Source organism: Hippichthys cyanospilos, chromosome 7, assembly GCF_059441005.1.
Source record: "Hippichthys cyanospilos isolate Australia breed blue-spotted pipefish chromosome 7, RoL_Hcya_1.0, whole genome shotgun sequence".
NCBI lineage: Eukaryota > Metazoa > Chordata > Actinopteri > Syngnathiformes > Syngnathidae > Hippichthys > Hippichthys cyanospilos.
The window spans coordinates 6441078-6513166 of NC_142375.1; the positions used below are offsets into that span (position 1 = coordinate 6441078).

General features: G+C 38.8%; 4 protein-coding genes across 7 annotated transcripts in view; 3 read left to right on the top strand and 1 right to left on the bottom strand.

Moving 5' to 3' along the window:
• Positions 1 to 8779: 8779 nt before the first annotated feature.
• Positions 8780 to 40882, top strand: frmpd1a (FERM and PDZ domain containing 1a). The gene is made up of 17 exons (XM_088419523.1): positions 8780 to 8961; positions 17830 to 17945; positions 18807 to 18911; positions 20335 to 20457; positions 21733 to 21896; positions 22896 to 22998; positions 23141 to 23186; positions 25226 to 25330; positions 26978 to 27073; positions 27721 to 27846; positions 27978 to 28097; positions 29541 to 29677; positions 29853 to 30072; positions 30334 to 30516; positions 31622 to 31766; positions 31875 to 33140; positions 35739 to 40882. The coding sequence occupies exons 4-17, from the start codon at positions 20339 to 20341 to the stop codon at positions 38999 to 39001; spliced, it is 6093 nt and encodes a 2030-aa protein (XP_088275649.1). The 5' UTR covers positions 8780 to 8961; positions 17830 to 17945; positions 18807 to 18911; positions 20335 to 20338; the 3' UTR covers positions 39002 to 40882.
• A 958-nt stretch (positions 40883 to 41840) lies between these two features.
• On the top strand, positions 41841 to 44761 carry LOC148420825 (RIB43A-like with coiled-coils protein 2). 3 transcript variants are annotated; one of them, XM_088419979.1, is made up of 2 exons: positions 41841 to 41963; positions 43581 to 44761. In XM_088419979.1, exon 2 carries the CDS (start codon positions 43644 to 43646, stop codon positions 44649 to 44651), a length of 1008 nt encoding a protein of 335 aa, XP_088276105.1. In that variant the 5' UTR covers positions 41841 to 41963; positions 43581 to 43643; the 3' UTR covers positions 44652 to 44761. The 3 variants fall into 3 exon arrangements, with proteins under 3 accessions (XP_088276105.1, XP_088276106.1, XP_088276108.1); XM_088419980.1 differs by lacking the exon at positions 41841 to 41963 and adding an exon at positions 41974 to 42254; XM_088419982.1 differs by lacking the exon at positions 41841 to 41963 and adding an exon at positions 41974 to 42221.
• A 3682-nt stretch (positions 44762 to 48443) lies between these two features.
• On the top strand, positions 48444 to 69275 carry ccdc40 (coiled-coil domain 40 molecular ruler complex subunit). The gene is made up of 20 exons (XM_088420514.1): positions 48444 to 48730; positions 49246 to 49383; positions 49467 to 49792; positions 54190 to 54348; positions 54438 to 54557; positions 54943 to 55068; positions 55593 to 55736; positions 55813 to 55953; positions 56473 to 56573; positions 56925 to 56983; positions 57488 to 57551; positions 59376 to 59592; positions 59662 to 59788; positions 62175 to 62415; positions 62496 to 62559; positions 62622 to 62742; positions 62834 to 62998; positions 63707 to 63825; positions 65504 to 65619; positions 66936 to 69275. Exons 1-20 carry the CDS (start codon positions 48517 to 48519, stop codon positions 67141 to 67143), a joined length of 2970 nt encoding a protein of 989 aa, XP_088276640.1. The 5' UTR covers positions 48444 to 48516; the 3' UTR covers positions 67144 to 69275.
• Positions 69276 to 71216: 1941 nt separating this feature from the next.
• Positions 71217 to 72089, bottom strand: part of LOC148420827 (coiled-coil domain-containing protein 40-like) — a 14060-nt gene continuing 13187 nt past the window's right edge. For both annotated transcript variants that reach the window (XM_088419805.1, XM_088419804.1), the window contains one exon: positions 71217 to 71461. In XM_088419805.1, coding sequence (XP_088275931.1) covers positions 71228 to 71461 — 234 coding nt within the window. In that variant the 3' untranslated portion in view covers positions 71217 to 71227. The remainder of the gene's footprint in view (positions 71462 to 72089) is intronic.

The following is a 72089-nucleotide window of genomic DNA, read 5'->3' on the forward strand; positions in this document are numbered from 1 at the left end:
TGACCCGGAGAGTGCACTCCACCTTTTTCTGACTGAAGACCACGGTCTGGCATTTGGAGTTGCTTCATCCCAAACGCTTCAAAATCTCCTGTGAACTGCTCCAGCCTGAAGAAGCCAACAGCACCACATCATCCACAAATAGCAGAGCTGCAATGCTGATTACCTCCAAACCGGACCCCCATCAATGGACAAACTCTACACCTTCGGGATGATCCTCAAGGGTGCATGGGATCTTGTCCAACCGGTCTACATGTGATTTGTGGAGTTTGGGAAGGCGTTTGACTGTCCCTCTGGGAGTTCTCTGTAGTGTTCTTTAGGGGTACGGGGTATCGAACCCCCTGATTTGGGCTGTTCGGTCCCCAAATTTTATTTTGGATTTGCCAACAATGTACATTATAAATGTTGTGTTTTGCCAGTACAACATTAGTAGTTAATAGTTTGGTCACACATAAGATGGAACATACAAGCAATGGCCATTCATTTTTAATATATTAAAGTAACTTCCAAAGGAGCAGTACAAGTGAGCAATGTGGGCATTATGAAAGCATGCACCAAAGTTGCCTTTAATCTGGGCCCGTCTCCATGAACATGAAGGTATGATTTGAAGGCTGCATAGATCTTTAGATCGTTGTTGCTGCTGTCATATCACTTATGTGACGGTCTGGTTTGTTTTCTCTTGTATTGTTACTTGGTATTATAGTCTTTACAGGACTTGGTAGATAAGTATTTTTAGAAACGTTCCTCAACTGGTACACTATTCGCCAACGCAGTCAGTTGCACGATATTTGTATGAGCCAACCTCATCTTTCAGGCCCCAGAAGGTTAACTTCTGCTTCTGCAATGTCAACATTCTAGTTTCCTTCCACCATCCTGATTTTAATGCGATGAGGGGAGTGCGCTTCACTTGGCTGGTAGTCTGCATTTTCATCCCACAATAATGCACACATTAAATTCCCCGTTACCTCTTGTTCCACCTGTGCAAAGTCGGGGCAAATACCACAAGAAAGAAAACTCCACCAACCTGCACAATTAGTGCTATGGACTAGACAAGCTTAGCACAAAAATAAAGCCCTAAACATCTTGTTTTTGTCATGTATTCACGACTGCAGGGAATTGTGTCAATTGTGGCTTCATTAAGACATCTGGAAAGGTCAAACAAATGAATATACTTTAACATGTTATCCTCAGCATCTGAAATATTTTGACAAAAGCTATCACATCTAGGAAATCTAGTCTATAGTCACTTATGTCTACATGGATTCTTCGGCAGCTCTTCCACCTCAAGACTGCCCCACCAACTCTTCTTTGTCTCACCACTCGGTCCCTGTGCAGCTTTTTTTTATTCATTTTTTCTGCAATTTCTCCAGAGCCACGTGTATCTACTTTATGGACTGCCCCTCTCTACCAACCCTTTCCACTGTGACTTTTTTTTCTTGCGCTGACTCGAAACCTAAAGTGCAAGCGCTAATATGCTAAGACGGTGTGCCCTCCTGAAGTGAAAGAGGGGGAAGGGCGGGACTGCCTATTTAAAATATTGTCTCCACAGCATAGATGAATCAAATTATAAGCTCATTAGTATTAAGTTTTGCAGAAGCATGTTCATTGACTAATGCATTTTGGAGGAAGGTTACATCGAAAACAGACTGTATAGAGCAGGGGTGTCCAAACTCGGTCCTCGAGGGACGGTCCTGCATGTTTCCAGGTTTCTTTCCCTGACACACCCGATTAAAATGATCAAGATCATTATCAGGCTTCTGGTGAACTTGCTGATGAGTTGATCATTTGAATCAGGTGTGTTGGGGAAAGAAACCTGGTCCTCAAGGACTGTGTTAGGACACCCCTCAGATAGAGGATCTCGAGTTGGGCAACCCAGCACCATGCATTTAACTTTTTTGCAACAACTACCATTTTGTACTTTCATTAGTCTGTGAACATAATGTAAATCATTCTGAAATATGTTTTCTGCGTCTCTGGATGTGCTGCTATGATCAATTTTGATGATGAAATACAGAGGGAATTTTTTGGTTTGGTGATTTAGTGAAACATACCTGGTTCTTTTTATCAAAGCAGGTAGGTACCATGTACAATTTTCTGCTTTTTGAAGTAGTTAAGGAAGAAGAAAGAATGAGAGTGAAACAAAAGAGTGCGATATTTCGTCAAGGTCGCACACATCTATAGTTCAACCATACTAAAACTTATGGGAGACAGAGAACGTTTCAGATAGACTTCAAATTAAACCTTGGTGTGACACGAAGTATTCATCTGTGCTTAATATAAGCATAGTTTGATCTCTGATACTCTGCTTAAATTATCAAAGGTTATTTGATCATTTTTAGGCTCTCTGCTGAGATTAGTCACTAACATGAACGATAATGACCAAGACGTGCAGAACCATTGATCCGGTGCTGCCAGAAATTTGACACAAACAACGTGACCGGCATTTTCAAATCTTAGTCTCCTTTTAATGTGGTTGATGTGTCCAGCCAACTTCTCTCGAGAGACGCCAGCTTGACACCATGGCCTGATTTGGGAGCTGCAAGCAAACTATTCCAGGGCCGACTTCCAAGTCTAGCTGCTCCCACTCCTCCTAATCCATGAGCCTCATTGAAATGGAGTTTGGGGTTTTGGAGAATGGCAATACATGTGTTCTCAGATGGTCATGTATGTTCAGTGTGCAGCATGTAACCTGAGCACACAGTCCTTACCGATGTATGCATTGTTTGAAGGACAAACTAATAGACTGAGCTCTGTGTACCTTATTCCTTTTCTGAACCGTGTTTTTCTTGCTGAGCAAAGAGATTTAAAAAAAATATAATAATAATAATAACAATAATAATAAATAAACTGTTCTGCTTTGTACTCTTCATAAAAAAATGTGCAGTATATATATATATATATATATATATATATATATATATATATATATATATATATATATATATATATATATATATATATATATATATATATATATATATATAGGTGTGATATATATACTAGTCCTAATTTTGTCTAACTGCACCGCCTTACCACTCATAGGCTCGCTGTGAAAAAAATATCTTAAATAATAAGAGAGAAATAATGAGTTTGTATATTTTCAAAATAACTTCAAATGTTATCACTTGTATCCATTAAAATTGAAATGAAAGCAAGTTTGTTTGACAAAAATGAGCATAAATATGTTTTGATTAAAGAAATAACTGTGCACTTACGTTCGTCTATTTGAAGTCGTGTTTAGAGAGATCATTTATAACCCCCCCCCCCAAAAAAATAAATAAATAAATAAACGCACAGAGGGGATGCTAGACGGCATGACTTAAATTGAATCGGTGAAGGTTTGTCCAATCATCTCCCAGAAGTTGGAACATCAAAATTGAGGGTACGTATTGGTTTAGACATGGAAACGTGTCATGCTGGGCATGATAAGGTCCATAAGGGTTATTTATCGCTATTCCGTTGTCATATGCATTTCCCCTGAAACTGTGGGGAAATGCAAAGCCTCACGTCTGCAGCCGATTAGTGAATGAGATTAGAGCCTGCCAGAAGAAACCGGGCCATGGTGGAGGTGTGGGTACTGGAAGTGATGGAATGAATAAAAGACAAGTTCAAACCAATTCAGACCTGCTCTGCTTATCTACCGTCGACCGCACTGCGTTTGGTTCCCTGATCAGGATAGAAAGAACTATTCCAAGTGTGCGTTTGTTCGAATTCCCACCTGCCATACAAATTATTTGCAAAATATCTCCTGCCGTTTTATTCAACTCATTCGTGTACATTTAGAAAGAACTGCTGGTTGAGTACATAACAGAAAGCTCTGACATGTTTGGTGACGCCTTGTGACAACAAAGTTATTAACTGCACTCCTTTTATTCTTATTTATAAAAAAAAAAAAAAAAAAAAGTTCACGGAACCAAGTTTTATTTTCCTGGTTACAACATAGGTAACTATTGGACAGGTTTTTGGTCATCTAAAACCACTCACAAGCTTGTTGCCCGTAGGGCCCTTATGTTTTATGTCGCTGAACACCTACCAGTCACAGAAAGGGTATTAAAAATCTTTTGGTTTGCATTTTGGGGGTTGTTAGCTGAGATTCCACACACACACTTCCCAGTCTGCCTGGATTAACATCATACCCAGGACTGTGTTTTGTTGTTTTTGTTTTTTCACTTTAAATTCTTACCTCTCGTAGTCCATTAGTATTAATTACACGTATATAACTTTTCTGTTGTTTTTTTCACCATGTGATGGTAAAAACTCTACTATGCACATCCCATCCATAATACTGTACATACTGTTCAGCTTTCTCTTGTTCTGATACTTTCCTGAGTGGGAATACCATCTAGTGGCGAGAAGAGGAAAGTATTGGCTGTCTTCAATTTCAACCACTGTCATTCACAGTGCAACAGAGCATGCATAAGTGCTCATGTTGCTTCTATGGTAACGCAAATAACTAGAAGCCAGTCATTTGAAGTTCACCCATTCTACACTAATGAAGCTAATAAGACTAATGACATTGGATCCTCTGCTCTCCTTTCATGTCGGCCATGAAACAAACAGCTCCACTCTTTAGGACGGCATTGGAAGATGAATTTTAGCTTCTCGGAGTAGATTACTTTGCTTTGAAAATTGAAAGGATTTTTATCATGAGAGGAAGCTACTCCGGATGCATGCCAAACAAAGGAGGAAAGGGGTTGTTTGGAGTCAAAAACCGGTCATATGTTGACCCCAAAATAGCCAGCAAAAATTGAACCGGCCTGGCTATTACGTATATTGTAGGAAGTAATATAGAAAGAGGAAACATATTTTTTGTTTGTTTTACCATACTTAGACATGGAAAGAACCAAGAAAACCAAACCTACAGTCAATTTTACAATCAAACGTTTTGGATCTGTCTGTGAAAGTTGGAACATTCAGTTTTTAATATCATTGCCTCGATTAATGTGAATGTAGATCAAAAGCTAAATAAAACAATAGCGCAATTTAATTCCAAAATGCTCAGTCCATTATCGTGTATGTTGGGCAATTTATTGGCAGCCTTTGTTTAATTTGATACCTATCCGTTTTCTAAACAGCTTGGTTTTTTAGGGTCACTTGTGAGCTGAAACCAATCATAGTTTATTTTTTGACACGAGGCTGGGTTCACCTACCCTGGACTGGTCGCCAGCCAATTTAGCACATTCAGACAAACAATTGTCGTTTACACATGCAATATGTACAATTTAGAAGGTTAGAGATTTAGGTAGCAACCTGCAACTGGAATGTGGAAGACACTAATCGTGTCTGACGGAAAATGTGTGCGGATGGTTGATTGAAAACGCTCAATAATTGGTTTCCAGAATATACAGGTATTTGATCATGCAAATCAGGACAGTTTATATTACTAAATCCCCTCAGCAATCAATAATAGCCATCAATAATGATTAAAATTCATTAATATAAAACAAATTAAAACACGTTGTTACACTGGATTAAACAAAGACTGTGTTTTTATCATTTGTTTTAAGCCTCTTAATAACCCAAAAACCGTGAAAACATTGTCACCTAGCGGCCGAACTGAGACAGTGCAAAAATGAAGATACATGGAGAAAATTATGGCCGAAATAAAACAAGCTCCAAACAGGGGCGCTATTTGCATTATTTTCTATGGGGTGGCCAGGATGACACAACTCCTCAATGTGCCAGGGATGAAATTCACACTCTGGGTTGCATGAATTAAACCAATTATTTTATTTTATAATTATTTTATACAATACAATACACATTTAAATATGCATTTATTAACTGTCAGATTCCAAGGTGCTTTTGAATACTGCATGAATGAAAAAATACCCACCCCAACTCAAAAAAAAAAAAAATCACAAATATGCACATTTTTCCCAAGGCATGGGGGTGATCAGTGTGTGGCAAGGTGACAATTATTAGAAAATGGTCATAAATCAACTACATTTTAAACTTTGTTACACATGACAATGTAGGCAACATGCAACCTGCACACAGGTAGGTCATAGTCCATTTGAACCCCAAGTCTATTGGATTAACATTGGACACTATGCTCACCAATATGACACAGTTCTGCCATTTGTTTAGTTTTACAATCTTGGCATGCATTTGCAAGCTTCTTGTTTAATTGTTTGAGACATTCATTTTTACAAATAGATACAACATGAATACCATTACTTCATGTTAAAGTAATGAGGCGTATTTAGCAAACGATACTGAATAAGTGTGCTTTATTTATTTATTTATTTATTTATTTATTTATGCATAAACATATGCATATATCGATGTTGACACATGTACTAAGTTTCCCATGCTAAATAAAATGTTTTAGGTCAGAGCAAGACGTGCATTTATATAGAGAGCCCTTGTATGCTTGTTTTTGGTGATACCCTCTTCCAACAGACCTAGTTCAAATGATCAGCTCATCAGTGTTATCTGCACTGTCGATGGCAAAAAGGTTTTGTGATTTCCAAAGTTTTCTTCGTTTCTGCTGGTGGAGGCATATCTCGGGCTTCAGCACAGTGTCATCTGCAGTACAGTAAGCTCCTGTATGTGTTCCAGAGAAACACAATATCTGAGCAGCCATATTACTAGCAGTAGAAATTAATGTTGTGTTTATATCAAATTTTGATGTTTCAAGTTTTGTTTATTTTGTTTTTTCTTTCTTATGCAAACTAATTTTCGTGACACGAAGAGGAAAAAAAATGTACAGAAGCGACTGTATCTTGTGGTTTCACTGTATTTGATACATTATAACAAAAGATTTCTCCCTGGGTTTTGTTGTTTTTTTCCACCAACACGAATTATGTCATGATTTATTTTGTTTACGGTTGAAAAGACAAAGATAATTTTTTGTTTGTTGTTGCTGTTTTTTTTTGTTTTTTTTACAAGCATTGCCTATTATTTTGCAATAGGTATCACTATACACCTTTGCTGTATAGCACTGTTAAGACACAATACCCAGCACTTTCGAACGACTCTTTTTATGCTCGACACATTTTCACCACAGACAGCCAGTCCTCCCAGACTGGAAGTATCTCCAGCCATAGTTGCTCAACCATCTCATTTCCACATGTTCTCATTCTCTTTAAAGTCAGTGACCAAGAGGCTGATCATGAAGATATTTTAATTGGGCCTATCAAGAAAAAGCAACTTTTGGGAGCTTTTAAACATTTTACCATGTTGATTTCTCACCTTAAACACCTCCAACGTGTTCTTTTACTTCATTGATGCATTTCTTGTTTATTCTCCGGACTCGCACCGGCCCCACTCGACCAGATAAAAATGACCTGAGAAAAACTTATGACGACGTCAAAAATTCGTACCTCCCTTACACCGCCAAGTCCACCGAGTCGGCCAAGTAAACAGCAATGCTCACTTATTAGTTACAACGCTTTATTGTAGAAAAAGTGGCGAAAATGTGTTTGGGAGCATAACATCAGTCACCCACACTCTTGTTATGAAAACTGGGTGCCGATTTGATCGTAACAACAGTTCCTCCGATTAAATCGGTCCACTCTAAAACCACTACAAATAACATATGTGCCCACGGGTGAATTATTTATTACCAGTGTTGATTTTCCGGCCGTGTGCTCTCAAACACATGTTTGCCACTTGCACATTTACAACATTACAACTTTGCAACTAATAAATGAAATGTTGCTTTTTACTTGGCCAACTCAGTGCAAAATATCTCCTCCCCAACCCAGAAATGAAAACCAAACTAAAAAAAATGTGAACGGCTCCTCCAATAAGGTATTTGTGTATTTACTCTTACGCAGGCAGTATGTTGCAGTGTTTTTTTTTTTTTTTTTAATTGACATTTATTCTTTGAACAATTCACATGAAACCTTCGCTGTCAATACAACATAGAACAACAACACCACAAAGCATAAAACAATAACACAAATATGTACAAACAAGCAGACATACCAGATTTTCATTACATCCACATAATGAAGGAATATAATAGACAGACTTCTCTTAAACAAATTAGACCAAATGTCCAGAGTACTTTTCCCTTTCCTATTATTTACAAACTTAAGAGACTCAAAATAAACATTAACTATATGGGGCAGTGTAGAGGGGTACATGAGGGATTTCTATCATCATGTTGCCTCTCCCAAATTATGTTTATCTGCTCGGGCGGGGTAGTCCTGACAGTGCAGAATAAGCAAAAAAATATTCGAAACGCATCAATGAGGGGAAATGACATTTTGGGGGTGTTTAGGGTGAGAAGTTATTATTGTAACATGGTTAAAAGCTTCAAAAAATAGCATTTCCACGAAATGGAACCTTTAAATTAAAAGTTATTAGAACGTTTTAAATTTAATTGTAAACAAAATGTACATTTAAGTGGCCTTTATTCATTATGCAAGACTGAATCTCCATGAATCGTCACCTGACTGTGATGGAGGGGAAAATACGTCAAGGTTGTTTAGGTATGTGGTCTCAGATAGTTACAAAGTAATTTGAACTTTTCTGCATGCATAATTATTGTATTCATAGAGGTATTCCAAAGAATTAATTGATCCTTTATTGCTTTTTAATACAGTTCTTACTTCTTCAATACTGTGGAGGCAGGTTGCGTTTCGTTCCTGTCCCGCTGTCGAGAGAGAGAGAGAGAGAGAGAGAGAGAGAGAGAGAGAGAGAGAGAGAGAGAGAGAGAGAGAGAGAGAGAGAGAGGAGGGGGGGGGGGGGGGGGGGGGGGGAGAGCGAGGGAGGGAGTTTATTGTAGCATGGACGCGCCTCACCTTTCAGAATCGCGCGCGGTCCCCTTTATGTGGATTACCGTGCGTCATTTGCGTTAACCTGGAGGTCTTCGTTTTCCGACTGTAGCGTTTTAATTTCAACATTTATTTGTCTTTATTTTGCGGACGCTCTGATTCCACGTCCGGGACAGCGTGAACCCCGCCACCACCTCCACCCCCGAGGAGGGGATTAGAAACACAAGCCCGCTCGGTAAGGTCTTTAACTCTCATTAACAACACTGAATAACAACTAGACAAACAGTGAAAAAATGCAGTAGATTAGGTTGGGTGAAAAGAAAAATGCATCAAATAATTAGGTGCTACTCAAAATCCGTCCCGTCTCGAGGTACAGTGCACAAGATTAACGAGCCATGACTATTGTGTATACTGAGCAGTATAATACAGTGCAGATTTAACAGTAATGCATTCATATTGGAATGGTGTTTACTAAAAGTTAAATTGCCAAGGCGAGGGGAGCGTATGCGGTTGAAGGTTCAGTACACACCAGCACAGCACTGATGATCCAATAACGATGTCAGTTGGCTATATTCAAGCTTCGTTGGCTTTCCAACAATTTGTGTATCCTGCATATAACTCAACAAAGTTCACCGTTACATAATGAACAGCTAATCTATTCCATGCCTACCACCAGAAGATTTTTGCTTAGTGATTAATTATGCTGCTACTCAGGGATAATGCAGGCAAAGAGAGCTCCTTGCAACACTCCTCAACTACTATATCTTTAGATCCAATAACTGATATGATGAAAGCAATGCAAAGACATGCGGATGATGGCAGGTTTATTTGGGGATTTCGAAGCTTAGACACAATCTGACAGATGGGTGGTGCTAAAAGAATTGGAGGGTTACAAGAAAGGTGAACTTAATGCTGAGTGTCTCACTGCTGACAGAAAGAAGCTTGAGAAAAAAAACCCTCTACATTCTCTAAAAGTAAGCTGCATCTTTATTCAGCAACTTCAGAGGAATTGATGACTACACAAATAAATCACAGCGACCAATCAATAGCTTTATTCAGTGACCCACTGTTCCCTGAGTGCACACACACTCGCATGCATTTTATTCGACTATGTTGCTATGAATATTTTGCTGCATCATTCTTTCCTAATACAGACAATCTTTATTATCGCTATTGCATGCATACACTGTGTGTTCACTTGTTTTTCTGCTGCAAAAAATGGCATACTGTACGTGTTTCTGTGTTGTCTTATATTTCATGGCCAGATTTGGAATGAAAATAAGTACTGAGACGTACACATGAGATGAAATGAAAGCTGCCAAGTTCTGAAGGCCTTCCCAGCCTAATTAATTTATGATGTTATTTTTAGGCTCGGATACATTTTTGATGCAATTGCATTTTTGAAGTTCAATACCCAATGAAGGCGGTGGGTGGGTCTGTCGCTGTTTGCATGGAATTGCACATATTCAATATAATAAAAAACATTTCAATACTGATGATCAAAATTAACTCAGCAAAGGATGGAAATTGGTCCATTCTCGTTGTGCTTTTGTTTGTATAAATTTGAACTATTTTCTGTACGTGTAGCATAGTGGAACTTGTGGTGCATGCAAAAGGTTTTGGTAGGGATGCAGGTTTGCTCCAGTCTGACATTTCAGTTGACCATCCTCTATGTTGGTGTTCTGTGCCTTGCTCCCAAAGTCCCACAAAATACGCAAATTAGGGTAAGTCTCAGAAATATCCCTCGGAGTGAATAGGCTATGTGTTGAGTGGTTGGCATTATTTACTCTTATGCTATGTTCTATGAGTTACTGTCAAGAGCATACAGTCCCCCACTCTCTCTGACTTATATGGCCAAATAGCAAAACTTCCACTACTAAAATAACACTTCTGCTCCTAAGTTCCAATTGGCTAGAATTGCAAATTGAGAGGTGTGACTTCAGCCCGCCATATCTCGAGTGATGCATTTCAAATAAAGAACACTGGGCAATTGCCAACAATTTTTGTTGGCAGACGCCTCTTGTCCACCCTTTGATTATCAAATTTCATGGAACGAGGAAATTTGACCCCCAGTGTTCTTATTAGGAAACAGTGTTTTGAAGTGCCACTTACTGTTTGTTATTTTATTGAACCGCAACCAACATGATGAAGGAAAAAGCCCCAACCACTGTAGCTATATTTCTCTATTGACATTGACATCTTGGCTTTACAGTCATACAATAGAAACAAAGCCATGAACGCTGTAATTCAAACATTTCCTCTCTAGTTTCCCTCCATTTTGTCTTCTATGCAGCATTACAGTTAATCATGTGATTTAACCTGGCATTTTTATCGGTGTAAACCTCTAAGCTGTTTCCCCCACATCTTAAAACACTAGTGCTGGCTATTGTGTCTTAAAAGTGTATTGCGATATATTGCCACAGAGCAAAGGCATATTGCGATACGTATTGCGATATGTTGGGCAACGTTTGCAAAATAAATTAATAAATTGATGGGATGTATATATATATATATATATATATATATATATATATATATATATATATATATATATATATATATATATATATATATACACAACACATCTTAATATGGCTTTCAGATGACAGTCTCTCTTTGAAGAACTTAAAACATCTCTGGTAATGTGGGGAACAAAACTTAAAACACCATTACCGATAAATGCTTTTTTACACATGACAGTAGTCTTTGACTTACTTAAAAAAAACAAACGTACAAAAAAATTACTGCCTCGCTCAAAAAACCTTTTTGGTGTCCGTGCATCATTAGAGTGATAGTTTTTAATGTTTTGATGGTATGATGCTATATAACCAGTGTTAGGCAGTTTCTTCAAAACTGTAATGCATTATTTATTACTAATTACTGTCAGTTCAAAGTAATGAGTTACATTACAATATTACTGTATTTGAAATGTTATACATTGCACTGCTATTACATTACTTTTAAATTACTCTCAACTTGAAATATGGATTTGCCATTTTAAATGTAGCTCATCACGCTCATTACACAACAGTGGAAGGTTAGCTTAAGCCTAAAACCAGTACAAAGAATTTCATCTGTATTATATTGTAAACCTTTAGACAAGATACAAAAAAAAAAAAATATATATATATATATATATATATATATATATATATATATATATATATATATATATATATATATATATATATATATATATATATTGTACGATGAAAATTAGCTTTAGCTTACCTTGTCATTATTGTTAGTTGCAATAATCCGGATCCCGCTGACAAAGTTTCGAATTGCAGGTGAATCCACGGTGGAAAACAGCAGCATATCTCCCAATGAATCTTCTATCCCCTTGATGTCAAAGTGTCATCCCTTTGCGCAATAAACAGTAAAATGTATTAAAATAATAGAATGAACTTACGTGCATGTAGCATCGGTCATCATCATCTTCATCTTGCAACCACTAATATAATTTAGGTAGTGGAAAAGTACACTTTTTACTTTGAGTGTTTGTTTAACTTTAACATGTCTGTTTTGTTCCTCTTCTCGATCTTCCTTTCCATTTTGTTTCACTTTTTGGAGGCATTTTTCACTAATAAGATCCTGCAGACAAAGTCTCTTGGTAATGAGATCTCAGATAAAAACGAGACAACGTGACCTGAGAGATCAAAACAAACATGGCAGATGAAGTGTCAAAAATGTTTGTGGACAATGGACAATGATTAATATTTTGATGTTAATTTGATACTCTGCGTCCCTTTCAAAGATTATGCATCTAAGATGCAGGGATGCAGGCAAGCACTATTATATAATTCCCAAATGTGGCACGTTGGAAGAGTGGCTAGCAGATCTGCCTCACAGTGGAGAGATCGTGGGTTAGCATCCGGCTCTGGTCTTCCTGCATGGAGTTTGTATGCTCTCCCCGTGCCTGCGTAGCTTTTCTCCGGATAGTGGGGTGTCCGTCCACGTTACTAAAACATGCCTGTTCAGTATATCGAACACATTAAAATGTCCATAGGCATGTTTGTGAGAATTAATGGTTGTTTTTGTTTGTGCTCTTTGTGATCGACTGGCAACCACTTCAGGGTGTACTCTACCTTTTGCCCAAAGAAAGAAGAATCAGCTAGTCATCCTCGAAGTTTTAAACAAAACCAACACACTTTGAATATGTTTTGAGTTTGTTTCTTTGTTTTTCTATGACTCATTTTTTTTCTTTGGAATCTTAGATATTATGACTCGCTTCCTCCATTTTGCCTCCGTCCAAGTATGTGCGCTGATATGCCTGCAAATTGTTGGCAAAGTGAAGTGGCCGCATTATCCAAATGCATTATTGATGCATGCAGCCCGTGACTAAGACACACCCACATTCAAAGGCTCAGACACAAATACACTAAAACTTACAGTGGCCCTCCAAAAAGAAAACTCACAAAGAGTACAGGTCAAGCATTATTATATTTTCAAGTCCTTAAAAATGAAATCTTTGAAAAGACATTCTTTTACTCTCTAAATTCGGTGTGTTTTTCAAGTTATTTAACCACGAATGCCTCACATTCACATTCCACTAGCCCAATTCGCAACAATGCGTCCTAGTTCACCAACTATTGGCACAGACCTTGTTGATCTGAAGGGTCTTGCCCAAGGACTGAACTGGATTTTACCACTCAACCTAACCAAGAATGCATTCCTCGTCACATTGTTTTAACATCAGCGGTCTTAACAACCGTTGCAGGGTATAAGATGCCGGCAGGCGAAATATACACAGTATGAATACCAGATTATCCTCTTTTATTGAACTCAAAATTAGTCTTATTACTAACTAGTATTAATACATGTAATTCCTGCAATTCGTTTTGGTAAAAATGAGAAATGCTGATGCTTGTACAAATCTTTAACAACTTCTGAAGTAAATTTGGACGACATTGGATGAGCTAAAAGCACAATTTAATTTTCAACTAATTTTAGACCAAATGTCAACGATTTAGGATAGGCTAAACACACACTTGTTAGCAATTTTGAAAAAAAGTTTGATCACGTTCAATAAGGTAAAGTTTTAAAGGACTAGTTTTGGATTAAATTTGGACCACATTGGACAGTAGAAGACTTTCAATGAGTATTTTTCTTGACGAAATTTGGACTATGTTGGGCATGCAAAGACAGGACACAGTTTTTAAACAACTATTTTTGGACCAAATATGTACCCCCATTGGATGGTATCTAACACAACCCAGTTTTAAACAACAGTTTCTAGGCTAAAACAGAAAGACCACATTTTCCCCAAAACAAAACATCCGGAAGATGTTTGGTGCTGGGTGTGTAGCAATTAACTATTTTTTTTTTCCCAGCACTTTGTGAGGTGGGATCCAAGCGTGTGTCAAAAGAAACATTGAAATAAATGAATAGTTATACCGACAAAAACCAGAAGCTGCAACTCAAACTGCCTTCTGGTTTTTAGCCAAAAGTAACAGCTTACTTTGGGCCACTCTTCCTTCAAGAACAGTGCTAACAAGTCCACTATTTATCTGGGTCCTTTGAACTCATATCCCAGCCTCTTGTTTGGAGTTGTGAAACTCGTCCATTGTTACCTTTGACTTATCTGTTGCGGCTATGATTAATGCCCACTGCATGGTCTGTTGCTTTTGGTCGTTTATTGTGGGACAATAGTATTATTATTATTATTATAGAGTTGAGGGTCTTCCTCTGAAAATCAACAATTTAGTTTATCTTTAACTTAACCCTTACTTCTACTTCTCGAAAACATTGTCCCTGAATTGTTTGGGACGCTCCGTGGTCTTGTGCGCAGTTTGTCATTCCTCTTGCTTTGGTGTTCCAATTTCTTGGGCCCTTCAGATAAAAGGTGTATACACATCCTGGAAGGTCATGTCTCACTTAATTTGCACAAATGCGGACTTCATTTCACTAAGCATCAGAACTTTATAGGGCCTTTACAACAAAGAGAGCCAATACTTAGACACATTTTGGGTCAATCTTTTATTCATACAAGGATTTCTCGTCTCACTTTAAAACAAGACTATTTTGTGCATATCCATAATGTAAATTCCAGATTAAAAAATAATTTATATTGGCACTTGTAACAAGAGAAAAAAAGCCAAAAGGTTGTATAGTTTCAATGCAGTGTAAGTATTTTTTAGTAAAGCAAAAAAGACAAAAGCGATATTGATGAGTGAACGCTACAGTAAAGAAAAGTCTCGAGTCAGTATTTGACAGTGAGGCTGATGGGTCTTTTCCCGGGGCTTTTTGAGGTCCTCATTAAATATGGATGGTGTTTGGAGCTGGGGCAAGTGGGACTCAACAAACAGCACAAAGAGCGCAGTCTGTCAGGACCACAATGTTTTTTCTCTCTCTCGCCTATCTCCGTAGTTGTCTTCAGTTTTTTCTCCAAATTCACGATAGATTCTGGCATGTGTCTCTTTTCCTGTTAGATGTGTAGACCATCCCATGCTTTATATGTTTACTCCTGCTAAACTATTTGTCATTTTATTTGTGTCCTGTTCACAGCTTTGCTTTTTGCTGCTTCTTCCTATTGTGTGCCATTGCTCTTTTAAGCTCTCTCTCTCTCTCTCTCTCTCTCTCTCTCTCTCTCTCTCTCTCTCTCACTCACTCTCTTATGCACTTGCCCACTTATTTTCACTCCCTCTGTGTAAGCATAAAACATTTGAATGGGGATGTTTGCAAGGAAGTGTTTCTGTTTTGTAGTAGCAGTCTGGTAAGTGCTGTAATCACACAGGGTAACGCTTCTTCTATAAGTGAGGTTGACAACAGCTAATCCAGTTTAAATGGAAAAAAAAGAAACTAGTTTTGAGCCTATTGTCCAGAGTCCTGGCAGATTCGCCTGCCCCATGTTATGCCACTTTTGCGTAGGTCGCGTCCTGACATCCCGTTTTCTTTTTAATCCAGTGAGTAAGACAATTCTTTTGGGCTTTGTGTATTTCAGTCACACAGTTGTAATAGTGATTCATTTGATAATCCAAATCAAAATGTATTTACATTTTTCATTCCTTCCAATTTACTCTGGCGTTCACATCTTCTGGCACAATCAAACTAAGAATCATGAATATGAAGCAAGTAAGATAATATAGTAATATAAAGTATGACGAAGAGTAAATATACATTAAAACACATACAATGAGCATTTACAAGCGATACATCTCACCCCATCACAGATGGCTGAGCAAGTGTCACCAGTTACGTAAGAAGAGAGCGATCAGCTCAGACCCAAGATCTATGTTGGCTGCATTCACTGATGCATTTTTTGCTAACCTCTCTGATGGGGGTAGTCAAGGTGGCCTCTTCACCGTTTGATGGGTGGAAATTGACTGCTTTCTCCTACTTCCTGGCAGTCCAAGAAAATAAGCAAATTGTCAGGAGTACACTTGCAGGTGGCACTAGCTACAATATACGACGGAATTGACAATGATATTTTTTTGACAACATTATTGTTGGTAATACTGATAGACCCGTACCAATAATAATATGTGTCTGCTAAACATTGGCCTCCTATGGCCTCCTATGGAGGCATTAAAATCTCACAAGTCTGTTGCTGAGAAAAGACTAAGGAGCTATTCCAAAAATAAAGGGTTCGACAGGTGCTATGCTCAGACACTAAAGATACACTGGCTGACTGTCCATCTAAAAAGGTAGTGTCTTCTAATTTAGTGAATCAGTAACATAGTTTACCAGTGGCCATTTGTGCCTTTCACACTTACGCCTTTATTGATGTAGGAATCAAATTAATACCTCTCATAATACCATCATTTATGACACCAGAGCTAGAGAAATCATATACAGAAGCACATGCAAGCATTACAGGGCATTGCATCATCTTAATCACCTCCACTATTTTCCGGAGCATTTGAACATCAATAAACCCAGATCAGCAATAAAAACATATCACTATACATGATACTGTCAAAACTTAAAAATAAATAAAAATTAATTGTCCACATTTTTTTTTCTTACGTCCACCAAGCGCAGGCAAGCTTTAACAAGATTGTACGCTAAATTACACATCAGTCGTTTATAGGAAGAACTTAATTTTATTTATTTAATTTAAATTGAATATGAATGAAATAAATTTAGAAAGACATAATAAAAATAAAAAATACAAAATTAAAATGCCAAAAGTGGTCTCCCAAAACACTGAGTTCAACACATAAATCCATTCTTTTTTCTTTCCTCAAGAGGACTTCAATGACTTGGTTGTACAGTTTATCTGTGCCTTTCACTTCGACACAAGTTAGCTGCATTCTGATTGGATAAAAACTCTTAACCTAAAACTACAACACTGGAAGGAGCGTAACCAAATGGATATAATATAATGACACAAAGAGAACATATATATATATATATATATATATATATATATATATATTTATATATCTATATATATATGTATATATATATATATATATTTATATATATATTTATATATATATATATATATATATTATATATATATATATATATATATATATATATATATATATATATATATATATATATATATATATATATATATATATATTAAGGGAGAGAGAGCGAGAGAGACAGTATAGATATAGATATATAAAATAAATCAAAACTGAAATCATGGATCATGAAATGAAATAAGGGCTTATTACTATTATGATAATGATGTCAGATTATTTTAGGCCAGCAGAGAAGGCCTTGCTGGCTCTGAGGGCTTTTTTTTTTGTATTAAAAGAAGGGACTGAGATTGTCGTTTGATTTGAAGAACAACATTCACCTGCCATAGTTACTTTCTGCTTGCCTAAAGTGTGCTTGGGAAAGCAGGGAAAGCCGTTGTTTTTGAGAAGAGGATCATAGTTACTTGAAATAAAGTCATTTCAGGTCAGTTTACTTTATTTTAATGAGTTATTGTAGAAGTGACAGAAATGTGCGTTTGGGAGCACACAGCTTGACAATCAATGTCAGTAGTACATCATTCACCCGTGGGAATGAAAACTGGGTTCGCATGGGGACCGATTTGATAGAAGGAATGGGTGTTAGCGAGGGGGGTGTATTGAGATTGTTTTGTATTTTAAAGTCAGTAAAACACCTGCTTTTGGCCCCTCTTTTCACTCTGCTGGGATAGGCTCCAGAACCCACAATACTCGTGAGAATAAGCGGTCAAGATGACGGATGGATGTGTCATGGCCGGCCAGCGTTGAAGGACGTCAATGAGGGAGCGAGGCAGCAACAAGTTGAGAGGTGCGGCTTCAGTAAACGAGATGTTTCACTTTGTGCTTAGAAATATATATTTAATAAGAAATCAAATTGCCAATGTGCCAAATGCATTTATTTGCATATATTTCTTTGTAAAAGGTTTCAAATACGATGATATGAGCCCTTTAAAATTGGCTGTTGACTGGAGGTACATTCAAAAGATCACTTACACAGTGACATTTCATACATCTGTAAAAGTACTCATTTAGTGCTCTAAACAGCAATGACTTGTTTGTGAGAATGTGTCGGGGGATACAAGGAAACATTATATAATTTATTAGTTAAACCAAAATCAGAGCTGTTGCTTGGTAACTTAAGTTGCATGGGCAACTACAAATTTTACTACATGGGCGCAAAATTAAGTTGGATAATGTTGATCTTATTGAAATGATGATTACTGTCGAAGTGTCAACAGATAAAACAAACACCAGTCACTAAATTGACTAGCGATTAAATGTGTAATAAATGGTCATTTTCAAGGAACTAAGTTTCAGACAAATTTTGCTGTCACAATTTTCAATTGTGAAAATCTGGTCATTAAGATGTTTACGTACTTTGCAATATATTTAATTCCTCAGTCAATGTTACAGACACAATATAAATACGACTGGACTATCCAATGTCTGATTTGAAATATTGCTTTCTGAAAAAGATAAAAGGTCATTTTAAAATATTGACTTATTTTGAGTGTCGCTACAGCCAGTTAAACAATGATTATGATAGGTGATCCACGTAAACAAAAATGAATGAGTTGGAGTACTGACTAGATTTGTTGACATCTACTTCCTGAATGTTTGTTTACCTATGCACCATAACTGGTATTTATGTCCTTGTGTTTGTCATTAGGTAATGAAGACAGGTCCTCCTCTGCAGAATGATGGATGCAGAAATAGCAGGATGGGACTTTAAGTGGCGCCCACATGGAGCCCTGACAGAAAGGGCTGAGAGCAGGTGTGTTCTGGTCTGTGCAACTGAAACTGAATTTGGAAGTGTATATAAAAAAGCAAACGAGAAGATTAAGTGATTAGCAATAAATACAGTGGACAGACAGTGAGAGGGAAGTGTGCAGTAAACTACAGACACTGTCTGTGATACCATTTAACTTAGTCCGTTGCCCCAACCGGACCTCGAAGGTTAAGTTAATGCTCATTCTAATCTGGCTAAGCGCAGGTGACGCACAAAGTCCCTGTCATTGCTTTGCAGAACATACATTACTTTGTAGTCTCACTTGCCGGTCCTATGACTTTCATGCATCATTAAGTATGCACAATCGAATTTTAATTTACATGGTTTTAAATAAGAAGGTATTGCCTCTTCCAAACATGTGTTAATAATCTGCTGCTGTCAGAAAATAAACCAGTGTATTCAAATAAAATGGAGAGTAACTGAAAAAGCCTTTCAATGAATCAAAAAAAAGAATGTCTTGGCTCCAGCCCTCATGAGGATAAGTGCTGCAGAGAAGGGATAGATAAATGGATAATTCGATGATTTGTTGATTGGCTCATTTCACAGAGCGGTTCAATTTGTAACATCCAACGGTACTGAATATATATATATATATATATATATATATATATATATATATATATATATATATATATATATATATATATATATATATATATATATATATATATATATATATATATATGTGTGTAGACATTTTTTTTGTCACGGCTAAACCGCATTGGACTATAAGCCGCACACCATAACATTTAGCTAAATGAATGAGATCACAAACAAAACATTTTGCGTTTCTGCAACCTGAGACGGAAGTGATTGAGGAAAGGGCAAGAAATGTCAGAGAATATCATAGCTAAGCAAAAGGGAAAACAAGACTCAAAGGAGGATATTTTAGACAGGTGGCTGGATAATATTTGTTTGTGACACAAGATCCTACTGGAGACATTGTCAGCTGTGGCACTTAGCATTTTCATCCTTAACCTGTTATCCTAATATTTTCATTTACCGTCCTTCTTAGTTCTTTGCTTTGGTCTCTTTAAATCAGCAACTCATCCTCTCCTTTCCTGCCTCATCCACTTGTTCCCTCTAATGGATGGTGCTAATGCCCATCATCAGCAAAGCAAATCTGTTAGAGATTGCTTCCTGCAGCTGTGGGATACACCACAGTCTACAGTAGAAGTCATCCATCATTTCAGTCATTTCAAAACATGTTTTCATAAACTGCAGTGCATGACAATAGCATGTTATGAAGCCACCCAGCATGAAAAACTATACATGTGCATTTGCATTTAAAAGTCACTTTTTGTTTATTTGCTGTTTATAGTATGTGATTATCGTTTTATTCCGGATGTCTCAACCAAATACATCAGTCTAACGCATCGCTCTTCTATCACATTTGATCTGTTCTTAGGTAAATGGAATTGCAGGACAGGAGTCGCTCCCCTTCCCGCAGGACAAGCAGGGTCGAACAGGTGGTGGGAAGATGGTTGAGACGTTCCAGAGAGTTGGGCAGCAGGTCTCATTCATTGAGCAGGTAAAACTGGACATCAAATTTGGCTTGGGAAGCGTATTCCCAACCGCTAGTTCAGTATTGTAAATATTAGAGAGGTTACGTGTTTGCAGTATACATGATCAACATAAATAAACACGTTAGAATCCTTGATAGAAAACAGTAAGAAAACCCAGATTTACAGCAAGTTATTCTGCGTGATGCAGGCAGAGGCTACAGTACGGCTGGACCAGCTCCACAATTACAAGTAGGAATGCACAAGTACCCTATTTTAAAGTTTAATACTTGCCATGGCAATTGATACTGCTATCGCCCCACTTGTGGCTGTTTTGTGATGGGAAACTATATGGAGTAAGAAAAGTGTCAAAAAGACACATGTGTGATTAACAATTTGTAAATAGGAATAATTTGTGTGTTTTGGAATATTTCCCTTTGGGAACAAATCAAAATTGTGTGGGTTCGAAGTTTTTTTCTTGTAACTACAGTAGGTCCCAAAACTTGAATTTCTTTTCTTGTGACAACGACGACGAATCTAAAATCTGTGTGTCTTTTTAATACAAATACAAAACACAAATTCACAGCTGTGCACAAATTGTGAGTATGACTCACAATATGCAAAGTGGGATGATGTCACATTACTTCCCCCGGCATATATTTCAAGAAGAGAACAAAGATGGGGGAGGCTAGCTTGCATGGACGTCCCTTCCACAGCTAATTATGGATTAATTTTGAATATAACATGTAACAGCTGTGGATCACTCCTCGGATTTAGCATTATTAATGTTAATCATTTGAATGTCCAAGTTTGAATTTACTTGATGAAAATGCTCTCACAGGCATGCAAGCTTAGCTTGGAAGCTAAGGATCTGTCAGTTCAAATCTATATTATTTGAGGAATGCTTTTCATGAAATAAATGATGAAAAATGCTGTGATGATTCTTTACCTGAAAGCTGAAATGAACTCACATAAGCACTTCAAATGGTCGTTGGTTTTGTTTGTTTGTTTATTTTCATCTACTTACAACACTGGATCATTGACCTTGACCAAAAACTGCCTTTATTAGGCACGCTTTTCTATTTTGAAGTCCTAAACAGGCAAGAATTTTCCGGATTTTAGAGAAATGTTGGCGTATGTTAGAATTTAAGCACTGGTTGTTACGGATGCTTTCGGACGTTTTGCCCGTTTATATTATTGGCCGAAAGCAGCCGCTGTGCCCGACAAAGCGTTACAAGTTTCAGCAATAGGCAAAAAAAGGGCAAACAGGAGCAAACTAACGATTCTCCTCTGACCACTTGCAGGGACAGAAGTGCAATAGATGGGAGACCAGCAGAATCCATTAGCACAGATCAGAAGAACTACCCCTTCCGCTTGAATGTTTTAATCCAGCAGGACCCAAAAGTCAAATCTCATGGCCTCACCCTTTCTTCCCAGACACCTATCTTGGTAGAAGAGGTCACCCAAGGTATGACAAGAAATGTGAGGTGGCTTTCTTTTGCTCTTTGTTCACAGATACTAATATGTTCATGGGTTTACATCCATCCATTTTGGCCATGTCAAGATCCTGTTGGGCTTTTATTCGTGTGAAACATTATTTTCCGTGGTGGAAGGATCACAATATAGATTTTTAATGATTTCTGAAAATACATGTAGTTTATGAGTTTGTATTACAATGATTTCAAAGCTAGGTATTCGGGTAGCACCCGAAATCATTAGAAAAAATGTTGAAAATAATTTAATCTTATTAATTTCGACCCAAAAATTGTTAGCTATGAATTAACAAGATCACTTTGTTCATTTATAATATGTAAGTGGCATATAGAAAGAAACAAAACTTTAAAATGACATTCCTTTAGAAAGCAAGAAGGTACAATTAACTTATTTTCATCCATTAAAGAACAGCAAGCATGTCAGCTCTGTGTTCAGAAGGCGAGATTTCACACTTGTGGTTTCTGTGTTGTTCCGGAACTGCCCATCTCATTTTCTTTCCTCTGAGGGTGATCATTTGCCTAGTTTACTTCCAGACCTTGACAAAAATGCTGCGCATCAAAACACTTGCAACAATGTGTAACTGATAATCTTCTCTGCGTTTGTGGTCACTTTGAATTGGCTTCAATGACAGTGATTAAATCTGCAATTCTTCTTAGATCGTTACTGCACTTTCCTATTGTTCTCAGTATTAGCTAAATGTTTGATTTGGTTAGCTTTTTTTCTTTGGGGCTCCTGACAGACTGAGTGGTCTGAAATCAAGGGCAGAAGTTAGGAATGCCTTGACTAAAAAGAAAACAAACAAATCTTCTCAGGGCTAATACCCTCAGAGTTGATGTTCTCGCCTAAATTTCTCCGGTGAGATTAAATATATTTTTGGGGGGTGTAGCTAATACGTCATAATTTGCTTGTTACACTATCCGGGTACAATATAACCCCGCAAACACGACAGTATATGTTCACTACGTGCGTCCAGGTGGTCCAGCAGATGGCCGGCTTTTTCCTGGTGACCAGCTTGTGAAGATCAATAATGTTGCTGTGGATGACTTGACCCCCGAGCAAGCTGATGAAATAATCAGGTCTACAATTTCTTCTGCAACTTCATTCAAGCCCTACATGCAAACATGCATGCACTAGTAGCAATCTAAACACCAAATTCAGAGCCAAAGCAAATGTCATTATTATTATTTTTTACCAACTCCTCTCAATTTTCTTTCATAGAGAGTGTCAAGATTCATTATCTGTGACGATACTCAGAACAATGCTGGTAAGAATTTCATCAATGATTTTCATATGTCATTGTGAATAACAGGTAAAGTGTTACTGAAGATATTTAACAAGCTAATGTTTCGAGCAAGTTTGTCAATTTTCACAAATACTGAGAGTTTAGGGTCAGGGCAATGTAGTTGTTGCATTACTGAAACCCCATTAAGTTGTATTATTTTGTGATTGTTGATTGATTTTTTTTTTTGTTCTTTATTTGACTCACTTATGATTATGGGTGATAACTTTTTCTATATGCTAAAATAGGGATTAAACTGCATTGATGCTATTTTTCTGTGAGTAGTCTTTTGCCAAATCATCATGGAATTGAAGCTGTATGAGTATAGATTTTTTCAATACCAGAGGTTCTGAAATGTATTATTACTAGGCATTAATTAGAATGATTCAGTAAAAGTGATGAAACATATGAGCTAGGTCCTTTAAAGTAGCAGTTGTGGTACACATGCTGTTTTTGTGGGAAAAGGCACTTTCCTTGCAATTCAAAACGTAACAATTCATTGAAATGACAGTGACCCCATTTGTCATTCTATCTTGCAAAGCAGATTCAGGTAGATCACGACGATTCTTTGCACATAGACTGAAGCAGAAATGGTTGCCAATCAAATCAATTTGAGTCGAAAATTGATTCTGAATCAAATTGAAGACCCAGAAATTTACATTGAACCGAATTATGAGAAAGTCAACGATCCCCACCCCTAATATTTGTATAGTATAAAGCTGTGACAGAAAAATCCAGAACTGGTGTTGAAAAAAAAAAATACTGTATATGTATTTCTTCCGGGATCCTCCACAGCATTATTATTGCAAAGAAGGTAAAAAAAAAAATCACACAAATCCAGCTCGAATGAGTGTATTGCTGGATGCTCGTGGCATTTTTAACATTGAATGAAGCAAACACGCCGACAGACTGTCTGAATGTCTTCATGAATGTGTTGGTTAATTGTCCCACAGTGACAAGAAATACTCTTTGTAGTTTGAGTTTGGAAAATATCCTGTGTGATACAAGTCCTTGAACTTTTCTGGCAATCCTTGTATACTATAGGTGTCTGTTCCTTTATATACGGCTGTGGATGCAATCTATAATGTTCTGATGTATGTTTAGCAACAAACCAATAAATCGACTTGTCATCAAGGCTTGGGGTTGATGATCAGCTCTCCCTTCACCAAGGTCCGCGCACTATATCCCTCGTAATTGTGGGACATGGCCATTTCGTCTATGTGTATGTGGATTATACGTATGAGTGTGTGTGTGGCTGTGCAAATGTCCATGCTCTGCATTTCAATCTGTATCCCAGTAGCAAATTTATGTTTTCATTGATGAAAAAGGGATCACTTAATGTATATGGCTGAGCCCAACAATTCTCCTCTATGCGCCTGCTGATAGAAGCAAATCTAATCTCATTTGAGTGACAGTTCTCAGCTTCCATGTATATTACAGGTATATGTGCCAAAAATATTAATTTAATTACATTGAAATAAATGTTTTGGATATGAAATAATAATACACCTATATTAATTATTATAATATTTTTCCAATGACTCTTCCCACATTCTCAAAACACTTTTTGGGTCCCTCCCAACCTAAAGGTGTTGGGTTTGGTCCCCGAACAAGACAGCCCTTGAACAAGACACTGAACCCCCAGTTGGTAATAATGCTACGTCAAAAATACGTGAGTCATCTAAGATAGAAAAGACATCGTGCATGATAGTCAATGGTCATTTATCTACATATGCCCTGAGATTGATTGACAACCAATACTGGGTGTACCCCGCCATTAATGAGCTAGGATAGGATCAGAGGCATAATCACATTGCTTAGAGTCTCAGCAGTGTTTTAAGTAGTTCCAATAACGTTCACAACTGCTGAATGTTCACACTAAAGAAAATGGCTTACCGTCATTTTTTTTTTTTGGTTACTTAAAGTGCACAGCTTGCGTAATGCTGACTTTTGTGACATTAACTGCTGATCAAATTATGAAAATATCCTGCAAACGTTTCAGTACCTCCTCGTATATCTCTCAGGGCCCTAAGTCATCATTTATCACGGCAGAGAAGAGGGCCAAGCTCAAGTCCAATCCTGTAAAAGTTCACTTTGCTGAGGAGGTGGAGGTCAATGGGCACTCTCAGGTTAGTGTGAAAACAATATCCACTTACTGTGCTTTGACAAGTGCTTCCTTATCTGTGAATGTGTGATTTTAGATAGTGTAGCATTTTCACAGAACCGCATGGCGTAGGCAGATAACTGGTCATGAGAAATGTTGATCTTAGGAGCGAAGAAAGATATATGGGCACATTCAGAGCATACTGAAACACCTGGATGGCAAATATCACAGTTGGTGGTCATATGGACTGACCCCCATTGGATCCTCCTCTTAGCACGAGCACTGCATGTCATGTCGACATACTTATGTCATAGTGCAAGATGTAGTAAATGGTTCAAAAACTCTTGCAAATTGTTATTGTTTATGTGTGAATATGTGCAGTGACGCACATTTGGTTCTATGCTGTACCAGTATGGTCTCAAGATAGATTTTGTTTTTATTTATTTGTTTATTTATTTATTTTTTAATGACACACGCCTGGCTCTGGCTGGTCTCATTCTATTATATGAGGTGAAATTAGCTTGACGGGAAAAACCACCAAAGATGGAGTGACCATCACTAATCCCAGAGTAAATGCAGATCGATATTTGCCTCATGTCTCGATAATTAATGGCTGTGATTATTGTGGCAATATTCGAAGATAGATGTGAGGAAGAGAGATTAATGAATATCTTAAGAGACAGACTACAGTAGGTTCTCTGACCAATTTAAATACAGCAATATATGACCATAAAAAATATAAACATAGACGTGAGAAGAACAAGATGAACTCAAACTAATGTGGGAGGAAAAGAAAGCGTAATCAAAGGTTTTTTTTTTAATTTTAGAATCTGAAGTTGTTGATATTGGATGCAAAAGTCTACATTTAATTACAGACTTCCTTTGAATCAGTTCATAAAAAATAAGGCTAAGAAAATTCACCCTTGTCTATGCATCTTGTATCTCAAAATATGGCATTCGATACGGTGTATCGAAGACTTTGAATACCCACTCGTCGAAAATTCTCCCTTTGTTTACTGCATGCACTCATCAAGTGCATTAGAGAACTAAATCAATCATTTCATGAGCTACCTATTGCTGTACAGTATATCTGCATATGCAAGTGGGGCTTTTGTTACCATGACGACCAAGATGGAGCCCTGACATCATTACTGGAGTGGCACACAGCGTCATAGAGTACTCTGGTGAGGGCTTTGTGGTTGTTTCAACGTGAAAAAGTACATTTTATCATCATTTTTCATCTGGGTCACTTGGGTGTGAAACAAAGAAATGAAGAACCCGTGTAATTTTTAAAAATGACTTCTCAGAAGTCCCCTTTACAGCCTGACTTTTAATGTGCTCTCCACCATTTCAGTCATATTATCAGAGTTCTGTATTTTATTTTATTTTTAATCTCTGTTTGGATTTAAAGCTTGTGATTGTCTGCCATGTTTTATTTTCTTCTTTGTTTCATTTCTGGTTTCTGTTCCGTCAAAGAACACATGTTTTAAAGTGCTACATAAATGATTTAAATTGTTTTGAATTTAGTATTAAAAATTTTGTTTTCCATTATACCGCATGCCAATTTTATGTAATCTCCAATAAATGCATCTTTAGTTTAGTTCCCTTTGTTCCTATTCTCATAGCGCATGTCAAATTCTTACTCTGACCAGGATCCTTGTCTGACTTGCAGGGCAACTCGCTGCTATTCCTGCCCAATGTTCTCAAGGTATATCTGGAGAATGGACAGACCAAGGCCTTTAAATTTGAACCGAGCACTACTGTCAAGGTACAGAATAGATTACATCCACCGTAGTGTTGCTACATACGTAGGCATACATGCAGTTCAATGGATATTGGGTGCAGCAAACCTCAACTAGAACAATGTTTGTCATCAGGAGGATACATTACCTTATATAACTAAACAAAAACAAGTATTCTGCATTAAATTCAGGTTTTTTTGTGTGTGGATGTAACCCACTACTAATAAACAAATAAATATTATTTAATTTAGAATAGCATATTAGCTTGGTAAAGAAAAGGGAACGTTGACTAGACAACCAGCCATTGCCATTCCATTGTATTCTACTTATTTTATTTTAACAATAATATATTGCTGGCATTCGGTGTAAATCTCCAAAATCATCACTTTTCTGGAAACCCCAAAAATGACAAGTGTCTTTGACCATTAGCATTACATGATGAAAGAGAGCAAGCCATTTTCTCAATGTATTTTGGTCAGTAAGCTGTACATATAACACCCAGACATGTGGACTAACCTATAGCATAGATTTTTGAAGAAAAAAAAAAGAAGAAAAGAAATGGATCAAAATGTGACCTAGGAGGTTTCGGTCCAATGCCATCGATATAACTTTAATATCTAAAGTCAAATACCTACAGTTAATAATTCTAACATAATTTCCTTTTTTGTATCAGGACATTGTGATGACACTAAAGGAAAAACTTTCTCTGAGAAATATTGAGCATTTCTCCCTGGTCCTCGAGCAGCTATACAGTGTCACGAAACTGCTTCTGCTACATGATGAGGAGAAGATACAACAGGTATTCCCTACAACAATACACTTTTTACCCGTTTGCCGTGTTGGATGTATTGAAATTAGTCGACGTACAATCGCCGCATTTTAGACCTCGGTGCTGTGAATTTATACATGTGTTCTGTGGTTTGAGTTCAGGTGGTCCAGAAGAAGGAATCGCGTGATTACAGGTGTCTATTTCGTGTTTGCTTCATTCCAAAACTACCAGAGACTCTCCTTCAAGATGATCCGACTGCCTTTGAGTACCTTTACCTGCAGGTATATTGAGGAAACTAGTTTCTTTGGCTAGAATCTTACAAGTGTCAAAACTAACAACTTAAATATATTTTTATCTTGCTCGGTAATATTTTCCGTGCCATGCAACAGTATTCTGCATGTTTCCATCAAAGATATGAAAGACACACTTTTGTGAATGTTTTGTTTCTTCTTGTGGAAAAGCCAAAGAAAAGCAATTACTCACTCGGATTAGTCCTTAGATTTGAGGTGTGTTCAATGACCACTATCACAGTACGATATCTAATATACACATAGAAATGTTCCGCTCCTTAAAGGGACAAAACAAAGCAGCTACTAGTACGGAGCACATTGCACCGAAGACTGTAAAACAATTGATTAATTATTTATTTATGTAAATTCAGGTTGCAGGGGCAGGGAATACCGTTTTTTGTGAGGGTAACTGCCGTAGCACAACATCAGCTGCACCAGTGCATCATGCAGTCAACATGAAAGCAGTTCAAGGACTAGGATTGAAAAATAATGAAATTAATAGGAGCAGAGAGCACTCTGGCTCTCCGGACACACCCACTCTCATAATAGTGTACGTACAGACGTCAGAGTGATTTTTTTGAGCTTGTCCAAGTTGTTGCTGCTGTCACAATTTATGATGCCTAACACTACATGTACTGGACTATGCCTCATTTTGCTATAGCAACGCATCAGATGGGTCAATGTTGTGGCCCACTCTGAACAGGGCCAGATCAGATTTGGGCACTTGCTGAAAACAGTCCGGACAGTCCGCTCTAAATATCGAAATTGAGAAGGAATCCGACTGAAATCAGATATGCCTGCAATCTGAAAGTAGCCTTTGAGTGATCTGGACACTCCTTTTACTCGCATTAATTGACATTCAGCCGTTTTTTCATGAACCTTGCTACACCGGTACACTATTTGTGTAGGGCATGGTTTTATTGTGCAAATAAATGGACTTATAAGTGGAAATCAGGACCCTAAAATGAAATGTCACCATGTAGTAGATTTGAAAAACAGACATGATTCGATGGACAACTTTTAAGCAGCATGGCGGTGTATTGGTTAGCACATTTCTTTTAAACACCTGCAATTTCTCCAGATCAATCCAGATTACAAGTAGTTTACACTGTTTTTCCGCAAAGTTTATTGTTAAACACATCGAAACCCTGCTTGGGTTCCAGCATTCACAAGGTCTGAGCCAGAGACTTTTAGAGAAATACAATAGCCTACAGCCTTTCACTGATTTAAAAAATCAATCGAACAATATTCAAATGAAATTTATGGGAGACCAACATGAGCAGACTGTTGCTCTTCTGTACAAGCTACAATGCATAGTAGCTTTCTTCTACTGGATGGAAGAGCCTGGCAGTAGTCCAGCCTGTTTAGGATAAAAGCAAATGGGACTAAATCAAGAAATATGAGGCTGGCTGGGTGTGTTTCTGTTTGTGATAGGGAGTGAATGATGTCCTGCAAGAACGTTTTGCAGTGGAAATGAGATGTAACACTGCTCTGAGACTTGCTGCACTGCACATCCAGGAGAGATTGGCAAGCTGTGGACTCTCCCAAAAGACCAGCCTGAAGATAGTCACGTAATGATACATGCATTATGTCTTCATTTTATAAAGAGAACATTGCAATGCACGCAAAATAGTCACTGCATTATAAACACGGTCCAATGGAATTTAACCTTTTGTTTGAAAAATTTTGCATTATCAAAGCTACAGTATTAACTGGTCAAATGTTATGCTGACACGTTTACTCTAGTAAGACGTGGGGCATCGACAACTTTGTTTCTTCTACGTTGCTGAGAAACATGCGAGAAAAAGATTTGATGAAGGCCATCAGCTTCCAGCTGAAGAAGAGCCAGTCACAATACGATTCCAAACAGAAGGGGCTGACAGTCAACCAAGCTCGAATAACTTACCTGGAAGAGCTGAGTGAACTCAAGTCTTATGGCGGGAAATCCTTTAGTGCAACCATGATGGTAAGGATTTCATATTTTACTATACGTGCCACTCATTTGTTCATTATTATTCGTATTATTTGCAGCCTTGTAACTTTGTGGTTATTGATATAAGACGTCCTGGCTAGCAAGGTGTCCAGTATTCTTTATTAAGTCATATTCTGGGATAGCCTCCAGCTCACAGGAGTCTTGAACCTAATTAGTGGTGTGTAACCTGAATATACACATTCAATTTGTATCTCCAAGTGTATAGTGAACAAGCCCTCTCCTCTCTTTCTTCAGCTCCAGGACAGAGAGTCCACGGTTACTCTGTTGGTGGGTGCTCGTTATGGAGTGAGTCAGGTGATCAACCATAAACTGAGCATCCTGTCCACCCTCACAGAGTTCAACAGCATCACACGCCTTGAGCTCGTTCCTGAGTCTGACAAGGTCAGCATGGTTAAAATATACCTGCAGGACATTATGGTAAGACCTGAAGACTTGACTCACACACATTGTGCTGAGCGATACGGGAACAATCTTCAAGATATAGGCCATTTTGTATCACGACAACAATATAGCACAATATATTTTCACTTTTCCTCAGCGACGACATTGTTAGATTAGTTTAGCGTTCAGCTTCGCTTCTCCATCTTTCCCTCTTTAAATTACTCCTCATAATCCTTTCGCATAAATGATATTTGTATGAAGTGTACATTTTTGCCGAAACTGAGGCTGTGATTACAGCCTTAAGAGCCAAAGCGTTACGTGTTTGACAGTAAGTAATAGCTCGTATACCCACTTGCAGGCAACTTCTTAGTTTCGGGCGTTGCTGTTTTATTCATCCTCCCCCTCCATCATGGGACCCGGGAGTGTGTGTGTGTGTGTGTGTGAATGTAAACGTAAAGTAGACATGTCACATAGTCGTACAAACATGTATATAACGACCATGTAAACATGAGTGTTGCAGCAACATACTGTACTTGCTTTTGCTGAACAATTATACATAAAACGATAATGGAGCATGCCGTTTTCCGTCGTTCGAACCTTCACATTTTACATGCCATAACGAAAATAAACTGAGGACCCAATGAATACAGACAGATGCATTTTGCAGGAGTACACAACAAATAAAAACCAAATATGTAGGGTTGATGCATGGACAAGAAATAACCCATTAGATTTTGGTGGCAATCCGAACATTTCAAATAGGTCCTGATATAGTCCATTATTTCACAGTTACTGTTCATGCCTCAGAATTATATTGGCACCACGACTCTGAACATCATCCTCAAGGCTAGGCCGAATGACAGCTACGTCTAAATACTCGCCTCAGATTTTCACTTTAAGGCATTCCTAAAACCTTTTGCCGATTACATTTTTAAAGTTAAATCATTCTTTCATTATTGTATTAATTATATTCAATGTGATTAATAATTCATGTCATGTTTTCTGGGCAGACAATGATTGCATTCAATGCACAATGACTTATCCGTGTACATTTTTTATTTTTTTGCCTTTTTTGACAGTGCACTATTCTTATACAGTCCTCTATCTTTGTCCCATGATTGCTGCTTTCTCTCATCCTCAGCCAATTACACTACTACTAGAGACTGTTGCAGCAAAGGACATGTCTTGTCTGATAGCAGGATACTGTCGAGTGTTTGTTGACCCCAATATCAACATATTTCCTTGGATGGACGTCCCAAAAAAGCACAGAGTTTCTGCCGAAGAAGGTGCACGGACGACTCATACGAACATATGAAATAGTCCCATTCGTTTCGGATGAATTTAACAGGAAGTATCAAGGAATGGATCCATTCATTTTGCATTTTGGTCCACAGGTTACGTGTCTCGTCGTGGTAGCGACTCCGACCATTCGTCCGACTTGGACATGGAACCGCTTGTCACCCATTCGTCTTCCAATGCCAAACGCCGCGAACGTATCAGATCAACATCAGACCCAAAGGCAAGGAAAAGATCAGAAGGGCATGCCAAGAGAAACAAGCATGACAGTGAATGTAGGAACAAGAAATCATCAGAGATGTGGCAAAAAGAAGTGAGAGATGCCGATACGGAAAAAAATCATTTGCCTGAGCGTGAAAATGAGGAAAAAATGCTCGAAAAGAAAGAAGCTCAAAACGTTGGGCAACCAGACAAGGATTATGTGCTGCAAGAAAATGAGACGCAGGAGTCTGAGATGGGGGCAGAGGACCAACGATCACTATCAGATTCATGTCATACAGACTCTCGTGCTGTTAGCAGCCCCTCCAGTGACTCTCTAGACCTCCTGGAGGAAGACGACTTGATTTCATGCTCCTCTTCCTCTATCCACACCATTGTTTCAACACAAAACCATGCTCAAATCTATTCAACCCTTGAACTTCACCCCTACACGCCCACACACTCCGAGGCCAACTTACTTGTTCCCCCACCTGCTCATTCCCATCCTCTTCTTCATCTACCATCTTACAGTGATGATGAAGGGGGCAACAAAAGGCCTGATGACAAAGTGGATCCTCATCACTTGGAAGCTGCCCCCACATCACTTCACCTTACCAATCAGTCCACCAGCTCCTACACTGAAGATGACACTATCTGTTTCGCTGAGCTCTCGCGCCTTGTGGACTTCCTCCCGAGCCCACCGGAGGCCAGTGACGATGAAGATGATAATGAAAAGGACTTGAGAAAAAGAAGAAATATGCTGATCGACAACAGGGAGGATACTTTAAGGAGATTGCGAGAAGTACCACAAGCAAGCACAAAGTGCAGTATTAGGGGACACCCACAGTCTCCTTCCTTGTCCTCGGCCTCCTCCCACTCAGACTTTGTGTTCACCTTCGACCAGAGAGACGCCAGCTGCTACTACAAACTCTGCTCCAACATTACCCCTGACAGTGCTCGTAGCCTTTCCCAGCCGGTGAATGATACTCAGAGAGGAGACGGAGAGAAGATGGAGGAAGTGTCGTGTCAAGCAGATGAACTGGAGTCAGCTCCCATCCTGCAACCGCCACCTGGTTTTGGAGACAGCAGCTCTGACGAGGAGTTCTTTGACGCCAGAGATGGCTTCGCGTCACCTGACGACCCAACATCAGGCGTGGAGCTAAAAGGTGATCTTCTTTCCATGTTGGGTTTCTGGGAGTGACTTTCTTAGATGTGTTCAAAATCACTTAATCATGTTTTAAATTCATTTGAGATGACGCGCATGGATTAAGCTTTTCACCTTTACAGGGTTTGCCTCCCTAGGAATTGCATTTGTTCTGTATAATGACAGGCATAAAGGCATAATTTACCATAAATTTGAAAATAGATTATATATTTATAACCTTTCAGATGTGACCTAAAATAGATTCAGATTGCTATCACTAAATTGTTAAAAAACAAAACAAAACAAGAGTTGATGTTTGAGATTTTCTGTTCAATTAAACTGTCCATACATTATCCTTAGCCGCTTACCTTCTAATTGGTGATTTCATTTCTTGATAAATATGAGTTTTATGATACTGATATTTCTAACCTGGAAGTAAAACACCTTGTTTGTCAAGGCCGTGCTGCTTACCATGTGGTTGCTTCGCCCACTTTATGACGTCGCTCATTGCCGGCTTGCCGGCCACGAAACATTACATTCTTCAATCATCTTGGCCGCTAATTATGTTACGAGGCTGGCGGGTAGTGGAGACTATTGCAACAGTGTGAATAATGGGGCCAAAAACAGGTATTTTAGTGAAACTAAAATGCAAAACAGCGTCAATATGCTGCTTTCACTCACAACCATTTCTCCTATCAAATCAATCCCAGTATCCATACCAAATCCATAAGTGACTTACTCATAATCTTTTTTTTTTGTAACTCTCCTTTAAAATCAATATGTACATAACAAGGTGCAACACCGCATGCTCCCCCCATACACACATGCACACGTTCATGATGGCAAGTAGGGCTAGGAAATAATACAAATGTATTGCTATATTGAAATATCAAGTGACACAAAATATCACAATACAACATTCAGTTTCCAATATATTGTGTATCAATTTTTAGACACTTTATTTTTGTAACATTTTGTTATAACATCGTATCCAATAAATATACAGGTTACGGCGTCCCTGGCTTACATTTTTTTGGAATACTAAGTTTTTTCATCCCCTCTTTACAGCATTTTTCTCGCTTTACGGCATCAACAACTGTCATGACCTGTGAGGTTGGCTGTGTTTATGTTGTTTTGCCCCCCTCCTCAGGCGTTTTTAAGAAATTGCTCTTAATTTCTGGTCAGGTCAAACTAACTGTGGTGCAATGCATCACTTAGATGCTGGTCTACTCTTGGTCGGCATTCTAATGTGAGTGCTTACAATATTGTATTTATTATGCATTTTAGAGCTTAATTCAACCTTTAATTGGTTAGCCATGGGTCCCAAGATTGCTAGTGATGTTAAAGAGAGAAGTAAGAAGATGATCACTATGGAAACAAAGCTGGAGATAATCAAGAAATACAAAGAAGGCTAAGCTAGGCTAGGCTAGGCTACCCTTGCTAGTGATTATGACCGTAAGTAGCTCAAGTCAACGTCACTCAAAAGTAAATACAATTTCATTTTTCCTTTATATATTTTTTATTTACGAAGTAATCTAATTGTATACATTTATATTAACTATAACACTTACTATACTATTTTGTTACCAATTTTTAATATGTATATACAATTTTTGATGTTTTTATCTGGGGTTTTATACTTATTAATTACCATAGGTTATCTACCGCCCACCATATGACGCTTTCGCCTTATGAGCCCAACCCCGGGAAGGGTTAATTTCAAATGGCGGGTGTCCACTGTATTAGAAAAATTCATTTCTTCTTGGTTTTCATCATCGTTTATTTTCCCGCCAAAGCAAGTAACGTTACAGTTCTGGCGTATATTGCAATATGTCACATGTAGGAGCATATCACGATAGCTTTCAAGCCGCAATACCAGCACTTATGTCAGGCTTCAAACAGCATTGTAGCACACATGTTAAATACTTTTGTATCGAAACTCAGACACCCTGCATTAAGAGCAGAACACAAATCAATAATCTGATTTTAGGTACCCAAATGTGTTTGCATGTCCATATATTCAGGTTCAAAAAGAAGTACCTCAAGGAGCTTAAATATGAGCATGTTTGGGTATTATGCCTGTTTAAATGGCATTTAAAAACCCAAATATTACCAATATTTGGGATTTGGGAAGTGTTATTTGTGGCGTATAACACAGCCAATGACTCCTTTGCTATAGTGTTTGCTTACTGGTAATTATTTTTTATTGTTGTTGACTGTAATCATTGATTTATTCTTCAAAAAAGATTTTTTTACAGTTTGCAATCAAACCAATTGGATATTAATTCTTAAACTTTTCACTTAATATAAATACATAAGTTGTGGCAAAGTATCATGGGATTTGAGAATATTGCATCCATGTAAAAACAGCAGAAACCCACATATTAAAAAAAAAAAATTAAAAAAAAATTCTGACGGTTGTGTCATTGGCAAGAAAGTGAGTGACAAGTGGTGGCCTATGGCTGCAACTGGCCCCCATTTAGTCCTGCCCCCAAGTCAAAGTTTACAATTGACCTCTTGTTAAAACACAAGTAGATTTAAAATGCATACCTCAGTTGAAGTTTGATCAGTCCTAATTCAAAGACATATTTACAAAGGTTTGTCTTTTTTTTTCTTACAGATAATTGCACTGAGATCAAAGTGGATAATGTAAGATCACTTAACCTTAGTGACATCAGAGTCTCTTTGGTAGATGAAAAGATGGTAGCTGGAAAGTCACAAAAAGACCGACAGCAGGACAAGGAAGGAGGTGACAAAAAAGCTCTGTTTGAGCTGAGAAGAAAATCCCGTAAACGTCGTTCCTTCATGGAAACAGATTATACCTCCAGGGTATCATATCCAGAACCCCACCTACTCATGCAGGACCAGGTCCACTCTATGCTCAGTGACAACTTTGTGGCCAAACCAAGTTCTGATCCTGAACCTTTAGAACAAACGGATAATCCAATTCCCACTGTCTTCTCTTTGTCTTACTCTGAAGGGGAACCAGCAGAGCTTGAGTCAAAACCCATCCCCTCTCATATTGGAACCAAGGAGCAAACACGAGACCCTGTGGTTTCAGAAACCAGGAACAGGAAACAAGAAATGGAGATGGAACCTGATGCAATGGAATCCAAATCTGTCACAGATCACATTAAGATAGTCACTCCTTCCATCACTGTTGTGCGATGTCGAGTAGCTCCAGATGTCAAGGAGAGTGCTGATAATAGAGGTGAAAGACCAGAGAAAGGAACAGACCAGGAGGGTGTGGAAAACGAAGACCATAATGTGACAGGAGATGAACTATCCACTTCAGATACATTCTTGTCAAAGGTTACTGGTGACCAAGATGATTCAAAAGGGCCGATTAACTGTAGAGAAGGTGAGCTTAAAGATATCACTTTGACTTCATGGCTGATAGAATTGAACAAGGGTGTCAACCAAGTTGGCCCTGTTCAAAATTCACATTCAGCAGATGACATTCTACAGGAGGACTCACCACTTTCATCATATTGCCCCCCACCTCCTCCACCCTCATCCCCTCTGCCCCCAATGCCACTTGGTCACAAATCTCAAAGTGACAGCTTACATAGAGAATTCATAGAAACCTTCGAGAAGAAACAAAATGAGGTCAACGATACACCGTCAAATGTAGAAATTATGAGAAATGAAGATGAACCTACTGATATGATTACAATGACAATGACTGCAAGTGATGAGGTGACCGACAGCATGAATTCTGATGTTTTTGACGATGACGATGATGATGATGACATGATAAATAACTTTGTTAGGAAAGCTGTTGACAGACATGATTTGGCAACTTGCAGCACGGCTGCTAATTCACCTACAAGCAGGGATCAATTCGAGATGAGTATCGAATGTCTCAAAAATTCAACCGCGGTAGCAGATTCACAAAGTAATACTCTTTCTGAAAACACCCACACTACAAACTCCACCAGAGAAAACCCTGGATTTGCAACAAGTGTCATAAGTCCTCCATATAAATCAGGGTCTGCAGTGAAAACTGAAGTTTCAAATGCTTTATGCTTGGCTGAAACTATACATACACCGAGAGAGGACTACTCTACCCCAGGTGCTGATTCAAGCGCACTTCAAGCTAACACTGCCTTGGCACATGATCATGCCAAAGAGCCTATTCGGCCTACTCACTTTATTTTCCAGTCCTGCTCCCCCAGCTTTATGGGTCGTTTGTCTGCTTCCACACTGAGAGGAAAGATTCAAAAGTTGCCTCTTTATCTGTCCCGTTCCCAAGAGAACCTTAACCAAGTTGGGTGGGAGAATGAAGCCCAAAGTCCTATAATGGACAGTAAGGCCAACACTCAAAACCTGCACATCGTAGAAAATATTCCTAATGTCACAGATGTCACAGAGATGATGACAGAGGTAGTGGAGTCAGATGATTCAGACACAACAGTTACAGGATCAGAGGTAGAGTGTGAGTTCTTTGTTGAAACAGACTCAGCCAAGACCTCTAGTTTTGTATCAGAAGCTAAGGGAGCACTACCGAATATCTTAGTTGACCATGACACTAAACCACATCATAAAAATATGTGTCTACCTGAATCTATTAAGAATACCTTAGGGCCAATAACAGTGCCCCCAGTTTCCACATTGAATAGCCTCCCAAGGGATACTTTAGGTTTTACAGTGGACACTCCTGGTCCTATAACAGTACCTCCAGAATCAAAGATAAACCACACAACACCCATTGAAAGCATTCCAGTTTATAAAGTTCGTACTCAGTCACCGTGCAGCCCTCCACCGATTGTGGTGACTACACAAAATTTAAATGGGCCAGGTCTACATTCGTCACAAATCGCACCAAGGACCAGCAGTGACAGGCCTTTGATGGGTCTTTGTAGGCCAGCAGAACAGACAATGGACTCATCAAATCCACTTTCTTCAGGCTGTGGGGTGTTTACTTTCTGGGAGGAACCATCCCAAGTATCATCAGAAGTAGGGACCTCTCTAAACTTAAAACCTGAGATCGGGTGCACTTCTGTGCTGACATCCAGATGTGAGTCAGTAGTCGAAGGATTAAATATGGATGCTTGCGGTTGTCCAGCAGTCTACACCAACTGCTTCAGCAGAGAGGGTAGCTTCGATGAGGACTTGACCGTCTATGAGTTCTCGTGCCAGGGCAGTGGTGAACCGCAAAGTTCAAGATTACCCCTTCCACTCATGACTGATCCTCCAACATCATCCCTTCTTACGCATTTTCCTACACACGCTCCCTCCTATCGACACGTTCTAACCTTCTCGCCGACGTTTGAGCTCAGTCCCCTTCTCTCGCCACTATCTGACGCCGAGTATCTCCATACACAAACCCAAAAGGACACCATTAATCGCCTTAGGAAACAACGTTATCCAGACCCGCCTATTGGGTTCCAAGTTCTACGGGAAGATGTAGATCAGCTTCTTTCTGTCCTGGAACATAGCAGCGTTGACCGCTCTGCCGTTGGTGGAGGAGGATGCCATCCAAGGGAAACGTGTGCTTCCCACTTCACGGAGAACAAGCAAGTGCTCCAAACTGAAGCAAGGCGGTTAACAGCATGCTGTCAAAAGGTGGTCGCCATTGACCAGACTCCAGAGAAAATGCTCAACTACCTGGCTGATGGTTTCCGGACTTTAGTGGAGTTGGCGGGCGTATGCATCTGTTTTTCCAGTTGTGACAGGTGTAAGCGAAGGAACGCGGAAGCAGTTGCCGGTCTGCAAGATGTGGCACGCTCTTTCAGGGACTTCTGCTTGGCAGCAGAGCGAGCCGGCAGAAAGCATAGCTGCCATGACCTGAGCATCAAGCTGCTAGCCAAACAGTGCACCGCACTCACTGCGTCCGTCTTCTGCCTCACTCAAATCTTCCGTACTCTTACTGCACTGTGAGACACTAACAACTCCTGGTGCAAAATCTCAGTCGGCATGTTTATGGGTGGAATGGTGATCTGCATGTGTTAACTGACTGTATGATGTGCACAAACCCAACAGTCTGCCAGTAACCCACCTGCAATATGCCTAAGCAAATCTGTATGCATTACAGTCTAGATTTGTACTTGAATGTTTGCTGTATTACGTCTTATTTACCTGATGAAGTGTTTTATTGAGTAAGCAAGGAATGTAAAGTATAAGAAAATATTTGTAACTGTTTACATAGCTTTTCTCTCAGGAGTGTCGGCGTATGGCAATATTAGGCCGTTTCCTGTTGCTGCACTGATGTCCAAAAGAGAAAGCAAAAATGCAGTATGACAAATGCTGTGTTTCATGCATTGCAAAATTTAAATATTATACATTAATGAATGTTTTTAGGTTGCTATCGTATTTTGTCCTATGTTCTACTTTTATACCTTAGGGCTATTTATTAAAAGTTGTGTGCTGCAACATATATACAGTATTTTCCATTTAAGATTTTCAGAAAGCAGTTCCTTGACTGTTAGCGTTTACACAACCAAAATCAGTGAGCTGTGATTCTGCGAAATTACACAGATCAAGCCTGAAGCTGTGTTTGCGGTTTCATAAAACATTTTGCGTCATGATGAATGCACGTGATGAATAACGATTGCTTTGATCATTTAGGTTAGGGTACACATTTCTTTAAATATCCTGTAATTTGAATGATTTTGAAAAGATGGATCTCATCAGTTCAATAGATTTTGCTTTTGCTACCTCCAGTTGAACACAATGTTCTTGACTGCATTGTCATTTTTGTCAGTTGGTAGCACTTTGTGGGGGAGGAGAAGCGACTATTTACTCATTTGGAGAACATTGTCATTGACACTAAGTGCATTTTTAGGGTCACTCTCCCAGTGTGCCAACCATGAAAGAAACATACTTAAATGAAAATGATCAAATTTGGAGCCTGAACAGAGCGCACAAACAGTGGACATTGGCTGGATGCTTTTTCAACATTTGTGTGCTTTTTGTGGTTTTCAAAGTGGGGACAGCAGGGGGTCCGTGAAACAATTTGGGATACAAAAAAAAGAATAAATTTGTGTTAATCTCATTTTGGTTTATATTTACCGGTGATTGTGAAAATATTCATGACTCTACAATAAAGTGATCAATTCTACCAGTTTAAAACATTTTTAAAAATGTAATAACTTTGAAATTTGTTTTGCCAGCAAAGCTAAAGCAGGGTTTTATTTTATTAAGCTGTTTTTTACTAAATGATTGTCAGTAACCTGTTTGGGGGAAATTGACCTGGTTTGCTATAAGAAGGCATTCAATTTCCTAATTTTGCTCTCTAAACTTCAGAATAGCTAAAAAGTACAAGAATACTTTTTGTGAAATTGCATCTGTTGGTGAATAAAAAGGGCTTAAATTATGTGTTTTGTTTTGTCTCCGCAAACATTTGCAATGGGGCTCCTTGGAAAATTTGCTTTCTTGACCCCAAAATGTTTGAGAAACCCCTCAGTAAACACCAGGTATTTGTTATTTATCACAAAATTGTATGCACTTTCAGTTGGAGCATGCCTGTTTCGCCGCAGACGCACTGGGAACACGATATTCAATTGTATTCAATGGCTCTTGTACATGAACACTCTATTTCTTTAGCTCCAATGGACAATAACAAAATCTGACTAGAACTGTTACTTTTATAGAAAAGTAAATGTTTTTATCACTCTCATATATGCTCTAAAAGCATGCAGTTAAGCCATACTATATGTTGATGTATCAGGGATTGTGTCTGAATGGCTGAATGATGACTTGTTTTCCTTGCTTTGTACTGCTCTATTATACCATTAAAACAATGGCTAGATGTATTTTTGAGAGGGAGGGCTGTTTGTGACTGATTCAATTCAAATCACGAAACATAGTTTCATTCAATATACCTTTGTAGCTGCATCACATTAAAACCAATGCAAACCTGAATACTGTGTGAAATGTTTGGGAGACATTGATGTGGTACATCTGTTTAAAAAAAAACTTGCATTGTTATAAGAGGTTACAGTCAACATTGTAAAGCCTATGGGAATCTAGAGCAATGGAATTAGGGTCCTGACTATAGTTGATATGACGGCAGGCGGCAATAGGAAATGTTTTATTGGATTTAAAGCGATTTAGAGGGAAGCCGCTGATTATCAGTGTCGAACAAGTTACTTCAAAACTGTAATGCATTATTTATTACGTATCACTGTCATTTCAAAGTAATTAGTTACATTACAATATTATTGTATTTGATTCTAAATGTAGCTCATTACGCTCATTACGCATTCAGCGGAAGATTGGCTTAAGCCTAAAAACAGTACAAATCATTTAATGTATTGTTTTGTATTACTCTCATTTGCAATGAGAACAATATTACTATGCGCGTGTAATATATTACATTACCGCTTGACCGTAAAAAGTAATGTATCACAGTAATGTCATTACTTCTGTAATGCATTACTCCCACCAGTGGTGATCACAAAAATGGTACAACATCAGTCATACTCATGTGTTTCTTCTTTCATCTAGCCACAACATGTAAATATATCTAGTGTTGTGTGAAATTGAGTAACCGAAAGCTCGATTGAAAATGGTAATCATTTTGCCCCTGATAAAGACTTGTCATTTTAAGACTATTTTGTTACAATATTTATGATGTCATCCTTTGTGCTTATTAGTAGTGATGTATTCCTTCTAAACTTTATGATAACACAATATGCAACGGTAGACACGTGACAAACTGGGTAGTTGGGTACCCAAGGCTTTGTTGAACACTGATGACATCCCTTTACATAAAAGGGCGACAGTGAATTTCCTTGAGTTTAGAGGCGATGTGATGATTTATGTTCATTTTCTAAACAATAGGGTAGAAGAGCTTATTGAAGAAGCAAAAGCAGGGGGATGAGCAAGAAAGGATTTGAAGGCAAGGAACGTGTAGTTATCTTACTGTGATATCGTTATGTCAGAGAAATTCTGGGATCAAGCACATTTTTATTTTCTAACATGACGATGTCAGGGAAATTCTAGGATCAAGCGCATTTTTATTTTCTAACATGATGGGGGGGGCTATGAAAACAGCATTGTGTATGGTGACAAAATCAGGGGATTTGAGTACCAAATATGATTTATGTTCATGTTTATACACGCATGGCTTTATCCATACAGCTGAGCACAAAATACGGTAATTCGTACCTGTATACGGCCAGGTTTTGAGGTGAAGTAAATGTCTTTGTTGAATGAGTATTTGTACTATATGGCTGAAAATGGTAAATGCTGTCAGATGTTGTTTAAACATGTCTGCTAATTTTAGTGTTAACAAAAATGTGAAAAAGTCCAATTCTCAAATTATCATTCTTTCTTATAAACGTGTTCATTTGTTTTCTTACAACACTGGCATATTGAACGTTCTCCAAATACAGTGGGCCCCCGTGTTATGAACTTAATCCGTTCAGCGGCTATGCTCGTAACTCAAATTGCTCGTATGACGGGCAATCCAAAACTATGTTAATTAGTGAATGCGTGCAACGCGTGCAAAAACCTTAGGTAAAAACATTACGACTTTATACACATATGAAAAATTTGTAACATAATCTACTATACAGTTAAATTCAATAACATAAATATACAAAGGAAGAATGACATTTACCTTTGGGGTGACGTGACTTGAGCTGGTGGTGGGTGGAGGCGGAGAGCAGCAGAGACCAACCCGCAGAATTTATTTTTTTTTTTTCTTAAACGAGAACTTTTCTTAAACGGGAACATATCACTGGCGATTTCCTTCTCTTTAATCCATAATAGAAGAAGCCTCTCCATTTTGTTGTTGACCGAGGTCAACTCCATACTCACTAGCAAGGTTAGCTATGTGTGCGCCTTCTTCGTATTTTTTTATTATCTCCTGCTTCGTTTCTATTGTCATCATCCTCTTACTTCTTCCTTTACCGCCACTTTTTAGAAGCCATGTCTAACAGATAAAGTTTGCAACGTCTTCACAACACACCGACCAGCTGTGCTATCAAGCTAAATGAAGGCGTTCGGCCAATAGCATATCGGCATTTCTGTGATTGACGTGACGCTGGCCAATAGCATATCCGCATCTCCGTGACCGAGACTGTGACTGTGACCTTATAAGACCAATAGCATATCGGCGTTTCCGTGACATGTGAGAATAGTTGTTTTTGTTGATGCAGCAAAGTGAAAAAAAATAGCCGGTCACACTGACCGGCATGTTGGATTGTTCGTAAGACAAAAGGTTTGTGTGTAAGAGGGGGACAAAAAACGCCACGGTCCACGTTCGTAAGATGAAAAATTCGTAAAACAGGGAGTTCGTAAACCGGGGGCCCACTGTATGTAGTTGTACGCCAGAAGTATGGTGGGGCAAAAGCTCCCCTTTGTTCACAATTCTCAAGGACATGAAAACATCTAAAAACAACATGCTAAACATGCAAAATATTTTTAGTAATCAAACTCCACCCCAAATAGAAATCAGGGTATGATCAATTCAGAGCTCAACTGTAATCTTGGGGTGTGATTTTCCTTACAGGACCAGCCATAAACCACTCTAAAAAGGTTGGTGATTTTCACACTGTGCATTTGTCTGCCAAAAATGGAATGGAATGCCACTCGCTTTCAACTGGCAAGCATAGAGAGGCGTCGCAACGACGAGCGAGAACGAAAGGAGAGAATTTTTAACGACAAGCTGAGAATCATCGGCGTCGACAAGAAAGGCCTTGACAAGCAGGTGGATGATAAGAAAAAATGGAACGACGCCGAAAGGCTGGAGCAAGACACCTTTGAGGCCCAATTCCTCCACGACAGCAAGCAGGCGTACCTTCTCCAACTCCGAGAACTAAAGGAGAAACACGCAAAGGTGAAGAGCAGTTTTCGAGAGCAATACGAGCACGCCATCGAGGAGAAGTTGAACCGAGACGATTCCGAAGAACCGGTGGAACACATGATGCCTCCCGGAATGGCGGGCGAGGACCCGGACAGCGACGATCGAATATGCAGGCAGAAAGAGCAACTGAGGGAGTGGCTGCTCCAGCAACAGACCCTGCAAGCCGTGGAGAAAGAACGAGAGAGGATGGAAAAGCTGGACGACGACAAATTCAGAGTACACATCGACAATGTGGCCATGGAACTGGAAAACGCTCAGGCGGATCGAAGGAGGAAAAACGCCGTGGAAATGAACCGCTTCAACCGGGCCATGGCTGAAGAGAGGAAACGGCACGAAAGGGAAATGGACGACGACCCCACGGAGGTACGGCCGACCCAGGTGGGGGTGCCCGGCTTCTTTCACAGCTACGACAGGAGGCCGCGTCCCGAGAGCGCCGAGCAAATGAAAAAGTTCTGGAACCTTCAAGTTGAGGAGAAAATGATGACAAAGCTAGAGGGGATCAGAGACAAGCAACAACACGCCCGTTGGTGCTCCAACGCGGCGCGCTCGGCTATGATCCTCCAGAGGCAGCAGGAGCGACTGAAGAAGGAGCTGCGGCGAGAGCTGGACCACAACAACATCACCACCGCCGAATACGACAGACGCGCCAGACCCGACATTAAAAGGGGACGCGTCGATGAAGGTTTCTTCGCTCAATTCAACACCTGCAGCCGCTGAAACCCTCATGCCTAAAACAGCTGGACAGATCCCATAGTGGCCATAGTTCCAGTCAGAAAAGTCGGAAGCACATTCAAATGACAATAAAATTAAAACTTCAAAATGCACAACTGTGAACTGAAAGTCAGTAAAGGTGACAGAGAAAATACCAAAACCACAAAGATATTTGGGCAAAGATGCCTTCGAAAATTCCAAAGGATCAAACATTTAATTTTGACAATCCTTTTGTTTAATAGTATTTTTACCCCACCAATTCAAAACAGTGTGAACTCTCCACAAATAATTGACTCTTCAAAGTGATAATTGCCAATATAGATTACAATGAATTTGCAGAGCAGTTCAACTGTTGCCATGAATGACAAAAATGCCCAAAAATTAAATGACGAAAAATGCCGGAAGGATAAATATGCTCAAACTGTAATCAGCCTTCAATGTGACAAAAAGCCAATTTAAAGCAACACCAAACAGAGCGGAAACACATCTAATTGAGTGAATCAACCATGATACTTCACATACATACTTGCAAAAATTCTCACGTGGGCCCGTTTCAACCCATTTGAAGGCCAGAATGTGAGCCTTGTTTGACACCCCCGATTCAGTTGCAATATCTGTCAACTAACACAAGCTCAATGCTGCTTCTCAAAATTATCTACGCAGAGCCAAGACTGTAAGCAGCATTGTTTCATGCATCTACAGATGAAAAAAATCTTCACATTAATTAGCCATGTGTGCATTGTTTATGTGGAGTTAATGCAGTAGCAATGGATTGGTAAAGTGATGCAAATCCCCCTGACAGCTCATATGGCAAATGATACACAAGGAATAACTTTACCTAACTTAGCATGAATTTAAAACAGATTTATGCTGCCTGCTGCAGGCGAATAACTTTCTGATAATCCATCTCGGAGTTACACAAAGTCAGCAAAGTAAAAAAAATTACCCCCGCCCACCCCACCCCTTGCATGTGTAAACATAAATTACCATATTGATTAGCCATGCGCGCAGTTTTTTATGTCGCGTGAACAGTAGCAATGTCGTATGCGGCATGTGCGCTCGGCGGAGCAGCACCTTTCCTATTTTTTAGGTTTTCTTGAAAACACAACACACTTACTCTCAATGAAAAACATTTAAAATGGACGCCACATAAAAAGGGTGCTTATCTGCAAACACTCGTTGATTCAAAGCACTTTCTTTTCACTAAAGTGCGTTCAACGTCAAATGTCATCTGAATAAACTAAGCTTCGGGGCAGTAATTAGATGCAACTGCTTTCTGTGGTACAGCGCATGCGTCGGCGCTCCGCTTTGTCAGCTGCCCACCACAGTCAATGGCCTGCACTTTATTTCGCGTTTATCGCTGATGGCCAGGATGAACGTTTTTTAATTCCTCAAAGACTTTTTTTTTAGACATATTTAGACAAATGTTAATGAAAACGTCTTCTATTGTTGTACGGTAAGCACTTATAGTGAGAACTTTTTTTCTTTTGAATATCATGTACTGCATGAAAATGATCTCCAGTGGACAACTAAGATAATAGCATTCTTTCCCATTGCTACCCCTCAGATTTGTGATGTTAACATGGCTTTGGCAATCGTTTTGAGCCTTGTCTCACGAAATCATTAATCTCATGGCGCCCCCAAGTGGTCTGGCTCACTTCTGTTGTGAGAATGCCAATATGCAGCATATTTTTCCTTGCAGTGTTCCAAACCTGCAGCGTGTTTCTTAATCATCAGCGGTTTCTCGGACCCTATACTACTACTACTAGTACTACAAATAATAATACATACTTACATATATACACACAAGCAAACAAACAAACACACAAGCATACATACATACTGTACATACATACAAACAAACAAACATACACACAAACATACAAACATACAGCCATACAAACGGACAAACATACAAACATACAAACAGACATACAAACAAACAAACAAACTAGCGACCTCGCAGCGGTTGCTGCTCGGGCCCAGTATTAATCCGGAAAACTCTGCCATTTTGTTAAATATTGTAGAATAAGATTAGATTCTGTTTTGTTGAAAAATTGGGTTACTGTATAGAAAGGATTAACACGGGTGCTAACTGAGGTGATGATTTGTGTCCTGTTCCGTTGAGTTGGTTTTTGTAGACATTTCTTGCTTCGTGTTTTGCTTCTCATGTGTGTCCTTGTCTTGTGTCGTATAACTGTTCGCCTGTGATTGTCAATCTCTTCACCTGTGTCTCTGTCACCAGGTCCTTGTTGGGTGTCACCCCAGTTTTGCCGAGTTCTGCCCTATTTCACCTTGGTAGTAGGTTTAGTCCTAACAAAATGGGAAACACTTTAACCCGACAATGTCCTCGAAAGTGGACCCCAGGCCCTTGTAGAGCAAAATATAATATTTTGGTCTAGAGTCTATACCAGTGGTTCTCAAAGTGGGGTCCATAGACCCCCGGGGGTCCGTGACCTGACTGCAGGTCTGTCATTGAACGCATGGTTGTCATTGGATTTTTGTGATTACTTTTGAGTTTACCCCGTCATCTCCGCCTTTCCTTCCCCCATTCCATTCCACCCTCTCGAAGTCATATGACAGATTTAATATAAAAAACTTTATTTTTAATTTTCTTTTTCCCCCACTGAATCAATGCAAGATTTCTCTCTCTCTCTCTCTCTCTCTCTCTCTCTCTCTCTCTCTCTCTCTCTCTCTCTCTCTCTCTCTCTCTCTCTCTCTCTCTCTCGGTCTCTCTCTCTCTCTCTCTCGGTTGCCAGCTAATCGCATGGCACGCAACAACAAGGGGAGAAAGCCGGAGTGCCCGGAGAAAATCCACAGGGAGAACATGTTAACTCCTCACTGGAGGGCCAAATCCACGACCTCCACATGTCAGACAGACAGGCCACCATGTTCTATGTTGTGTCTATAATCTTAAAATATCTATTGAAAATATGACTTCCTCTTCGTTGATGAGATTTCCCATAATTCAGCGGATACCCGTTTCCTTTACAGTAGCTTCATAGAGATCATCTATTTGTTTGTATAAATCATTCACAGCACAGTAAATCACTTGCTCATACAAAAGTACAGTGAGTGAGCTAACAAAATGAGAACCGCTTCAGCCCTACACACACAGTCACTTTATAGGTGTTATGCCCGTACTTCCTATTCCAACAAGGACTTTGCACTTCACTGCTCACTGTTTGCTCCTGTCAGCTGCCTGGTATGTGCGTTGGGCTTCGTTATTGAGGAATTACCAAGGCAATCTAAATTTAGACATTTAGAGATAAAGCGTTCATATATGCAGAGCTGCACCATTTTTGTGGTGTCATTCGATTTAGATACATTTTCATCATTTCACACTATAACAAATCACCTCAAGTGATCGGTCATTCAGCACATGCATGCTCTCTGGCGAGGGTTATTTTGTGCCGAGTCCATGACGGCTCAGGTGGTACGAGTAAAACACAAGACTATTGCATGCCAATTGATGTATGTTCCTGTGTCTTGGACTGTGGTGTTAAGGGGAAGGAGGTTGATGCAGTCCAATGGTCTGCTTTGTAGTTGTTGTGTACATGTAATTATGTGATTACAACACCGTTTTGAGTTTATGCCATCTTTTCAATGTACGGAGTCTGCTATTACTACGCCATCAGAGGTCTTGTATTACAGGTTTTCCCGCACACCCACGCATCAACACAACACACATACACATACTGTACACTTTATTTGACACAAACACCCAGTGGGTGTGGAAAGACAGTGCTTTTCATACTTTGGGTCTGCCTCCTCGAGTCTCAGTGTCGTTCTGGTCTAGCTCCAGTAATGAGTGACTGAGCGGTGGCAGCAGCAGGCAAACATTATCGCTGATTTGCACCACACACTCAAGATGGCAGGAGAAGGCCTGCCAGAAGGTCCAGACCTGAAGGAGATGGGTGAAGAGGAACTGTGGGAACTCATCAATGATAACCGCCATCGACTCTCCTTGGGCGTGCGACCATGCATCGTGATCCCGTATCTTAGGCAGGCCAGAGTGCTCACTGAGATGGATGAGGACGAAATCCTCTCCAGCCACAACCTCACCAATCGCTCAATGAGAACAAGTAAGATGTTGCTGATGTTTTGTTTCTTTTTTTTTTTCTAACTTAAATCTGCACTGAGCACCAGGTCTGCTCTCGAATGCACACTCAACTCCTTCCTGATCAAAACATAGACGCGCTCACTGAGTCACCTGCAAAATATAATGACGTAATTGTATTTATTTTGTAATTAAGTTACAATAGTCATATCAGTGGGATATTCCACATGTGCTTTCCTTGTGAAATGGGCTCGCTTTGGCTTTTAATCCAAAGTGAAAACCTCTGCTTTCTGCTGCCACATTGGCATTGCAAATGAGAATTTCTTCAAAAACTCCTTAGTTGAACCCTAGACTTAAGTATAATAATGGTGAAGCCTATGCTTCAACAAATAAAAGTTCAGAAAGTAAACATAACGTCTGACAAAATTTCAATATTCAACAAGTGTATTTTCCTCTATATGCTCCACAGAGATAAAGGGTATACCGTAATGTGCTCTCTTCTCGAGTTAGGATATAAGGATGTCTCCCCGTTGTTTGCAGGTCATATGATGGATCTGCTGCGGACGCAAGGTAGGAACGGTGCAGTGGCTTTGCTGGAAAGCCTAATGATCCACTACCCAACCCTCTACACTCAAGTTACTGGACGCAAGCCCAGCTCAGAACCCTCCAGATTCAGCGGTTTGTGATCAAATGTCTTCCAAGTGCCAAATGAGTTGTATTTATTTCCTTGTCTGACCTTATCTGACCTTTTCTCCACGCAGGCTTGATAAAGTATTCTGAATTGACTGAGTACCTTATCAGAGCAGTAACCGGAATGCAGAATGAGCTTTGGGAAGCTCGTTGCGAGGCTGGAAAAATGACTGCTCGTTGTTCCTCGCTGGAGTCTGAGATCCAGCAGATAATGGAGCATGAGGAAAAGTCCAGATGCCTTCAGTTGGAATACGAGCGCATACGTAGAAACGTGTCTTCGCTGCAACGGGAAGTTACCCAATTGAAGGAAGAGAAGTGCGACTTGCATGTGCGCTATACTGCAGCCATCGAGGAGAAATCGGCTATGAGCATGCGCCTCCATGATCTCAACCTGCAGGTTGGTAATCATGGCCAATGTCTTCATTTCTAAAAATAGACCAGCCTAAAATGTGCTCGATCATAGCTTATGATCTCACTGGAAATTTGTAAAATTAATTGCATGACTACATCCCACAATTAAAGTTTTATAAATATTTTGTTGATTTGGGGCCAATTGTTTTATATTGTCACGTCGAAAACCATATACAAACATTGATTTATCCTTTCTGTCTCAGTTCAAAACTATCAAAATGTAAGTCAATTATCACTCACCGTAAAATTATGCACAGGGTGAATGAAAATCAACAATCTAAGTTTCTACCTCACCTATGATCCCCAGTTGTGGGTTGTTACCAAAAGAACAAGATCACGGATGCAGGTGGCGGCCGAAATGAATTCTAAAAACAGGAGAAAGAAAACACACACAAAAAACTAAAAAAAATAATTAATTTTAAATGTCTCACAAAGTCACATTGAAATATGATCTAAAATAAATATATGAAAATCAACGATTCTAAAACATTAAATGCAAACGTAGTGTACTTATATCTACTGTATATACGATTGAACTGTGGTACTGTAATGTAGCAAATTTACATTAACAAACAAAAAAGAAAACTCAAGCTTTCATTTGCCAGAGAGTTCTTGCTATTAGTAAAACCAATACCACATAATGTTGTATTTTTTATTTGTTTCTGCTTTAACATTGATCAATACTGTGTCAACACTGGTGCCAAGTATCACCAATACCATTACCAAGTAGTTTTTAGGGACACAATATACTATGGTATTTTAAAATATGTATTCCCTTAAACAACGTGTTAGTTTTTTAAACATTCATCTTAATTGCGTTAACTTTTTATTTTAAAAAGTTCTACAATTAGCATTAGCATCAAGTCAGACATGGAGGTTGGAACCAAAGCAGGAGTAAACTGGAGTAAAAGTAAGGAAACTGGAAATTGTAGGTGAGAATCCGTAAAAATCAATCAACTGTGCTCCGAAATAGTATTGAACAATAGTGAAAATGAAAATGATTGTAGCTATTGTGAGGAAAGCCGTCAAGTGTGTCCCCTATCCCTGCACTAAAATGTGAAGGTGAGTGTGGTGACCCAGATACTCAAAAAATAAACAAACAAACATTTTGGTATTAAAACTTTACAGGGATTAATCTAAATTCTCTCGATACTTGGAACGACCTGCACAGCCCTAGTTGTTACGGTCTTCCTATGGAGTACTTTGCCAGAATTGTCAGAAATGTGTTTTTTGGGAGAGGATATTGGTTGGATTCTTTCAATAAAACCTGATAGAGAGGCCAGCACTGTGAGTAAATCACCGTGAGGTAAATGGTGACATAGTATTAGCATTAATGCACTAATGTAAGCTTTTATGTCAAACTTCAAGATTCAAGAGTTTTATTGTCATATGCATAGTCATACTACACAATGAAATTCTTATTCCGTTCACTTCCCTAAGCAGACGACATTCCATAATTGAGTAAAGAATAAAGCAGGCAATGAAAAAATAAATGGTAATAGCGCAATAAGGGCGGAAATAATGAAGCACTAATAAATGAATAAATTTATATTCTGAGCAAATTATGGAATAGATGGAGTGGAAGAAACTGTATACATATGAGGATAACAGTGCAAAATGGCATGTGGTGCAAACATGATGTATTTAGCAGGTTTCCTGCACTGTGCAGGGTTTGTCAGGTACATGTGCGTGTGTGGTAAAGTGACTGGTGATTAGGCAGATTACCGCATGAGGATTTTTTTTCAGAATTCGAATGGCCTGTATATATCAGCGTATAACATACGCCTACTAGTCACAGTTGATGATTTGGGGAAACTGGAGATTTCCAACCCTAACTCGCAACGTTTCTCCCAGTGGCAGAAAGGGTGTAGTCGAGAGTACTCTGTCACTTCAGATTTGTGCTGAGACTTGAACCTCCAAATAAATAGTCATTCACTGTTCAAAGCAATGACTAGTATTTGAGCACATTGCAGAAAGTACATAAAACCATTTTAGAATTTCACACAGCAAATTAAGAACATAAGAACCGCTTGATTGCGACCAGGTAGACGTGAGCGGCTAATGGCAAGATTTGATAGATGAGATACAGTCGCTTTTGTCCAAACATTTCAGATGCGCTGTACACATGAATGCTAGCCATTGTGTGTAAAGTGTTCTTCATGATTATCTTATGTTTTGGAGAGCATAAGAAATGTTGAATGCTTGTTTTTCTATACCGGAGCTGCTCAAACGTTTTGTTTTATTATTTTTTGAGTCATAGTACTAGACATACGGGACAATGTGCTGTCAGCTAATCCTTCAAAATAAACAGTACCTAAGCTAACTTAAGTAATATTGACATGAATTGCATGAATACAATTTGATTTTGAAGTTCCACTTGATCATCTTTGGTTACCAGAGTGAACAGGCTGCAATGTGAGCAACGCGGTGCTGCTCTGAAATCAATCATGCTCACACAGCTGTTGTTTGGAAATGAAGTTAGAGCTGTCAATTCGGGGTAGTGGAAAAAACAACAATCAACCGACAGCTGACATTTTTTTTTCCACTGACGCTCTTTATTATTCTTGACGCGTTTTTTTTTCCGGCTGAGATTTTTTTTTTTGCAATGTCAGTTCTAGACTTTTCCATTTGCCAAAATGAAGCAATTCCTTAAATGTTTAATGCACTGTACTCAATTTTCCATCACTTTAACAGTTGAATTATGACATGGAATTGTGGTGAATTACAAATCTCAGTGTTTATTTCATGAGTGAAACAGTGATATTTTTAAATAAACTAATATATATATATATATATATATATATATATATATATATATATATATATATATATATATATATATATATATATATATATATATATATATATATATATATATATATATATATATATATATATATATATATATATATATATATTATTTATATTATATATATATATATATATATATATATATATATATATATATATATATATATATATATATATATATATATATATATATATATATATGTATTCCTTCAAGCCAATCTTTAGATTACTGGAGCCAAAAGAGTGAATCTTTAGATTGGCTCAATGAATGACTCCCATAAAAGAACCAAAGTCCCATCACCAATCCAATCACCATCCAATAAAAATGGTTAATAGCTTTTTAAATTTCAGGATGTTATTCATTATCCATGCCTTTATCTCCTCCAGGCAGGTGAAAGAGGATGTGGACTGTTGTGGGAATGGGGTTATATCGGCATAGCAGTGGAATAAAATTCCATGCTGGCTGAATACCATGCTAAGAGTAATGAATTCATGCAGATGTGAAGTATTTTTTTTTTTTATAATATAAATTTGTAACAATCCCATATTTCACATACTGTAAGACACTCCATGCTATGAGTGTACCCAGTTAAAAAAAAAGGGGGGTCATGGAGGGGGAAAAAAATGTCACTCGAAAGTATATTCCAAATGTTTGACGGAAATTGATTTCATCAACAGTAGAAGACCCACTACTTCAAGCACACACTCCATTAGAATCTTGTTCAAATCCGCTCTTCTGCTATATAAATTACCCAGAAAAGAATCTCAGCTCATATTGAGAAAGAAAACAGTTCCAGCAAGAGCTACTCATACTGCTGCTTTTCTTTTTTTATAACATTAAATGAATCCAGCCATATTACGTACTACGGCTGTATTAATTTGAGCAGATTGCATGTCTACATTTTCAAAAAGACACACATGCTAACACACGCCATTTATCCAGCAAGTTGGATGAAACTTCCACTACAGAATATATACTGTATTTTTACAATAGTTTAAAATTGCTTACCATAACTAGAATCCAGCATCCCATTTTTGCCTAACAGACTTTTTTTACTTTCTAACAATGTTGTTTATTCATCGTAGCAACAAGTAAAGCCAGCAGCATGCATCTTACACCAGGAAGCAGTAAAATACATTCATGCCCACAAACCAAGAAAACGCTGTCATTTGACTGTAAACTTTGACTGTAAATTGGCATTCAGTTAGTTCAGGTCAATCAATAAAATATAAACATATGGTGTTCGTTATCCATGAATGTTGGCGCTTGGTTTGTCCAAAGAAAGTAAGAATGATTTGCTTCAGCCTGAATCTGACTGAGACTCTTTGCTGAAACAAATAAAGATTGGAAAATAGTCGTGGCGCTAATCATTATTCTAATTTAGTTTTAAAGAAAAGTTGTGTTAGGTTTGTGTTTAGTAGATAATCCTGACGCTTTACATTTACATGTCATGTTTGAAATTAGCATTGATAGCTGCTGTTAAATTATGGAAACTGTACTTTGTGATTTATCACACTACAAATATATTTTTCTCACCCCATTCATTGTTTTTGTGTCCTGCACGGTGACAGATATATCAATTGCAAACGGAATTGCAAAAGGCCCAAACGGAGAGTGACTTCCAGAAACGGCGCTCTCTGAGATCTGTGCCTATAGCTGAGGCATTTCAGCTGCAGGAAGAAGTCAGGAGTCTGCGCTGCCAGTTAGTGAAGATAGAAAAACTGAACCCAGTGAGAAAACAAAACACATAATCATTCATCATTCATTCGACAATTCTAACTGCCATGTAGGTATGTTATCGACTGGTATTCTTTTTCAGGCTCATCAGGATATTCTTGCTCAGGACCTGGCTGAGGCTATTGATAGCCAAGTGGAGCTCGCAGGTCAGCTCAAGTGTTACAGAGAAGAGAATGAACAGATGCACAGAGAGAAACAGAAGGTGAGTTTCTTGGCTATGACCAAAACGTTTTTATCCAAATTCAACAGCTTCTGAGAGGATCGCTGATGCAGGTAACATGACGTCAAATACATTTTTTAGGCACTAGTGTGACTTGCATAAAATAACTGTATGTCATTCAAGATTGTGGAAGTTCTTGAATAACAGCTAGGCCCTTGTACCATACCAAACTGTGAAAACTTGACAGCACCCCAATGGAATGCTGGAGCTTGTATTCCAAATATCTTTGTCAGCAAATGATGTACTGTAAATGCAAAATCGTTAGTTGTCCGTCGTTAAGCATAGTGTTGATTTTAAATCCTGTGTGTGTCTTTATCATTTTCATGCAAATAATTCACACAACTACATTCTGTGTGTTATTATTCAGCTTCTGGATCAGAATGAGTGTCTGTCCCTCCAAGTGCAGCAGCTTACCCTGGACTGTAACATGCACCACCAAAAGAGCACTGTGATGCAGAACCAGATGAGAGAGCTGCAGGCGGAAAGAGATCAAGTAAGAAAAAACAATGTATACTAGGGCAATGTTATTGAAACATTTAAAATGACATTGAACTAGAGACCAAACCCCTTTCTAAAAATCAGAGGACCGTTTTAACTCTGTCAATCGGCCTGTTTTTAAACCCAGCAAATTATTGTGGCCCCTATGTCTTTTAAGAGGGGGGCTTCAGCACATACCATTTTCTGAGTATTTTAGACAATAAATGGGCACATTGTATGATTACTAAGTTGGTCGTGCCATGTTGAAATTTGACACGTCACACCATCTGAAATTTCAGCTCCCTAGTCCTTTCCTTCAATGCTTTGCCTTTGGTGTGAAATGCCTTTCATCTAAAGCTCAAAGGATCGGACAAAGTGCCGCAAATGTCACACTAACAACATTGGACTCATTGGGATCAATTACGAGTCATTATACAGTATATCTATCTACGCAATCGATGTGACAAGTGAGTGTGTGAACGTGTATGTGATCAACGCTGGCTAAAATGATCAACTGACTTGCTTTGATTTCTTTCCGAGGCATACAATTCCAGAAATGAGGCCCAGACCCAGATCGCCTGCATCCTGGCTGAGAAAGACATCCTGAGGTCTCAAATGATGGAGCTTCAAGAGAGAGCCTTCAGCATGAATGTCCAACACAGCAAAGAATGGCAGAGCTCGAACGTAATTTTGGACCAGAAATGCATTGGCGCAAAGAGTAACAGAATTACTGATGACATGCTTTTTGTTCCTCTATAAGGAGAGAGGGATTGGCTGGAAGTGTTCTTTATCCAAAGGCGTCCCAGTGTCCAAATCTGGAGATTCATCATTCCCAAACAGACGCAGACTTTGCCGAATGGATGCAGTTAGTCCTTCATCATTGATTTCCTTTTCATCAGAGGTGTGTGAATGAAAGTTAAGTTACTGTTGAAATGGCCACATCTTAGGGGTGCGTTTGAAACCCTTTTCAGCTAAGGATTGTCTCAAAATGTTTCCGTATCCACAAGCAACGCCGTACACAACGAGTAGCTGCATAATAGTGTGCAGTTTTTATGCTTATTTATGCTTCATTGCTAGAGGTAGTTGCGACACCTGTTACTTTTTAAGACACAACAAACGCACGTTGTCATAACAAGAAAAGAATGCAGTTTTGCATGTCAAAGACTGTTGAAAGCCTCAGTTTTGTGTATGTTGTAGTGTTCATTGTATTTAATTTTTAAATTTGTTTGTCGATTTTCGGTGAGTGTGTTGTTGGGGGGCTGGGGGGTGCCGCATTCTCAGGTCCAACTATTTGCCCACGTTTGTGTTCTGCAAGCATTTGTTAAAATGAATACCTCACTTGGGTGTTCAGCCAACTTCTCTACCCGTGTTTTAAAATGATGATTTTTATTTGTGTATGTGCACACGTCGTCCTTTATAGTGTGAAGATCCGTTGGAAAGTAGTGTTCGATCCAGAAATGTAGAGCCCCCCAGTCCACAGTCCCTCCGTCAAAGAGAGGGATCTCTTTATGAAGACAGCAGGTGAGTGTGGTTCTGTGAGTGCATTTTGACTGGGTTTTTGTTTTTGAAAGTAAACTATTAGCTCAAAGGTCCTTGAAGAGGTTTTACAGACAACTGCCAGAGGGCATGACTTTGGCATGCCTAGTGTGCGTAACCGCAGAGCAACCACTCACTGACGTTGTGAGAAAATATTTTACTCCCCAAACAATGTGATCATCTTAGCCTGTCAAACCTGTCTGTGTTGCTAGACTCAAAAGGTACATGTTTACTAAACTTAACTTCTTTGTATGAAGGTAAACATTGTGTTTGTGTGTTTATTTGTTGGCAGAGACACTCACAAATATGATACTGATCTTTTATTTTATTTTGTAGCCTGGATACAGTAGAGACTGATGATTCTTCAGTGGATGACTTTGAAATCCTCCCCTGTGGTATGTTTTCCTTCTCGACATACAAGAGTAAAGCATGTGTTTTGGCGTGGAAGAGTTCAGTGAACTGAAAGGCATTCAAAGTCTGTCATTCCTCTCAGACAATTAGTAGAAAAAAAACAAAAATGTAATACAGCAACCCATTGGGCAACTGATTCACATATGTGCCTCTTACTGAGAAGATCCAGGTGGAGGTTGGTAAGAACATACAGTAGGCTATATGTAAAAATTGGTTGTCATCACTGTGCTTTCATGGGTTTTTTCCAGACACTCCACCTTCCTCCTGTAATAAACATGCATGCTTGGGTAATTAAAGACTAAAATTGGCCAAAGGTGTTTTTGAAAACGTTGGATTAGCTACTGTATATGTGGCCATAAATTTTCAACTTGTGTTTCTTTGTATAGTGATCTAGAAAGACTTTAAGTGTGGTCTTATCACGGTCTCTTTAGTTTTTACTTATTTCACAGGGGAATGCCAAACCATTAAATATATTCTCTTTTGTTTAGTGTATAGCAGAGACAAAACCCCACCACGACAATGTGCGCTTGCTCGAACCAAAGACACATACAGGTGAGCCTATCCTACAAACAACGATATAATGATGATAAAGATTATAGTTCATGTGACATTTTGGAGGAAGTGATATTATGCACGCACACACACACACACACACACACACGCATGCACGCACGCACACACACACACAACATATATATATATATATATATATATATATATATATATATATATATATATATATATATATATATATATATATATATATATTGATTAATTGATAAATCATCCAATTTTGTATGTAATTTAAGTCTGGGGCTCGAATCTTGATAATTATTTTTACTGAGCAGATCATCCATCCAAGGGCTGTAAGGGCAAAACCTTTAGCAGACATCCCTCTCCCCAGCCACTTCATTCAGCTCCTCCGGGGATCCCTTGATGTTCCCAGGCCAGACAAGAGACAAAATCTCTCCATTGTATCCTGGGTCATCCCTGGGGTGTCCTCCTTGGTGGGACATGCCAAGAACACCTCAGGGAGCATCCTATCTTGATGCTTCAGCCACCTCAGCTGGCTCCTCTCAACTTGAAACATCAGTGGCTTAACTTAGCCCCTCCCAGATGAATGACCTTTTCACTGTATCTCTAAGGGAGGGCCCAGAAACCAAGCGGCTGAAACTCATTTCGGCCGCCGCCTGCATCTGGGATCTTGTTCTTTTGGTAACAACCCACAACTGGGGACCATAGGTGAGGTAGGAATATAGATTGACCGATAAATGAAGAGCTTCAGCTTTAGGCTAAGCTTCTTCTTCATTACAACAGACCGATACAGAGTCCCCATCACAGCAGACGCTGGATTGATCCCCCTGTCAATCTTACTCTCCCTTCTGCCCTCACTTGTGAAGATAGACATTTGTGAACTCTCCCACTCTGGGGACCATCCCAACCCCAACCATGGTCCCAGATTTGGCGGTGCTGATCTTCATTTCAATTGCTTCATACTAGGCTGCAAACCACTCCAATGAGAGGTGAAGAACACGGCTTATAAGTGTATTGAAACAAAAAAAAGCATTTGGGACCATCAGCAGGCGCTTGAGTGACTGTTTTGCAATTCCATGTGTTTATATGAGGCGAAAAGTCCAAAATTAACCCTGTAAACAGCAATACAAAACTCCTGTTTTACAAGTCTTTTGCCTTCTTCCATAAGTTAGTATACTGTACAAAAGTGGGTCAAATAGCCTTTCTCCAGAAAGCACAGTTGCAGGGTGCTCCTAAATGAGGGCAAGGAAAATTAATCAGTGTCTTTAACTTCACAGAGAATGGCCCAAACCAAGAATATATCCTGAGCTAACTAGGAAGTCTTCCAAATATGCATTAGCTGGAAAATGGATGGATGGTGAACGTTTCTGAAGTAGAGTGTGGTGTGCCTTGGGGATCAATTTTAGACCCTTTATTTTTCAGTGTCTATATGTGTCCTAATGGCTGTATCATTGGCAGACACAGAGTGAAGTTCTGTAGCTGTGTTGATGATACTAAGCAAAGCACATTCTGGCTGTCAAATTGTGGATCGCCACGAACTTTCTCCAGCTAAACTAGGGCCAGACTGTTTCACTAATGCCCGAGAAGCAGTACACATCATCCTTAAATTGCTGTCAAAAGGCTATGTGTTATTTTAAATTCTGAGTTTTCAACAGTTTGCAGGGGTCAACTTTTTGTTAGTGACAAAAAAATGTGATTTCCTCTAGACCACACACAACATAATTTCAACTAATATGATGGGTGGATGCTTTATTGACTTTGCTTTTGATTGATCAATTAATTGATGGAACATATTACATAACTGAAATGTGCTTTATTTAATCTTCTCTAATCTCTCACCAGTTTGGATAAAAATTCTGTACCGCCATTCCTCGTGCGCTCACGAGCCAAAGCAGTGCGCATTAGTGGCCGCGTAGTCACCATTGCCTTCCAGGGGGAAACACTGCTAAGTCAGATTGCAGTGGTTGGGGGTAATAAGACTGGAGTATTTGTGCATAAAGTCACAGAAGGGAGTGCTGCACATACTGTTGGTATCACCCACGGAGCACAAATAGTGGAGGTGAGACAAGTCTATTTGATGACTATAACACATTGATCATTATGGTTATAACACATTGATCATTTTCAGGTGAGATACCAACAGGACGAGAAAGCTCTCAGGATGGTACTGGAAGATTCCACTTTAGAAGAAGCCCTGTGGGCACTTGGCCAGGTCACTGGTCTCTGCCATCTCTCTTTGCGTCCCAGGCAAGATGGTATGTTCCACAGCATGTACTTGAAACCTGCAAATCTGACATCGTCCATTTTTTTTCCTGATTTTCCTGAGTGTATTCAAAAACATAAATGGCAAACATACTGTAGTATTCATGACAGATTTCTAGTTACTGCCTAGACTGCTGGAAGACCACAGCACGTTTGTTCCACAACATAATACTGTTGAAAAATGCAAGAAAGTGGCTTTGCATTGTTTTACTGAAATAAGCAGGAGTGTTCCTGAATAAGACATCACTTGGACTGCATCATATATTGTTTCAAAACCTGTTTGTACCTTTCAGCCCTAAAGGTGGTTCACAGATGCGCAAGTTATCTATGCAATGGGCATTAAGAGACCCCTATACCATGACAGATTCTGGCTTTTGAATTTTGTGCTGAGAACAAGGGGCTTGGTTCTTTTCTGGCCTACAGTATACTGTCATTAGCAACCATTGAATGCAGACAATATATTTTAAGATCAAATCGTGCCAAAATGGAGGTTTTTGAATCATCTAGAATATATTCCGACATGCGTAAGCAAATAGATTAATGTCAATTCCGTTAACCCCAATCGAGATGGATGGCTTAGGTCAAGATGCACATAGTATCATTTCTACTTCCTATTTTCTGGGATTTGCTGGCAACCAGGTAAAGGTGTACCTCGCTTTCTTTCTGAGGACGGCTTGGTCCAGTTTAACTGCAACCCTAATGAGAATGAGCAACTAATAAAACGAATTGATGAGTGTATCATTTCTCCTGCCCATAAAACCAATGTCACCACAGTAACAAAGTACAGTAACTGGTTTCCTCCTCGCTCCCAAAGTGAGTATCTTTGTAGCATCTGAATTTTTGCTTCGTTTGTTTTTCTTCATGGAGAATTAATACTTAGAAAGTGTCAACGTAACATTTACCTCTCCCTACAATAAGTTTTCCTTCTCCCCCTTAATCTCAATACAGCAAGTTCTAAACAGCAACGCTGCCAATATTTTAGGTACTATTGTATTGAAAAACAAAGAACACAGACCAATGAGCCATTCAAAGGAGATAACTCAACGCGTTTACATGACCACATATTTGGGTCGGCTAATGATTTCCAAAAATAATATGAAATGGAGACTTGTCAGATCAAAGTACAGTTTTTCCCTCTGTGTCAGCTCATCTAAAGCTAGGTTCACACTGCAATCTGAAGTAACACAACTGCGGACTTTTTTTCCCTTGTCAGATTTGTATATTATCTTTTGATGAACAACACATCTGAAATTTTCAAATGCGACCCAAGCCACTTAGGTATGTGTTGCTAAATCCGATACATATTGGATCTCTTGACCTGCGACTTCAGTCTGAATGGCCAGGTTGCATTCATTTGACTCACACATAATAAACACCTTGAGCACACCCGTTGTCTGTGACGTCACAATGTCTCCAATGCGCATGGGTTTTAGGCTGTTAAGCTTTCAAACACAAGTCACAGACAGGTTGCATGTTGTAGACATAAAATTCAAAATACAGTATAAGATTATTTGCAAACACAACTCGATAACCATTACTCATGAATACCGGTGTACTTGTCATTTATTCAATTAAATTATGTATTGTATTGCACAATCTTTTACACAACATCCAATCTCAATTGTAATTGGGTTTTGGATTTTAAATCAATCATGTTGTGGACATAAAATTCAAAATATAAGATTATTTGCAAACACAACTCGATAACCATCACTCATAAATACCGGTGGACTTGTCATTTATTCAATTAAATTATATATTGTATAGCACAATATTTTACACAACATCCAATCTCTATTGTAATTGGGTTTTGGATTTTAAATCAATCTATAAATCAAGGTAAAACACCTACATATTATACCCATACTAAGAACGCAGAGACAGAATGAAGGGTAATCGATCTATTTAGAAGATTCCACGTAAATGCTTTTAATTGTCTGCTTTTTCACGTTTCAGAATTGTAAATAATAATATCCAGTCTTTGCTAACAATTCAGCATCACTTTGAACATTCAGAGTGCTCCATCCTCAAGAATGTGTGTCTGTTTTATTTAATGTGTCACTCAAACACATTCAGCCAGCCATAGAAAAACTAGGAAAATTTGCATCAAGTTAATGAATGTTGGGTGGATTCATTCGATACAGACCAAAGTACAAGGCTGTCACCACGATATTGTTTTCAGTACTTGTTGATGACATTCACTGCGGTACATGCAGTTTTAAATACCGTTACACAGTAGATGTAAAAATAAATAAATAAATAAACAAGGAAAAAACAAATTAATCACAACAATTGATTTAGTGCCTATCAGAATCACAATTATTGATGTGTGTGTGCCCTCATTTTACAAAACGGTACTTTTCTCTCCCTATTGCACAGATTACGAGGCACTGCTTCAGCAATTGCAGGAGAGTGAGATGTCATCGGGTGACTCTTTCTATGTCCGTGTCAACGTGACCATCCCAGCAGGTCCCAAAGGGACATTGGCTGTGTCCTGCAATGACATTCTTCATGTGACCAACACACGCCCAGCTGAAACGGAAGACTCGTGGTATGCCAATCAAGTTCATCCCTGCCAACTTCTGGCCCTTGATAGTGGATTAGTACCCAACTACTACAGGTATCAAAAGGCCACATGCACAGGTTGGGGAAATTGATGTTCATTATAACTTACCATTCTGCTTCCTGATTTGATCACAGAGCACAGCGGCTTCTTATTCATGCAATTGAAGATATGAACCTTCAAACGTCAAAGTCTCAAAAGGTAGGCGTGACTCTTCATGAAGTACAATTGGACAGCTCAGCGCTGAATACTTCCCTCATCAGGAATGGGACATTATGCATCAGAATACTCAGAAAGCAGTGAGGATCGTCAGCACGGGTCGCCAGGGCCGAAACCCTCTCTGGGTCAGCGTGGAGAATGAAAAGAGCAAGAGCACAGAGTTGGGTACAGAACATAATGTTTTGCTCTAGAAAAAAAAAGGCTCATTTATACACACCAAATTAGGAATCATTTCTGTCCATTCCCTCACACCTAGATCAAACATCAGCACCCAGAAGTTGTTTAACTCTCATGCCCTACACTCCGGTCACACCCCACTTTCCACCCATCTGTCGACCAGTCCTGTTGCTGCCATCCATCCTAGGACGTATCCTCGATAAGAAGGTGGCAGGATGGCAGGGCTTTGAGCTCTGTGAACCCGGTAAGAGACAATCTGAATTTCGAAAAAGACCCTAACCCTTCCAAGCTGTACACTTGCTCTGCCGATCAAATTCTCTCAGCGCATAGCAAATATTTGTCACGAGTTAAAGAAAAAATAAACCAAAAAAAATCTGTCGTCAAAAAAACTGTATTGTATTTTTAAATTTCAACTCAAAGAATTACACGGACATCACCCTATGCCAAAGATGCCCATCGCCATCTTTTCCACCATGTCTTGAATCCTACATCTTTGTATAGTTACCTTCCTAACATACTATGATATTATCCCTAAAGAGGATTGCTTTTCTGTTAATGACTACTGTCGTCGCTTGTTTATTACCATTTTATCAAGTGCAGCAATACATAGAGGGCTTCGACATTTATGTGAAAAATAATAGCATATCCCACAATTCAATGAGATTTTCCTTAGCGATAGGCTGATTTGCTGTTTCTTTGCATACGCCAGTATCCTGTAAAGTGTAATTAGTTAGATTAGGTATGCAATCAGAAGTTTTAGTGGACTTTGAGCATCTGTCTCTATGATAGACACAGAGCGAGAGATATATAGTGGATGGACGGATAGCTGGATGATTGGTTGATTGATTGATTGAGTGACAGATGGATTGACAGATGAATGGATGCAAACTGATTGTTTTTCTTTGATGTATACTGTACACACTCTAAACAAAAAAGACTTGTTTTGTTGCAGAGATGTTGACCTCCAGTGATCATGCAGCCCGACTGCAAAAGTCGGAGCTCCTGGAGGAGTGTGATCAAGGAAGCAACTGCTGCTACACCCTGCAGAGTGTGGAAAAAGTCATGAAGAAGGTCAGCGTGTGTCTGTATATGCATGTACGAAGCCCACATTTGAGGTTGACAGTATTACATGCACGTACTGTTATCTTCTTCAAGGTGTCCTTGTTGGCTTTGTGTTTTAACGTGAATGTGAGGGTGTAACTGGTTTACAAGCAAGTGACGTGAGATGAAGCAGAAGTAGCACAACACAGCAAATTGGGTTTTTCAGGCAGTAAGCGAGGAACACCCTCGATTGGTTGCCAGCCAATCGCGAGCCACATAGAGACAAACAACCATTCACACTCACCATCACATCTAAGGGTAAATTGGAGTGTCAAATACACCGACCATGCATGTTTTTGGAATGTGGGAAAAGATCAGAGTGCCCAGAGAAGAACTACACAACCATGGGGAGAACATGCAAATTGAATCCGGGACCTTAACTGTAATGTGTAAACTGGATGTGCTAACCAGTCTTTCACCGTGCCGTCAATTTTTGATTCTGATTATTTAAAAGTAAATATAAAGAATTAATAAATTAATTAAAAAAAGAAGGTAACCAGGGATATTTTGGGACAAATCATGAACTTCTCTGATCTCATGAACATTTTACCATTTGCAAACTTTATTATGAGTTACTAAGCAACAGTTAAAGCATGTTCCTGATTTCCGACAAATAGGTTGAACTAGTCTTGCTTTTTCTTTAGGATAAAAAAAAATACACGACAAACAGACAGCTACATTTGGAGGGCAAGCAAAGAAATGTATCTCATCTAAGAAGTCTGAGATTTCAGAAAAAAAAACATTTGAAATAAGTGGAATAGCCAGTTACTTGGACATATATCTCTGCATGTATTGCACTTAAACTAACAATGGGAATTTCACGCTTCACTTCAAATATCTGTCTGAAACAAAAGAAAGCATTTCACAACATAAATACATTCATCATATTTTCCACAATACAAGCCACTAGTTTTTTCCCCACGCCTGGAACCCTGCACCCTTCAATGGGATGCAGTTTAAACTTTAATTTTTAGAGATAAGATTCAAGCTATGATTAGATTTTTCCACACTGGTCACATCTAATCAATGGAAAGCATCACAGTGGAACAATGAAATGGTCTGAATCCACCCTCATACTGAATATTCATGAGCCATTTGTGGTAAAGTGCAATCTGAGCACAGCAAAAATCTTCAGTTAAATTTAATGGACACAGGAAATGAGTGGAATAAAAACAGTCAGCTCTGCAGGGCAACCCCCATCTCATTATTTGTTTGGCACCTTAGTCCCACTATCTCTTGCAATGCAAAATTGCATTTCTGTGTGATGAAACTTGTTGGTGAATTTGCCTCGTGGAATTCACCTTGTGTGACAACAAGAGAGACGAGGAAAAGTTCTGAAACACATCTGGCTGCATTCAGCATTGTGAGCAAGTTTGTGTGTGTGTGTGTGTGTGTGGGGGGGGGGGTCTTAATGTTGTTTAAGATATGAAGCGAGTAAGATGCCTAAAATGAGTAAAAATACAATTTTTGTGATCTCCTTCTTTGATTATATCTCATGTATGACCCCTTTGCAATCAGTTGTGATGCACCAGATTAAATGTACAATAACCATAACAAAGGGGAAAATTATCTTACTCTGTTAATGAAATATAAACCTGTGATCAGCCACACTTAGGTTCCACTGATTCTTTGTCTCTCCATCTTACAGGGTATTCATTGTGTCTTACCTCTGGGGCTGGACTGTGTCCGTCGTCTGCACAGAGCAGAGATCTTCCCTATTATCATCTTCATCGGCCAGTCAGCACGCAGCGCACGCAAACTCAGGTACTGTTCCTTCCTCCTTTATTCAACAATATGAACACCAAGACTAGATGGCTACTACTAAGGCCGAACCACATAATAGAAAGAAAGCCTTAAATGCATGTTCATAAAGTTGTTAGGCTGCTTTTCAGAAAATATTATACTATTAAATCAATGTTAAATAGAATGACACCCCCCATGCATTCAAATATAGAGAACTAAGTTCAATAATGCACCCACGCTACTAAAAGTAGGTGAATTAAAGTTATTTGACTTTTCAGCGTTTTGACAGACAAGATCTTGCTATGCAACTATGCAACCATGTCCTCATTTTCATCTTCAGGAAATGGGTGGGTCAGATGGAGCCTAGACTGAAAAAAAATAAATGGATAAAAAACAGTGGATAGTATACTTTCTGATACACTACAAGTTGTTAGTTCAGAGGATATTTCTATCCTTAGAGTTATATTCAGTAATCATGCCAGCTCAAGGACAGGCTCCAAACATATGATGATGGGGTCGACCACATCAGACATAACCTTAGTGGCAGGTTAAGCAAAACAGCCCCAAAGACGGTGCAGCATATCACCACAGGCTGAACAATGCTAGCAAGCAAGGGATGCAGTACATGGACAGCAAAACCAGGTTGCAGGAATGGTTTCCAGGAAAATCTGTACCACATGTGTGGACTGGAGGTCCCAGAACCAAGATGTCAGACATCTCTGAAGGTGGTTGAGAACAACAAAGCCATGATGCTATGGGACTTGGATCCATGAACTATGGGACTTAGATTAAGACAAAGCCTGTTGTCATGCAGCCGCAAGAGTGGCATTCCAAGTCTTGAATAAGCAGAGAAACACAAAAGATATGAGAAGGAGAAAAAAAAATAGTCTTTGGCCATTTCCCTAACAGGGTCAATAGCATAAGCCTGGAAAAAAAAAAAAAAATCCTTGGGAAAACTCAGAAAAAGAAAACATGAAAAGCTGGGGTAAAATCCAGGACTGAAGGAAGAACTAGAGAAAATGTAGTTGGTCAAGGCAACGGTGGTGCAAGTATTGATTGAGCCATGGACGAAGTAACCCCCAAGAACATCCGACATCTCCATGCAGAAGAGATCAGTACTGGGAGAATCTAAGATCCTGTGCAGAATCCTGAAACTCCCAGGCCTTTGGTAGAGAACCATCACTTGAGGGAAATACTGCCTTGGTGGGAAATGATGATGATGATGATGATGATTATTTTAATAAATCCACCATTATCCAGATCATTAATGGCAATATTGAAATGACGTATAATTGCTTCTGAAAACCGGACTAACCGATTGACAACCCACCTTGTAGGTCAAAGCTTCACCGTCTCAACTGGTCTGAGGAGCATCTGCTGGTGTGTTCCAGAAGTGAAGAGACGCTGTTGGACAAACTGCCATGTTTGTATCACCGCATGGCTCCTGATTCGTGGTGTGATCAAACCTCACTACTGACCAGGTTGCGCACCGTCATCTGGGAAGAGCAGAGGAAGATTGTGTGGGTGGAGCCTGACCTGTGGTAAAAGGAAAAGTAGACAGGGGAAAAATATATTTGTATTTTCTCACGATACTTATACAAACATGAATAAACATGAGTCTGTATCTAGGATCAGGGGTGCACATTCCAATATTGATGTCCTTCTCAAGGGAGCACAAGAAGTAGTTGTTTGGCACACATTTTTCTCCAATCCACCAACTTTATTCATAACTTAAAGACTTATATTAAATTATTATACACACATATACATATACAGTTTGTTTCGTAAATTACATCTGGTGCGTCCGCATTCTCTGCAATCTTGACTAAGTTAAAATTAAAAGAAAATGCCAAGTATGCGCTGTACTTATTTTGATGCCTGCGTCTCTTAACTAAAAACAACGTAGTAGGAAATGTTTTAAGTAGATGATACTAAAATAAAAACTATTGTTAGAGCACTAACCAATAAAAACAAGTTAACTGACTGCTTTAACATTATAATTTGCAGAGGACACAACTTTATATTGTTCTGGAGAAGCTCTCGAACAGCTTTTGAACACTGTAAAAGAATTGTATCCAATAAAAACTGGTTCGACATTAATAACCAATCATTGAATTTAGGCAAAACAAAGTATACAATTTTTGGCACCAGACCAAGAAAACATCAAGTAAAAATGATATAATTAATCATTTTTAAAAACAGCTCAATTAATGGATGAAGTGTACATCAATCAATCTTGCCAAGGTGTCCAAAAGCTGTTAAAAATTAAACAGTTGTTGACAAGAACAAACATAAAGCAAATGTGTGTTTCAGCAAGAGGTGTTCAACGAAGAATAATTATGAGAAAGAACTAAAAAGGTGTGAAATTCTTACTACATTAAAAAAGATGAAAAAAAAATAGTGCTACAAAGATAGACTATTGTAAACCTGAGAAATTGTACAAGATCATCGTGCTTCATTATTCATTTTCATCAATAATAGATCATTTTTGAATGTTTTTATTTAGTTATACACTATATTTGTAATTCACCTGTACATTTACTTGATAAAATTATTTGTTTTATTTATAGAGAACAAGGGGGTAGGTGTAGATAAGTTGTTTTGTTTTATGGATATTGGTAGCTTATTTGGCGTGACTTTGAAGTTGGCCCTTGGAAGCAAGCTTTGTTGCAGACGTGACTTCAAAAGGAGGTCGGACAGACTACAGTCACCTGACCAAAGCTGCAACATAGTTAGTACACATGCACTAACAAAGTCGAATCTGGCATGCACATGAATATGTTCAGTGGTTACAGATGTGTACGTGTGTTAACCTGCCCATGATAACATAACTGTGAAATAAGATGTCTGGTGAATTACAAAATATATAGACATTTGCATGAACATGTTAGCACAATTTTACATACTGCTCTTCTGCAGAACCTCAACAAGATCCACTTTTAACATGGCAATGTTCTCGGGTGAGCCCCTTTTTAAATGGGACGTCTGTGTGGGTGGGTGGACCAGCTTGCTTTTTGCACTTTGAAAAGAGCCGAGAGCTTTTTCTATTTTGCCCCTCTTATGTAACTGAGTAAGGCAATTAAAATGTCATCTTTTTAGGTTGTGCAGGCACACATACAGTAATTGAATGTTTGCTCAATATAGCTCATTTTCATGTAGATTTTATTACTGTATGTAAATCTTATTTTTAATGTTTTCTGCTTAACAATATTTGCTCAATGCCTTTCTTCTTTTACCATAAAATGGCATGTCCTCAGGCCTCGACAAAAAAGGATTCTAAATGATGTGCTTTTCTAGACATTTGACAGGTCAAAATTTACATGTTGCTTATACTGTGCATATTCAATGCATTTCGCCTTTCTTAATAACAAAAGCAAAAACATGTTTTACTAAAATGTTTGAAACCCTGTCACGTATTTGACTTCCAAAAACAATTTTGACTATTCAAAGCAAAGACAAAAAAAAAAAAAAGTCATAACTGAACACAAACTTTTAAAAAGATTGTAAAGAGTCATTGTGAAGGTCTGGTACTTTACGCCCCCAATGAATATCATATGAACCATTTTCACATACATTTTCAGTCTGTGAATTTAAGTATAGGAAACATTTTCTCTTGTATCTATTTTTCCAAATTATTCTTAAGATATGTTAAGTATTTGAGGAAATAAAGAAAGAAAAAACAATTTTGTTTTTTGTCACTTTTCTAATTCAAGGATCAAGGCACAACTCGTTCTCTGCAAATTATTTTACAAAAAAAGTCCACAAATGGCATTCCTCATGCACCTGTGTCACCATTTTATCTTTTGGCAGCCAATCAGTGTAAAGTGTACTGTGGCTGATCAGAGTTTAGAGCGGAGGTGGGGTTGTGTCAGCATTTAGCTCTGAGCCCCTTCCTCTTTGCGATAATAATTGTTCCTAAGTTGACAAATGAGGGTGGACTGGAATCCCAGGGGAACATGATTTTCTCGGATGACGGTGCGATATGCAGTGAAAGTATGGAGCAGATGGGATGACATTTACAAGGAGGAGGTGGGAATGGGTTGACTTATTGTTTGTTCGATTAAGAGAGGACCTTTAATATAAAGACTCCAAAATTAAACAGGTATGAGCGGTGCAAAAACGAGATGAAAGAAAAGTAAAGTTAAATAGTAAGACAGAAAAGAGGAAGGTTCTAAAAATTGAACGTCAAGGGAAAATCAATTTTAAAACAATATGTACACTCATAGTAGTGGTGCCTGGAGCTATCAGAGAGACGGTGCTGAAACCACATCACCGGTCTGGAGCATTTTGACAGTATGAAGATTCTCCTAACAGCTTTGACAACGGTTCTACTGAGGTCAGCATCAACGGGACAAGGAGAATGTGTGGCTTAAAAAAGGCCCAAGACCAGTCGCATGCATCACTCCGCATCGAGGGGTTGGAACTCCCATGTAGAAGGTTGCTGTGAATATTATAGGGTCTTTTCCAGTGATGGACAGAGGTAACTGGTATATTCTCAGTTCACGTGGCCAGAGGCATACGCACTGGCAGACCAGAAAGCAGAGATGTTGGTGAATGCACTTACTGCAGTTGGAGCATGTTCAACCTGTTTAGGACTGTAGATATTCTCCACAGTTTCAAGAGCATTCATTTGGAATGTAAAGTTTTTGTGGCCCTTCGTAAACGTTTAGACATGCATTGAGAGTCACACATTGCAAGATGCAGCTGCAAAGTGATGGTCTTGTGTTGTGGTTTCACTTCATATCAGGCAGAAAAGCAGCTTACCACCAGTGAGATTTGTACCAGCACATTCCGCTGGTGCTAATGCCTTGGTCAAAATATATATATTTTAAAATATATATATAATAGATATATTTTTTTCCCCTTTTCCGCCATTGTCCAACCAGTGTGCATGTTAAAGTACTGCTGTGTTTCAAAAATAATGCAAGCTTAAAAACCACAAAAGACATAAATTATGTGGTGACACTTCTTTTGCAATTTCTTTCTTCCTCTTGCATGTCTCTTAGATAAACCAAGTGCATGAAAACATACTGCAGTGCTCTATTACTGCATACAGCTGAGGTAGGGAACACAAGTTCAAGAGCAAATGTCCTTAGTATTTTTTTTTTAAGTGTCAATGACTAGGATAGAAAAAAAAAAAGGGACGATAAACACTTCGATTGTCAAGGCGACATATACTGCCCAGCATTTGTTTGTCCTCCATCACATTTGTGAAAGGGAGTGAAGTAATGTCTCTTCTTTGTTATACTGTATGAAATGGATACATTGCATGGAACAACAAATGCTAGCTTATGTTAGTACGTAAACTGTACAGTACAAAGTGTGTCACCTCAAAATCCAGACGAATGATGCCTGGATATATGGTAGCAAAAGTGTATAGGCCTATAGAAAACATGTTAGTGACATACGAAGCATCCTCCATCTTGCTTTGAGTGGGCAAAGCAAGAAATTTTTTTTAGATGGGTTGCTGAACCCTTGCAGCATAATAGATCATGACAGACAGTTGGTTTAAGACCGATGGAAGCAAAGTTTAAAAAAAAATACCACAAGCCACAGAAATTGTACAAATAATGTCTTTATTATTGACTTACAATAGCATATTTTTCCTTAACCACTACCTTAGTTGATTTTATTCCACACTGTTGAGGGCTCCTTCAGAGTCCGTGTATTCTGCCAGTGACCGCAACACCTTCCAGAGTGACCCTTGGTACTTGGGCATCTCGACCCACACACGTTGAATGATATTGCTGACAGTGTGCACTCGCTCTGTCTCACTCTGCAGAGTAGCCTGAAGTGAAGCGGTAGTGGATGGAGTGCCATCAATCATATCCTGAATCATCTTGGCCTTGTTCTGAAATTCTTCCTGTTGGGGGATATACAAAACCACAGGAAAGCTGACAAGAACAAAAATCAAGTTTGAATTGAGTTTAGAATGTTGAAAATGGATCCATCGTGTTAACAATCCAGACTTTGCAAACACTAAACATCAGCCGAGATATGTGGTGGCCACTGGAAATCCTGGTCAATGTCTGGCCATCCACCTGGCAAACCCCACTCCTGGGGGACATTTCTTAACATTTCAAATATGTTTCATGCCATTTTCATATGGATGCAGTATTCTTAGCTGAAACAATGCATTCATGCAAGGGATGTAGTTTCAGGTTTTTTAAGAGTACAGTCATTCAATCCCAGACACTTCATCAATTTAATAGTTTGGGATTTATTGTCCGGACTCCTAAAAAACAAAAATACATCCCGGGCAGGTTATTTTCACCTTGTATATTGGGTCAAATCAAAGTTTATTTATAAAGCGCATTTAAAAACAACCGCCTTCGGCGAACCAGTTACAGTTTACAGTTACTAATACACACGCAAATTATCAAGCATAAATATAAAATCAATTTAAAAAAAACGTAGAACAAAGAAATAAAAATCATTGCAGAACAAAGTTTGAATAAAAGAGAAGGTAAAACAGAAAGCCAAGATTAGTC

Bases quoted from the DNA above. Each gene is read 5' to 3' on its own strand.
- frmpd1a (XM_088419523.1), top strand. From the start codon at position 20,339: ATGGAATTGCAGGACAGGAGTCGCTCCCCTTCCCGCAGGACAAGCAGG. The intron at 23,187-25,225 runs GTAAGAATTTCA...TATATCTCTCAG, and splicing joins CGATACTCAGAACAATGCTG to GGCCCTAAGTCATCATTTAT. The intron at 30,517-31,621 runs GTAAGACCTGAA...TCTCATCCTCAG, and splicing joins TATACCTGCAGGACATTATG to CCAATTACACTACTACTAGA.
- LOC148420825 (XM_088419979.1), top strand. From the start codon at position 43,644: ATGGAATGGAATGCCACTCGCTTTCAACTGGCAAGCATAGAGAGGCGT.
- ccdc40 (XM_088420514.1), top strand. From the start codon at position 48,517: ATGGCAGGAGAAGGCCTGCCAGAAGGTCCAGACCTGAAGGAGATGGGT. The intron at 54,349-54,437 runs GTGAGAAAACAA...ATTCTTTTTCAG, and splicing joins AGATAGAAAAACTGAACCCA to GCTCATCAGGATATTCTTGC. The intron at 56,574-56,924 runs GTGAGTGTGGTT...TTTATTTTGTAG, and splicing joins TCTCTTTATGAAGACAGCAG to CCTGGATACAGTAGAGACTG.